Source organism: Esox lucius, chromosome 12 (genome assembly GCF_011004845.1).
Source record: "Esox lucius isolate fEsoLuc1 chromosome 12, fEsoLuc1.pri, whole genome shotgun sequence".
Taxonomy (NCBI): domain Eukaryota; kingdom Metazoa; phylum Chordata; class Actinopteri; order Esociformes; family Esocidae; genus Esox; species Esox lucius.
The window spans coordinates 22,449,469-22,521,557 of NC_047580.1; the positions used below are offsets into that span (position 1 = coordinate 22,449,469).

General features: G+C 40.6%; 2 protein-coding genes across 3 annotated transcripts; both read left to right on the top strand.

Annotated features, from left to right (window-relative positions):
- The first annotated feature begins 4,911 nt into the window (after positions 1-4,911).
- On the top strand, positions 4,912-38,523 carry ctnnbl1 (catenin, beta like 1). Its single transcript, XM_010891462.3, has 16 exons — positions 4,912-5,079; positions 6,229-6,411; positions 6,539-6,645; positions 6,827-6,966; positions 8,171-8,268; positions 8,670-8,763; positions 9,375-9,466; positions 9,603-9,675; positions 10,192-10,250; positions 13,872-14,020; positions 15,635-15,816; positions 24,483-24,580; positions 24,925-25,005; positions 28,551-28,688; positions 30,383-30,455; positions 38,176-38,523. The coding sequence occupies exons 1-16, from the start codon at positions 5,050-5,052 to the stop codon at positions 38,262-38,264; spliced, it is 1,686 nt and encodes a 561-aa protein (XP_010889764.1). The 5' UTR covers positions 4,912-5,049; the 3' UTR covers positions 38,265-38,523.
- Positions 38,524-41,659: 3,136 nt separating this feature from the next.
- LOC105022764 (V-set and transmembrane domain-containing protein 2-like protein) lies at positions 41,660-71,627 on the top strand. 2 transcript variants are annotated; one of them, XM_010891460.5, is made up of 4 exons: positions 41,660-41,946; positions 67,442-67,608; positions 68,628-68,672; positions 70,377-71,627. In XM_010891460.5, the coding sequence occupies exons 1-4, from the start codon at positions 41,829-41,831 to the stop codon at positions 70,752-70,754; spliced, it is 708 nt and encodes a 235-aa protein (XP_010889762.1). In that variant the 5' UTR covers positions 41,660-41,828; the 3' UTR covers positions 70,755-71,627. The 2 variants fall into 2 exon arrangements, with proteins under 2 accessions (XP_010889762.1, XP_034151622.1); XM_034295731.1 differs by lacking the exons at positions 41,660-41,946; positions 67,442-67,608; positions 68,628-68,672 and adding an exon at positions 68,688-70,078.
- Positions 71,628-72,089: the final 462 nt, after the last annotated feature.

Genomic DNA, 72,089 nt, shown 5'->3' on the forward strand with positions numbered 1-72,089 from the left:
TGGGAGCAAACTGGAGACAGGAAAACCGCGAGGACCCTTGGCACGAGATACGAGATGAACTGGCTCAGGAACATCTTCTTTGGATGGCACGGGAACAAGGGAAGGGCACAGGTTAAATACACAAAGGATAATGGAGAGATGAGAGACACCTGGTGGGGGTGGACCACAAAGACATCATAGGTGGAAGGAATCAGAGCGTGACACAGATATCGCCCCTTTTGATGCAGTGTTCAGTTGGCATGCAGACTTACAGGAATGTCATCCAGAGCTGTCGTCAGATAGTTTTGTGTTCATTTCACCTCCAACATTGTTTTAGAGAATTCGGAAGTAACTCCTACCGGCTTCACAACCTCAGCCCATGTTTACCACTCCAGCCTGACCTGCACTTCTGGTTTCTGTACCTGCGGAATCATTTTCACCAGGGTCTAGACCTGACTCCAGTTAGGCATCGCTCACCTTTGATGGCCTTTGTATGCTGGAGTAGTGTGCCCTTCATAGATGCCACTCAAAGTCAAACATTGAGCATGTTTGGGATGCTCTGGATCAACAGGTACAACAATGCCCTCCAGTTCCCGTCAATATCGAGCAACATTGCACAACCTTTGAAGAGGAGTGGGAAAACGTTCCACTGGCCACAATCAACAGCCCGTTCAGTTCTATGCGTGGATGAATTACACTGCATGAGGGAAATGGTGGTCATACCTGTCACTAATTGGTTTCCTGATCCAGACTGCTACCTTTTTCATATACATATAGTAGTTTTGGAGAGGGATAACATGTTAGATGAAGGTGGAAAGCGGTATCTCAGGGTTAAATGTGACATGCATGATTGCACTATTTGACACTGGAGACCACCAGTGCATTGTAGTTGACAAAATCCAGCCACATATGTTAAATATTCACAGTGTGGAGCTGGACACATTCAGAATAGCTGCTCTGCTGTGATGTAATCATTGGTGACCTTCGCAGATTAGTGTAATTAGCTCTCACAGCTTGTGTGAAATTCTATTGTTCTGTTTGAAAGGATGGATCATTCAATGGAAATTATTCTATGGAAATCATCCAGCGGCACAGCCCAAATACTTGGGGGGGGGTTGTCATTAACACAGTGAGCAGACTCTGGGTAAAAAGGCTCAGCAGCTTCAGGGATCATGGTACAAGCTAATCATTCTGTTGAACAGGGAAGATTAATGGTAGCTTTGGGGTTCAGGAGGAAACGAGAGTTGATTGATTTCAAGTTTTTTTTTTTTTTTACTAGTTTTTGCCAAATGGTCATTGAAAGTCATTGCTCACATGATAACTGCACTGCAGCTGAAAAGACAGAAGAAAAATGTCACATGGGACCTATTTTGGTTTTTACAGTACCTGCATTTGACTGACTCCATCTACTCATATGTGGATCCCTAAAGGCAGAAAGTTAAAATCCTGGAAGCCCTCTATGGCACAGTCTTCTCAGTCTCAGACACTGTAATGGTACTCTATGATGGATTTGTCTGTTATCTTTTGTCTGTTGTTTGTTCCTATGGATGCTATTGTCTTAACAATTTTGCTAAGATACCCAAGAAGCTCAATATTAACAGACTGAGGCATTTTTTCCTGTCAGGGGATTATTTTGAATATTATTTATCTCTTGTGAACATTAGCTAGATTAAAATGTTAGGTTAACGTTTACATTTAAAGGGGTAGTAACATTTAAATAACATAATGGCACATCAGAATCCTAACCCTGTGAGCAGTCTATTGACAAGGTTCGACAGGAATTGGATTGGTAAAAACAGCCATATCTTTAAGTGTACATATTTTGCTTTATCAAAATCTGTGTATTATTAATGGACAGTTATCAAACTTTTACTGCACGTATCTCCTTTCTTTTCCCCTGTGTTGCTGGGATTTCAAGCTTGACTGGTTCACTATGGCCTCCAGTTATGATGTTGTTGCTTCCAAACTACTGTCACTGATCTCTGGTTACAGTGAAGGGCAGCAAGAAGGAGGTCTGGAGACAATACTCATAAATTCTGAATAATTCTGATTTAAAAGGTGATTTTCTGCTTGTTTCACATGCAGCCCGGTGCTGAATCTTTATTTCTCATTTAAAATAACAGACACTAGCGTGGAGCTCCTACGGAATATGTAATTCATCCTCATATAGAGCATTATTTTAGTGTGACGGTGTGCATGTGTGTGTATACAGTGCATATAAAAAGTCTACACACCCCTGTTAAAAGGCCAGGATCTTGTGATGCAAAAGAATGAGACCAAGATAAATCATATCAGAACATTTTCCACCTTTAATGTGACCTATAATGTGAACAATTCAATTGAAAACCAAACTGAAATCTTTGTGGGGGAAAAATTTTAAGAACTCACAATAACCTGGTTGCATAAGTGTGCACACCCTTACACTTATACTTTGTTGAAGCAACTGTTGATTATATTATAGCACTTTTTGAGTAGGAATCTATTAGCATGGCACATCTTGACACAGGCCTCTTCAGATCACCCCACAGATGTTCAATAGGATACAGATCTGGGCTCTGGCTGGGCCATTCCAAAATGTTAATCTTCTTCTGGCAAAGCCATGCTTTTGTGGATTTGGATGCTTGCTCTGGGTCGTTGTTGTGCTGAAAGGTGAACTTCCTCTTAATCTTCAGCTTTCTAACAGACACCTGAAAGTTTTGTGCCAAAATTGCTGGGTATTTGGAACTGTTCATAATTCTGTTCACCCTGACTAAGGCCCCGGTTCCAGCTGAAGAAAAAATTATGCTGCCACCATTATCTTTGCTTCATTCTTTTACATCACAAAAACCTGGCATTTTAACAAGGGTGTGTAGACTTTTTATATCCACTGTATGTATTTCATGGTCAGAATCAGAAACACAAATCATCAAGTACATAGGCATATTTATACCTGAAATGTATGTAATGGGATTTTCCATTCCATACTATCCATACTATCTCAGAAATGTTTCGATTAAAAAGCTTTGTTGATGGAATTACAATTTTGTAAGCTGCTATGCAGGGCACATGTAATGAAAAACTGAATTCTACAAAAGTTACCACCAGTACAAATTCAAATGTAGAGTGCAAATGAATTTTGTAGGTGGAGAGAGAACTAGCGAAGGGTGGATATGAGTAGGCTTGTAAATAGCCTAGATTATGTTATTTATGCAATTCCACATTATTTCTTTATTGTTTTTCATATTACTGTGTATGTATTGTGTTACTACTTCATAACCTTAAAGCAAGAACATGTAAGATTTTAAGCATTTTTTTTTTTTTACATTGTTATGACAAATCAAGAGGTATCAATGGATAACGGTTTTGTCTATGAAAACTACATAGGCCTATTTTTAGATGGCAATTTGGCTCTTCTACAACAATTTCGGTAACAGGGTGTGAAACAATATCAGAGCTTGAGAAACATTTTAAAAGTGCATGTTTACTGAGCTTTAGCAGGAAGTGCAATGTCTGACCACAGTGGATGACTACGGAATCTACTGATGTCAGCCAAGTAATCAGAGTTGAAGGCGAAAGTCTGTGCTTTGAGCATGGCACAGATTTCACCGCTGACTAACGGTTTCTGACTGGGGAATGATCATACAGTAATCCGCGGTACAACGCCATCAAAAGACCGGTAGCGGTCGCTACCATTAGGCAAAGTAAGCAATCGTCTATGGCCCCAGAATGCCTAGGGCCATGTGAAAATTCTAAATGAAATAAAATTTGAAATAGGTAAATGAAAAATATAGTAGTACATTGTTTTTTTTTTATAATAATTTTTTGTCTTAAGATCTGCCTCTCCTTAATGCTGATGCAGTCACAAAAGGCAGTGTGCAATTGGTCGGTCCATCGCCAGTAAAACACATTAAAGAAATGGGTTAGTCAAAGATGCATGGGAGGCAAAACAACTTAACAAGACAACTGTCAAAATCAAGCAGTACAAAAAAACAGATGTGCCTATGGAGCTTACAGAGGCTGAGCCTAGGCACTAGACAAGCTTCTCCCACATTAACAGATAGAGCTCCATAGTGCTGTATGGACAGCGCCTCTAACCAGTTGGCAATGGATTTTCAAATGAAAGGAGATGTTGACTTGTAAGCACAGTTACGAACAGCGGGGAATATGTATGATGCCATTAATATGTATGATATGCATATTCATGTGTGTGTGTGTGTGTGTGTGTGTGTGTGTAAACATTTTCTATGGACAAATTTGTCAGAAGTTGAACTTATGTGTGGGAAACATTACATTGCATAGTAAATGCCACATACCAGCACTCAAGCACGGTGGTGAGTGTGGTGGTTTTGGAATGGTTGCGGATTTGGACGATTTCGAAACTGTATGAGCCTGAATAGACCTAGACAGGTCACATCCCTTTCAAATGCACAATGTTTAAAAACAGTGAATTATACTGTGAGATCTGCTGCCTCACCCATGCCATCATTCTATCATTAGTTTACTTCTAATAGTCCAACTATATTATTTAGTTCCACTGCTATCTTGATATAATACATTTCTGTTAGGTCTTGATCATAATAAAATTATTTCAAGATAAGACTATTTTTTATTTTATGTAAATGGGGGAAGATAATAATTCTAGCCAAATGCAAATTCACAGTTATTAAAGCTTAGTAAACTTCGTTTATAGCAATACGCAACACAATACGAGTACACTATTTGTGGAATGACAAAAAAGTGACAATTCACACTCCGACCTGAGACAGGCAGCAAATAGTGCCTAACCTTCCGGAAATTCAAAAGAAGAAAAACTGTAAAGCGCCCGCAATTGGCAGCGTTGCCAGATTGGAGTGTTTCATGCATTTGGGTGTAAAATGTGGACGCCGGGTTAATAGTGGAGCCAGGCGGGTTTTTAGTGGTCTGACAGAATAATTATTAGAAAATTGGTGTTTAGTTTGGCAACTCTGATAGTGGGCGGGACTTAGGCAAAGCAAGCGAAACCAGCATGCATTGTGGATAACTGTAGCTGCAGAATAACGATGTTTTAACATTGAATGGTTTATTTTTGAACGTTTTGGATAACCTTTCAATATGGACGTAGGAGAACTATTGAATTATCAGGTACTTTACTCGCTTGTTAGATATGCTTAGTGTTTGATCCGACTGGTAGTAAGCTTGGTAACGTTACCGCGTCAGCTAACCGCTTAGCTAGCAAAATAGCGCTGTGGCAGTACATTGACTTTTTATATTAGCTAACTACTGTACATATCTTAAATGCAACTAATGTTTTGACAGTGTGAATGTTGTAATATCATTGTAATTTGGTGGAAAATCGAAGTTAGCTTGCATTCCTCGCTGACTGACTAATTCGATTGCTAGCTACAATACGGACATTACCAGTGTACTTTACTAACAATTAAACTAAATTGTTGAGCTAGCATGTCGCTAGCCTAGCTAGGGATTTGACCAAATAAATAGCGTAGATGTGAAGTTCACCTGTAATAATATCCATAGAGAGAAGATGAATATAACGTTGTTAATAATGACATGAAAATACATTTCAGCTCAACAGTGAAGCGGCAACTGTGGGACCCTGGCCTTCTAGGCAGAGTTCTTCCTCTGTCCGGTGCCTGTGTTCTTTTGCCCATATTAATCTTTTATTGGCCAGTCTGAGATTTTGCAACTCTGTCTGGAAGGCCAACGTCCCGGAGTCGCCTCTTCGCTGTTGACGTTGAGGCTGGTATTTTGCGGGTACTGTTTAATAAAGCTGCCAGTTGAGGACCTGTGAGTATCTGTTTATCAAACTAGACCCTAATTTATTCGTCCTCTTGCTCAGTTGTGCAGTGGGACCTCCCACTCTTTCTATTCTGGTTAGAGACAGTTTGCGCTGTTCTGTGAAGGGAGTACTACACATCGTTGTACGAGATCTTCAGTGCCTATGCAATTTCTCGCATGGAATATCCTTTTTAAAGAAAAATTGCTTTTCTTTAAAAAACAAGACAATTTCTATGTGACCCCAAGCTTTTGAACTGTAGTATAAATATAGTAAATAAAGTATTAGATTTTATTATCAAAACAGTAACAGAGAAAAGAAAATAACAATAGAATCTTAGCCATCTTACTATGTTAGTCTAATTGAATTTAATTGAGCACCACAAAGGTGTTGAGGTGTCATAGAAATTAAGTGACATTTACATCTGAAGAGTGTATTTGCTTTTTTTTTGCCAGCTTTTAAACCATTCTCTGTATGGTTGTTTTTTTAAATTGTAGCCTGACAGGGGAGCAAAGCGCCTACGTGCTGGTGATGATGATGATGATGACCACAGAAGCAAGAAGACGGGCAGAGAACTTACCAGACATTTAGAGGGAGAAGACAGCGAGGACCCAACTGGGGACAGGAAGAGGATACTGGAGAAACTCATGGATGATGATGATGATGCAGATGACCAGGAGGTGTGGAAAGTATTACTGACGTGATAGTTGTCATTCATTGCTGTATGTACTGATCCAGTTCTGAACATCTGTTTTTATTTTTCACTAAAGTGCACTTTGGTTGTATTTTCTTTTCTTTATTAAACAGGGTGAACCAGTGGATGAAAGTTCGGTGAAGAAAATGATCCTAACGTTTGAGAAAAGGTCCTACAAAAATCAGGAGCTGAGGATAAAGTTCCCCGATAACCCAGAGAAGTAAGTTAATGAGATGGAAGCATCTCTTCTGACTTTACCTGAACAGGCAATATAACTGCTTTTGTCTAATAAAAGTATAGGCCTACTTTCTAAGTCTCCTAGCTTGATTTGCTGTTGTCTTCAATAACTTTACATTGCATCCACCATTATGAATGACATACTTTATTATGCCTGTGTTTAGGTTCATGGAAACAGAGCTGGATCTGAACGACATAATCCAGGAGATGCATGTCATTGCCACCATGCCTGATCTCTACCACCTCTTGGTAGAGCTTAATGCTGTTCATTCTCTGCTGGGCTTACTCAGCCACGAGAACACTGATATCCTTTCCATCAATGACTGCTTACTAAAAAAAAAAATCTTGATTTCATTAACTTGCTATTGTGAAAGCAGAAAAACTTAATACATGTTATTTTCTGCATGTTATATTGAATTAGGTTTACCTCATTCCCATCCTAGGTGTTGGGGAAAAAGTTGCTGTGCAACTTCGGAAACTGAAGTTGCACCATAGTCGGAAACTGAAGTTGCACCATAGTCGGAAACTGAAGTTGCACCATAGTCGGAAACTGAAGTTGCACCGTAGTCGCAAACTGAAGTTGCACCGTAGTCGGAAACTGAAGTTGCACCCGCTCCGTAGTCATGTCATCAGACTGCAGGGATAATTTCACTGCTATGCTGATGACACCCAACTTATAAAAAAATTGCCCCAAGTTCTTCTGATGATTGTGCCTGTCTCAATGAGCTTGGAAGAAGCCGAACCTCCATCAATTGAACCACACGAAAACCGAGGCCCTATTTCTTGGCCTCCTCCGTGCCTGGCCCACACTTTCCAATGATACATCTTACAATTGCAGGGCAGAACATCCCACACACTTAATACTTGATTCTTCCCTGATGTTTTACAGCCGCACTGAATAACTGTAGTGTGTTATTCTAGATGCTTTGCAAGAACGTTGCCAAACTGTGTACCATCCTTGTAGTCTGATGTAAATAAATCTGTCCATGCCTTTTATCTGCTGAGGGCTGGATTACTGCAATTCTGCAAAGTATCCCTGGCAGGAGTCACCAGAAGCTCCAATACAACCAGACCAGTGCAGTCAGCCTCCTATTTATATTGAGGAAACCATCCTGGCATATCTGCATTGACTCGCTGTCTCCTATTCCAATTCAACGCAATTTAATTTAGAACCTTTGTTGTCACTTTTCAGTGTATTAATTGGAAGTGCCCCTCAATATGCCCGGAGGTCAAGTGATGTTATGTGCCTCCATGTCCCCAGAACTTTGAGCTTGACTTTTGGGATGTCCTCCTGAACCTCCTTGATTACACAACAGATTCTGGTCTCCTTTCAGACAGGCTTTCACTCCCGCAATTAAAACGTAGTGATTCTTAATTTTGGTATATTGGTTTTAATTTATGTAATTTATTGTTATTACTATCACGTAATTATTATAAACTGAAGCTATAATAAATCGACTATATTGATACAATCTATACACACAGTAAAAATCCTTAGCTTCTTCTACATATTGCAATTGCAGTGGTTGATTTGTTACAAGAGCTGACAGACATCGATACACTTCATGAAAGTGAGGAGGGGGCTGAAGTACTCATAGACTCTTTGGTGAGATTAAATTGTTTCTATAGAGTTAACATGTTATTTTGCATGGTTATCTGCAATGTTTTATTTCTCCTGTTTCCTAAACCATGTTGATGTTGACAAAAATAATCTGAAAGAGTTTAACCAATCCTGGCTAATGTCAATGTCTTTAGTTGATATGGTTTGTGTTAACCATCCCTTTGCCTCACTGACAGCAGCAGTCATTGGCTGTTTTCTGGGAAAGGTTGAGTGCGCCATCATGTTGTCTGCTGACATTCAGAATGATCAAAAAGGCAAAGGTCAAATCACTCTGGTCTTACTTGACCTATGAGTTAACAATGGATACGATGTCGGAAGTTAATTCTCATACTCTTGACAATTTATTTCATACCACTGCGATTTCCTGAATTATGACTTTTCTGTAGCTGGAGGGACAGGTTGTGGCCCTTCTGGTGCAGAACATGGAGAGGCTGGATGAGCAGGTGAAGGAGGAAGCTGATGGTGTCTACAACACGTTAGGTGAGACCAACGTGCACAACGAGTTCATATGATTGGACAAAATATGGAGAGTATTTCCATTTTGGTAAAAGCCCGCAGCTGGCGTATCTTTGTCTTATGTCTTTAAGACATGTGAATCAAGTGGTATGCTCTCCACTCTATTCACATGGAAGGAACACGTTCAGATTATTTCATTACATTTGGGTCCAGTGCTTCTAGTGTTTTGATTGTGTCTTATCAAGGCAGCTCTCCAGGCTTGAATAAGCCTTTTGTCTGTTGCCTCGTTGGGGCTCAGAAGCTCATGTCCTCCAGGATGCTGTCTGCTCAGCTGGAATTAGTGATAAAGGCTTCTCCTCCAGCAGCCCCATTTCTCTGACTCTCTGTGTGTGTCTTACTCACTCACTCTCCATCGCTCCCTTTCCTTGTCTCTTCCCTTCTCTCTGTCTCCTTCTCTGTCTCTCTTCTTTCCACTGGGACTCTGCCGCCCTTTTGCTGAATGAGTGAGATATCAGGTGTCTCAGACGGCTTTATATTTCAAATACTGGCAAAGGTGTCTGAGACCTCTACACTTCTCAGTGTATGGACTGTTGGATGTCAATTTGCCTTTCTTCTTTTCCATTTTTCTCCATCAGCCATCATTGAAAACATGGCAGAATTTCGTCCTGGCATGTGTACAGAAGCAGCTCAGCAAGGACTCATGCAGTGGTTGCTAAAGAGAATCAAGGTGAGGATATGAAAGAACATTATGCTGTAGTTTATTTTTTTTCGCCGGCTGAGTAAATGTAATGTAACTGTTGTCTTTTGTGGAGCTATACATACAGTGCATAGACTTTCAATTGCTCATGGTGTCACTTTTTCAGGCAAAGATTCCATTTGATGCTAACAAGCTGTACTGCAGTGAAATCTTGGCTATTTTACTTCAAAACAATGACAGTAAGTTTACAACCCTTTTGTAGTTCAGTCTAACATGGTGTTGTTAAATAAACGTAGGTGATTGCCGTGTATGTCTGTTTTGGCTATGGGACAAAGTAGAACAGGGTCATTACTAATTAAAGTGCTCTTCGTCAGCATTTGGGTAGCTCGGAAGTAGCTCAGTGCTGCAGGATGACAAACAGACACTGGGTCCAGAGCAGTAATAGGCCGGGCCACATTGATATTCTGTTGGAGTCCTGTCTAATTTTCCTCTCTGTCTCCCCCTCTGAGTGAGTTTAGCTGCCTTGGTCTGTTGTGCTGTGTCGCATAAAGCAGCTCAAGAGCTGGATCGATTCATCTTCTCCCTCGGCCTCTCTGTTTGTCAACGTTTATGTTCCACAATCTCATAACAGTTTCTTTCTCTCTCTCTTTTTCTCCCCCTCCTCTCGCACACATACCCAACGATACTCCCTCCTTCCCTGTTCATGCATCCTCCCCTTCTATTTCCCCTCCCACCTCTTCTCCCTCTACTTCCAGGCACCAGGGAGCTCTTAGGAGAGCTGGATGGGATTGACGTGTTACTGCAGCAGCTCTCTGTAAGACTCCTAGTGATTTATTTTTTTATTTTTTTAACCGCCTGTCTTTTCACATTTCTACTGCTCCTCTGTTTCATCCATCTCTCTGGCTTGGTCTCTCACAGCACTTTGTAGAATTTCCAGCAATTCATAAGACTGACTGTTCTTCACAGGTGTGATCTATTTGTCACCACTTATTCCTCACGTGAAAAGTCAACCTGTGTTAAATTATGCTTTTATGTAGGATTCATCTAGCTAAGTATTATAACCTTTTACATAGTCAAGGCCTGCGGTTTTATGCTGTCTATATCAAGCCGTTTTTAAATATATTTTTTGTAACTGACTAGTCATTTAATATGTACCCGAACACATTCATTATTTATCAGTAACTATTTCAGTTGTTAATAGTAAAAAAAAGAGTCCAACAAGTTATTGATTCCATTTTCGTTCTGTAACGGGAGAGGAGGGGAGGACACAAGTCATGTTATTGTTTAAATTCAGTCGTTAAAAGGCAAGGTTCTACTCAGTGCCCTTTTAAAATGGTGTGTAAGTAGTAGTTGTTTTTATGTATAATTATCATTAGTTATAGGGAATGGATTTGAAAAACATCTTGCCATAGTTATTTAACAAATAAGACGTTCATTTACTGAAGTTTATTTAATGCTTGACATATTCTTATTTGCTTCAATGGATCCTTAACTCTGAATGCGCTAACTGCTTTTGGTTTAATTCTGGTCTAGTTATTAGATACTTCTGGTCATATAGAGTATGTGGACACCCCTACTAATTGTTGAGTTAATGTGTATCAGCCACACCCATTGCTCACAGTTGCTTAAAATCCAGCACATGGTCATGAAATCTCCATAGACAACATTGCCAGTACAATGGGTTGTACTGAAGAGCTCATTGACTTTAAACGTGGCACCGCCATAGGATGCCAACTTTGCCACAAGTCAGTTTGTGAAATTTTGGCCCTACTAGATCTGCTGTAAGTGTTGTACTTGAAGTGGTTGACCATGCAAACTCTCTCTCATGCTTCAGCCCTCGACAGGGCCGCCGAGGGCTGAAGCATGTAGCGTGTAACAATCGTCCCATCATCTGTTGCATCATTCACCACAGAGTTCCAAACTGCCTCTGGAAGTAACATCTGCACAAGGTCTGTGCATTGGGAGCTTCACAAAATGGGCTTCCATGGCTGAGCAGCTGTATGCAAGCCTCACATCAATATGCGCAATGCCAAGCATTGGCTGGAGTGGTGTAAAGCACACCGCCACCAGACTCTAGCAGTGGAAATGTGTTCTCTGGAGTGATGAATCACACTTTGCTATCTGGCCTTCTGATGGAGGAATCTGGGTGTGGCGGATGCCAGGAGAACACTACCTACCGGAATGCATTGTGCCTACTGTAAATTTTGGTGGAGGGATAATGGTCCGGGGCTGTGTTTCAGGGTTTGGTGTAGGCCTCTTAGTTCCAGTGAAGGGTACTCTTAATGCTACAGGATACAAAGGCATTTTAAACAATTGGGTGCTTCCAATTTTGAAACTACAGTTTGGGGAGGCCTTTTCCTATTCCAGCATGACTGTGCCCCTGTACACAAAGCGAGTCCAGAAAGGCATGGTTCGATGAGTATGGTGTGGAGGAACTTAAGTGTCCTGCCCAGAGCCCTGACCTCAACCCCATTGAACTCCTTTGGGATGAATTGGAACAGCGATTTTGAGCCAGGCCTTCCAATATCAGCGCCTGATTTTGAAATTGTTCTTTTGGCTGAATGGGCACCCATTCCAAAATCTTGTTTCTTTTCTAGTTGCAAACAGGGGGCCAGCTGCATATTAAAGCCCATCGTTTTAGATTGGCATATTCAAAAAGGTCATGTACAGTGGATATAAAAGTCTGAACACCTGTTAAAATGCCAGGTTCTTGTAATGTAAAAAAATCTGACAAAGATAAATCATGTGAGAACTTTTTCCACCTTTAATGTGACGTATATCGTGAACAATTCAATTTAAAACCAAACTGAAATCTTTGAGGGGGAAAAATAAAAAACTCACAACCTGGTTACATAAGTGTGCACACCCTTAAACTAATACTTTGTTGAAGCACCTTTTGATTTATTACAGCACTCAGTTTTTTTGGGTAGGAGTCTATTAGCATGGCACATCTTGACGTGGCAATATTTGCCCACTCTTCTTTGCAAAAGTGCTCCAAATCTGTCAGCTTGTGAGGATATCGCCTGTGCGCAGCCCTCTTCAGATCACCCCACAGATGTTCAATTGGATTCAGAACTGGGCTCTGGCTGGTCCATTCCAAAACGTTAATCTTCTTCTGGTGAGGCCATGCTTTTGTGGATTTGGATGTGTGCTTTGGGTTGTTGTCATCTGAAAAGTGAACTACTTCTTCAGCTTTCTAACGGACGCCTGAAGGTTTTGTGCCAAAATTGCTGGGTATTTGGAACTGTTCATAATTCCCTCCACCCTGACTAAGGCCCCGGTTCCAGATGAAGATAAACAGCCCCAAAGCATGATGCTACCACCAACATGCTTCGCTGTGGGTATGGTGTTCTTCGGGTGATGTGCAGTGTTGTTTTTGTGCCAAACATACCTTTTGGAATTATGGCCAAAAAGTTCAACCTTGGTTTCATCAGACCATAACACATCTTCTGCTTTTGGGGGACTTGATGTTTGTTTTTGCAAACTATAGCCGGGCTTGGATGTTTTTCTTTGTAAGAAAAGGCTTCCGTCTTGCGACCCTACCCCATAGCCCATTCATATGAAGAATACGGGAGATTGTTATCACATGTAGCACACAGCCAGTACTTGCCAGAAATTCCTGTAGTTCCTTTAATGTTGCTGTAGGCCTCTTGGAAGCCTCCCTGACCAGTTTTCTTCATGTCTTTTCATCAATTTTGGTAATGTCTCTGTTGTGCCATATTTTCTCCACTTAATGATGACTGTCTTCACTGTGTTTCGTGGTATATTTAATGCATTGGAAGTTATTTTGTACCCCTTCACCTGACTGATATCTTTCCATAATGAGATCCCACTGATGCTTTGGAAACTCTCTGCAGACCATGGCTTTTGCTCTGAGAAAAATGTCGGGGAAATCCTACTAGAACAGCTGGACTTTATTTGTGATTAATCAGAGTCACTTTAAATGATGGCAGGTGTGTAGTGACTTCTATTTAACAAGAGTTTGAATGTGATTGGTTAATTCTGAACACAGCCACATCCCCAGTTATAAGAGGGTGTGCACCCTTAAGCAACCAGGTGATTGTAAGTTTTTTTTTTTTTCATTCCCCCCTCGAACATTTCACTTTGTTTTTCAATTGAATTGTTCCCATTATAGATCACATTAAAAGTGGAAAATGTTTGTGACATGATTTATCTTTGTCTCATTCTTTCACATCACCAAATCCTGCCATTTTCACAGGGGTGTGTGGACTTTTTACATCCACTGCAGGTGTGATGATCGGGTGTCCACATACTTTTGACCATACGGTGTTTGTCATATACAGCCTAAAATTTAATTACACTTACTCTTCAAATGCTGTTTAGCCAAACAAGCAAAAATGTTATTTTATTGTAAGTTTTCCTGGCCAAGTCAATTCTCTGGTGATGGACAGTAGCACTGGGTTCCATTCTTCAGGTGTTCAAGCGCCACAACCCAGCCACGGCAGAGGAGCAGGAGATGATGGAGAACCTGTTTGATGCCCTGTGCTCCTGCCTGATGTTGGCTGCCAACCGAGACCGCTTCCTCAGGGGAGAAGGTCTGCAGCTCATGAACCTCATGCTTAGGTAGGTACCATGATGTTTAACACATACTTACCAAATGGGTCTTGCAACACACAGCTCAGTTTTAATATCTGTATTTTCGGCAACAACAACAAAAAAGATCTCAACCACATGTAAATCTAAATTGAATTTAGAACTTAGTTTGTGCGTTCAGTTTAGATTTGTGCACAGTGTGTAGGGCTTTTTAATTATCAACTTTCCCTTTTAATTCTGTTTGGTGATGTGTTGTCGGCTGTCTGGATATATGTACATTAACATCTTTGAAGTTAGCCTTAACAGCCAACAAAGTTTATCAGAAGGTACACATGCACCCTAGTCTGTAGCAGCAGTGAGAAATGTCTTTGTTCGCACATCACGTCTCTGGGTCTGTTCAGCTGGCAGTCGAATCAATCAACAAACGTTGTGCTGGAGTGACCTTAAAGAGCAATAAAGAGACATTACAGACATTTATGAAACACTCCATGCACAGCCTCTAATCATCAAGCCAACACCTGGCAGACACCCTGATTAAAACTAAAATCCATATCTAATTATAGCAATGCAAAACATTCTTTTAAAGGGTAATTTGACCCTACATCAATTGTCATGCGTTCACGTCCATCCACCATGCCAGCACTGTAAATCGTTTAGCTTACGGTTGCATCCTAGCTTTCAAAACGCCCCTTCTGTGAAAATCACATTGCTGCTTTAAGTTTTGTCACTGTAAGACTTCAACCCTGCTCTTCATGGCCAGTGATTTCCATCAACTAGGGTGGATCCATCAACTAATGTGGGTCGCTAAAGTTAGCTAGCTTAGCTTATGCAGCTTATATCAGGGTGGTCGCTAAAACATTGATTTTAGTGATTTGCCCTACGCAGTTCAATGTACAGCTAGTTAATGTACAATGCATATGGGAAATACTCAGACCACTTAAATTTTTCTAGTTTGTTAACACTATTCGATGGATGAAATATATTTTTTCCTCGTTAATCTACACAGTATTCCATAACAATAAACCAAAATAAATCTGAAAAATGTTCACATTTACATACTGTTTCGGTCAAAAGTTTAAATCATTGAATCATTAGATGGTATTTCTTTCTTTCTTACTGTTTTCCACATTATAGAATAATAGTGAATACACAAAACTTATGCAGTAACCAAAAAAATTGGAAACAAATCTAAATATATTTATAATTTAGATTTTTCAAAGTTGCCACCCTTTGCCTTGGGGACGGCTTTGCACAGTCTTGGCTTGATAGTGCCCGGCTGTTATTGCCAGTAACCTAGAAGGATGCAATCATAAGTTACGTTCCATCTTAGGCATGATGTTTGTACATTGACATGTTCCAAAATCCACCCCCTCAACTCATTAGTAGGCATGGAATCTTGGGAGTTCTGTGTATTGATTAAATGGTAAAGCTAAATTCTCCTTTAGAGAAGTGTATTTCGGAATTGGTTATGTAGGGATGAACTATTTCTAGCAAGGAGTTATCCTAAAGAAAAGTTATTTGGGAAAGGGAAACCGTATCGCTAGGTTCCTTAATCTGTGTGCCTGGCAGCAGACCATGACCTTGCAACATACCTTTACTTTGAGAGAGCTGTTTGCATGAGATCATTTATGTGCCTCTTCCCAGGGAAAAGAAAATGTCTCGTACCAGCGCTCTGAAGGTCTTAGACCATGGCATGATTGGCCTGGAGGGGTCTGACAACTGCCACAAGTTTGTGGACATCCTGGGTCTGAGGACCATCTTCCCCTTGTTCATGAAAACACCTAAAAAGATGAGGAAAGCTGGGACTGCGGACAAAGAACATGAAGGTTTGCTCATTTCTGTATACTCCACATTTCCTTGATAAACAGTTATATTATGTCTTTGTCTGATTTCCTTGTGACAAACACATTTGTCCAATTCCTGTAGCCCAAACACAATTTTACCAATTAGTTTGTTTCATGGTGTTTTTGTCTGTTTTTTTATGTAATCTAGCCTTCAGAAAATCTCTGTCCAAAAAAAAAAAAAGTATGTTCTGAAATAAATAAATTACAAAAAATGAAAGCAGCAATCAGCCACCTCTCCCCATCCCCATTTTGATGATGTGGTCGACCAACAGGAAAACATTTCCCCCTCATTAATTATTTCATAGGTCTGGACAGCCTACCCAAGGTGAACAAATTGGCTTCCTTTCTGTCTCCTTCATCTGGGGGACGGAATTAATTAACCCGAGACCTGCAGAAACAGCAGAATAGGAAGCCTGAGATAACAGGGCCTGCTAAAGCTTATCCCCCTGGTGCTGCCTCTGATGGACCTCCCACTAGTCACAGCCAAGTCAGACAGGCATGAAGTATGGTTATGCTGCTGGGTTGTGTGCAGCTTTTAATGCTTCGAGTAATTGTGGGCTTGTGCAGGACTTGTAGGCTATGAAATAATGTACTCAAGCTAGTTGTGTAGACTTGGTCTATAGTAACCATTTACATGCATTGCATGATTTCTTGACCTAAAAGGCTTATTTACTGAAGTTGATGCGAAGTAGTCGTTATATTTGTTTCCTTATAGCCTTTTGCGTTTTATTCATAATTTTGCATGGAAACCAATTATAAATAGTCTTAATTATATTTGCACCATTCCTGAATGATACAGCATTATCATTAATAGAATACTTCTGTTATTGCTTCAGTGGCGTAGTATTTCCACATTACCATAAGATTTATCATAGTATGTGACAGTATATGTGACTGTTTCCTCCTTTGCTTTAGTAATTGAAAAATGGAGGATGAAAAGTGGCTGTCAAGAATAACACAATGCAGTCAAAGATTAATTAGTATCAGCTGTTACAAATGAGAGTTTAAGTATTTAAGAGGCCAAGGACTCTCTAAATATTTCTTTCTCTAGTATAAGTGGAGAGATTGATCCCCATGAAATCGCCTCTGAAAATATACTGAGACCCAATGGCTTGGAAATGTCAGGAAACCATTTGCATACATAATAAGATAATTAGCTAAGATGTTATGAGAAGTATTGCAGAGGATCTTTGCAGAATGTCATGAATCATACGTTTTTAAGTTCTGTTAGCAATTTTAATTGAAATTAAGAGGATAACAATTAAAATAAATACTGAAGTTGGACAGTAGATGAAGATAAACTATCAATTGAAAATGTGCTGAATAACAGCACACACCATTTCACTGGAACTGTCAAATAATTAATTATTTTTGAAGGGTTTTGGTGGGAATTCAAGTAATACATTTGAATTTTTTGTCTTTATATATCTTCTGTTGGTCTCCTGAATGGCAGATGATCTCAAATGTATATATTTTTGTGTTGGGCATTTGAACAACCTTGTAGTGTTGCTGTGCTATTGTGACTTTACTTTTTGTTACTGGCATTCCAAAAGTGCCTTGGGTCTGTCAGACTGTGGTGGTAATTAGCACAGAAGCGTCCATGGTTGGTGGAGTGGACGTCTGCCATGTCTCTGCTGTCATGTCTTCGCCTCTTATATCAACAGTGATAGTTCCCAGTCAAAACCTGGGTAAAGATTACTGGACCAACGTGCTCTGGACCATTGAGTCAAAGGTGGAGTTATTTGGCCGCAATGCCAGATGCCTTTTTTTTTTAATCAAAAAAGAAAAACTAATTTTAATGAAGGCATTACTTCAACAATAGATGAATATGGATGGATGGTTTCATTGATTTTGTCAAAAAGGGATTTAATTAATATAGATTTACCCGTAACTGTGTTAATAAGGAAGAATTGGAAAATGATGATTGGAAAAATAACCTTTGTAACGATGAATAATAATAATACAGCTACACCATGTGAAAATGTTTCTTTATATTATGGTTTTTTGGATAATTTACATTAACTGTAAAATAAGAGATCTCAACAATTCTCAAGTACTTCTCTCTTTGATTATGCTTGAAATGGTTTCAAACAGTCATTTATATTTTTCAGTGATGAACACTTCTAATGGTATTATGTCTAATGGTATTGTGGGGTTATGCAAAATAGCTAATCTTTCTGCACTTTGTTTTCCCTGTCCTAAAGAGGTAAATGTATAACATTCTACATTTACTGCTGGTGGGGGATTATGTTTTGCAAGCTAATAATGGGAACAGTGGTGAAAGTTTTTTGTGATCAGTACCACACTGCTTCTAATCTAGCAGTAGTTATTGTTGGTAATTGCTAGCTGCATAACAAGATATTATTATACTACTAAGGTGCCATTTTGGTCTGTATTGTAGATGTGTTGATGGTCACTAATCTTTATATCGTTTTTGTACTTTCATTTTATTGTCATTAGATTTTTCCAAACGTTCCTCAACATATCTCTGCTACAGAGGGAGAAGAGAGCTATGAGATCAAGTTTTGATCAGTACTGTAAATAATACTGCTGGAAATTATTTGGCTAACTGTTTAAGAGATAAAGAGCAAGCTTTAAAGGAACAGTACTGGAAATATACGACTGACTATCACACAATAATGTAATACTGTCATTTACAATAGTGAAATGTTGTTAGAAATACTATCCCAATATAATGTTTTTGGTCAAACTGGGTCATCCTTGTTGTGGTTCCATTGGACTAGAACATGAAGTTGCTTGAAGTTCCTCTCCCATGACTATGATCCCCACGCTTGACTGAGTCTATTCGCCACAGGCTGGTTTTTCTTCCTCGTTAATGTTTTTCACTTGTCCGCCACTCTGTGCTGCAGGGGCTGCAATATGAAAAGCATTTAAGGTTGTCATTCTCTGCTGCAGTTGCGTGCACTAGAGATTAGGAGGTGGTGTGTATGTACATGTTCTCTGATCAGTTCTACCGGCGATGTGCAACATGCCGGTCCTCCCATCACAAACCAAGTCAAGAGAAATGTCACAGCTGCGCCATTTGCCTGTATTATTGAAATTTCTTTATATGGTTTTAACATAACATGTTGCCATAACAATTTTTTTATTTCCTCAAGCAATGCCAATATGAGAGTTTATGCATTTGACTGGTTGAAATGGGCCATCTGCGTTTCCTGTTTATGAGCAAATCACAAAATCTAGAATTCATAGTGATGTCCAGCTCTTGTTGTAATAAGGGAATCATCAGAAGCAATGATTGTTTTGCTCAAAAAGACTAGCGAGCTCTCTAGAGCGCCCCGTTTTCAAAACCCTACCTTCCAGGTTGAGAACAGGACTCCCATCAAGCTGTAGTCTTTAGAAAGCCAGAGAAAATAAGCCAACCTATTCTGCGATGCCTTAGTGGATATAGGAACATTGATGAGACCAATGGCTCTATTGAACAAAGAAACCCATATCTGCCCACTGGTGTGATCCAGCACTCTGCATAACACAGGCCAATAATTGCCACATGACATGACTGATGACTTCATTCATTTTTAGGTCAGACTGCAGGCTAAATCAGCAAATGATATAATTGGTCAAACTTTCTTGATGTGATATTTCAGAAATATTGCTGTGGTACATCATTATATCCGGAACACGTCCAAGGACTCAGTTATGTTGGGAGACTGGAAAAACTAATGTCCACATGTATTTTCCCTTTACAGCTTGTCAAGCATGATACTGCTTTTGATAACTCACTGAGAAACCACTAGGAGCAACAACTTGCTGGTCTATCAGTTAGTGAGACACACAAGGCCAATACTGTGATCTGATCTTCAATTCTTGTGATGTTCCTTTGAAAACGCAAATAGATTTTCAACTAAAAAGGTTTTGCATTGTTTAATTAACATTTGGCCATTTTGTCTTTGCCATATTGTGATATGGGGTTATACCGTTGTCATTACATGCTCCTTTGGTATGAGTCTTGTCACTATTTGATATAACATTGTGCTTTTGTGCTCTTTAGTGGTTTGCTTGTAGTTGGCTGAGTAAAAGTGATGTTCATGGGGTAATTTGCGTATATCACCTGCTCTGGTGCTATCAGTCTTTGTCAGCTATTTTCTTTACCAGTTACACAAGTCTATTAACACACATTAATCTGAATTTAAGTTAACTGACAGACATTTTGTTTGGCTAATGGCTTGTTAGTGTGCACAGGGAGCTGTATTTGACTTACTGATTAAAACTGGTTTTTGTGATGTTTTATTGAATCGTGTCAAGGAGAGAGTTGGATAAATTATTGACAATAGATTTAATCAGCCATAATTCACTAATTAAGCACATTCACCCTTTTTCCTGCAGTAATTACATTGGCACTTGGAGCATTAGTACACTAGAAAAATGGTTAATGAAGACAATCCATGTCTTTGAAAGCATTTCGCCTAACATACCCCCTAAATAGTAGACCAACCATGTTTGGGTAGACAGGTGCTTTGTGCAATTACTGAAAATCAAACATGTTGTTATTTGTGGTGAACTGCGTAAAGCGCGAGGTGAAGGCAGCGTCTCCCTGACATCAGTAATCTAACAACGCCCCCTCACCGGATGGTGTGTCTTAATCTCCATCGATCCTATGCACCCAATGTCAGCTACCCCTAAATTTGCTGTGTATTATATTCTGTATTCGGGGAGTGCCCTGGAGCGATCAATAACTTCCCATAGTGGCGGCAAGGTGCTGACTGCAATTACCTCTCTGGTTGTGTTGGCAAAGTAGTGTCGCTGGAAGTTGCGTGCCTCATGTCACTGTAGATGGGCCGTCCACTTGACATTAGATTACAATGGTAGTCAACATTCAGGAGAAATACTAGGGCTGAAACCGTATACCTAACCCACAGTGTGTATTGTGGTTTCAGGGTCACGGCACTGTGCAGAAATGTATTGCAATGAGTTATGGAAGATCGTTTTTGTTAGCCAAAGATTCCGCATTTATCCTAAGAATATATAATGACTGTAATGACTGATCTAAAATAAAGTGCAATATGCAAACATTGTTTTATGATGTTATAGTGTGGTTACTACATGTTTATTAGGTGGGTCTAGCAGCCTAGAAGGTGCTGAAACCCTGTATTCTCAACCACAGAGTACGGGTGCGTTTGGTGTTTGGTAACAAAAGCACTAGTATGACCAACTTTTTCTCACTTATTACTTCAGTTAACCAGAGGTTTAGGAATCCAGGCTTATTAAATGGCCACAGTGCCTCTACAGAAGGCTTTTTGTAGAGGCACCCACAGAAATTCAATTCAATGAGAAGCGTAATGGTTGTGGAGCATTACAGCCAGCCTCTAATAAAGTGAATTTTAAATTTCATTGCTATTTTCTTTTCTCTCTGGTGAGATTTGTCATACTTAGCTCTTCTTGGTAATAGCAAATTACCAAGAAGAGGCAGCATTGTTTAAAACGTGTTTAGTTCGTTTTCAGAACAAAGGTGTCTGCTTTACAGTATCCAGTGTAGATGTTTTTCTTCTTTTGGCTATATCCTTTAAAGGCTTTGACATGAAATCAAACAATTATTATTAATTTGATTAAAGTATAGATTCTCAGCTTTTATTTAAGGGTGTTTGTGTCCATATTGGTTTAACCAATGAAAACAATTTTATGTATCAATTATCCCTCTATTTTAGGCCATGAAAGGTATTCAGTCAGATTGCTTGGAAGGTGCTCCATCAGGGGTGTTTTGATCATAGGCTTTGAGTATGCAATTGTAGTTGTTAGTGTCACTGAACATTTATGAAGCTAATAAGATGCCAAAAAAATATACAGTGCATAATGCTCTCATCTGAAACATAGGCAAAACCTGTTTGGAACATAAGTTTGGAGAACACGTGAGCTCAGCTCAGCCATCTCAAACAGACGGGCATGCCAAAAGTGACCTTTATTAGTTGTTAATAGTCACCATTTTGTTTGACATACAAGGTATAAAAACTTTTAGAAAACTTGTTTATAGATGCCATGTCAGTCATGTGCCTTAGGAATATACGTGATAGCAGACTATTGTTCCTTTTTATAACCATGAAATGCAGGTTGATTGTACCATTGGCAGGTAGAATGATTATTTCACCAGCCATGCAGGCAGGTTGTCACACTGGCCTTGACAGTGCAGTTGTCACCCTTTCATGGGGACATAAAAATACTGTCCTAGAGTGGATTGTTGAAAGATTAATTGCCAGTTTGAGACCTTTTACCTAAAAACCTACTTGTTTAATGTTTCTATTTATGTAGTTTTATTCAAATTCTTGGTGTTTTTCAATGTTAGAATTTAAACTGCAATTGCTCGCAAAAACGTCAAATTAGTTCCAGTATAGTCAGGTTTCAACTAGAGAGCATCAGTTGAAGACCGTCTCCCACAGATACAAGTTGTTACCACGACAACCACCTTTTAGGGGCAGCTAAAAATGTCTGAAATATGTAGTATTTTTGGCTTAGACTAAACCAAGAATTTGGACATTGAACAGCAATGTACCACATTACTTGTTTTAAGAAAGAAATATATTTAGGAAAACTTGCTCATCATATGCATTTGTTTTCGTCTATGCTGTAATGTTTGTATTGAAGTGTTAATTTGTAAAATTACTTGACTGTTTTATTTTCTTATTTGCTGCTATTTGTTAAATAACCACATTCTGAACTGTGTCCGAGTAAGAATTCCAATAGTCCAAGTGTATTGTGCTAATGTGATATTGTGAGGTCCCAGGCCGTTCCCACCCATAATGTACATGATATGATAATGTGAGATATGTGGACTTTCAAAGTTTGCTCTTTCGTTTGCTTGTTATAGTACCTTTACTATAACTTTCTTGTCATTGAACAAGTACAGTACAACGCAATGCAGTTAGCATCTAACCAGAAGTGCAAATCGAAAAGGCAGAAAAATCTACAATTTGCAAGTATTAAGTATATATATATTACAAGTGGAATGTGTAGATGTGCAATGACGGCAAATGCAGTACAAATGGCAATGCTAGATGTGCAATTCAGGCAAATAGAGGAGGGAAGAAAATGTAAGTTACAAGTGGGATAATAGTTGTACAGGCATAAATGGCAATTCTAAATGGCATTATAGATGTGCAGTTGAGGCAAATTGAAGGAGTAAAGTAGCATGTGCAACCGGGATGCAGAGATAGCAGCAATGAGGTCCCCGAGATAGACGTGTGTGTAACGTCTGTAAAAATGCAAGTACGATGGCAATTCTAAATGTGCAAAGGGACAAATTGAATGTGTAAGGTGCATGTGCATTTGAATGTGTAAGGTGCATGTGTATTTTGAATGTGTAAGGTGCATGTGTATTTGAATGTGTAAGGTGCATGTGTATTTGAATGTGTAAGGTGCATGTGTATTTGAATGTGTAAGGTGCATGTGTATTTGAATGTGTAAGGTGCATGTGTATTTGAATGTGTAAGGTGCATGTGTAACTGAATGTGTAAGGTGCATGTGTATTTGAATGTGTAAGGTGCATGTGTAACTGAATGTGTAAGGTGCATGTGTAACTGAATGTGTAAGGTGCATGTGTATTTGAATGTGTAAGGTGCATGTGTAACTGAATGTGTAAGGTGCATGTGTAACTGAAATGCCTGGATAGCAGCAGTGAGGTTTCAGACTTTGCAAGGCAGTGTCAGGGTAGTACAAAGCGAGTAGTGCTGGCATGGCATTACATGAGTGTAGCCCATGGTCCTTTATCTTAATGCAAATGTACACTTATGCAACTGTACCTTTACCTTAAACCAGAACCAATGCAAGAGGGTTTTGCCAAGGCCCCATATTGATTTATATATTTCTACCAGACTGGGTGCTGTAAGTGGAACCAGCCAAGAAGAGCCATTGTCTCTGAGTTAATGAGTGACTGACTGACTGCCCGTTGTTAAATAGTGTGGTGGTTAGAGATGCAGACTGCCACACAGGAGATGGTTACTTTTCTCCCCGTCTCCTGTGGAGAAATAAAACAGTTCTCTCTTACTCGTCTTCTAAAAATGTATCTAGCCCATGCACTATGTAAGTCTGTTAAGTAGTCTAGCTCTCTGTTTGGTGCGATTACCAAACAGAATATCTGGTGCCGCAGACAAAATGTTGTACCCACCATAGTCAAAATATACATACTTTTTATTTTCACTAATTTGTAAATAGTGGAAAATCCATTATTGCAGACATTTTTGGTTTAAGGCAGATCTGTTTCCTTGAGGAGAGTCTATCATTTTAACGTCTTTTCGTCCTATGGAGTGAGGGGTGTAAGGGGATATAGGTTACCACTTTCTACGGCTTTTCATAGTTCCACCTTATGGCCAGTTGACATGGCATGACACCAAGGTCTTTACCAACATTCAAAGTTGCTCCCTTCTGGGCTTCACCATATTGTGATTCTAATCATGATATTTGGCTTTATATTATTCTATTGCTGACACCGCCAGACTGTGATCTGATATTGCAATAGGAATGTTGCAGTAGTTCATGGCTTCAATGCACATTATTTTCACAATATCGTATTAGCTTCCGTCATTGTGTATTCAGTAGACCGGGAATTTCTTTTAACTCTTCTTTGAAGATGTAGCTGAGGCTACTGTGGTGATGCTTTTACTGTTAGTGAGCCTGATATTGTTCTCTTCTCTTTTCAGAACACGTATGTTCCATCATAGCTTCTTGCTTGAGGAACCTGAAAGCCCAGCAGAGGACAAGGCTCCTCAGCAAGTTCACAGAAAATGACTGTGAGAAGGTGAGCTCTTCACTGATCCACCACTGGGAGCCCATTTCCACAGCAACATCTGTTAAAATGCACATTAGAAGACTTTAGTTCACTGATCAGGCTTCCTGGTATGCTTGAGGTGGTACATATCAACCTTTTGATTGGTCACTGTGATTGGACTAAAATATTGATAATGTCCGTGGTGGGACGTTTCCGTTATTTACCGCCAATGACAAAGGTAACTGTCCCTCTGTCTCCTGAGTGGTGCTACACACACACGGCCGTGGAAATACTACACGCTTGCCTCTGGCCGTCTGAATGTGTTTTATCTGTGTAGCTCCTTGCATTGTCTGTCTTGTCACTCTGTCCTACAGGTTGATCGACTGATGGAGCTGCATTTTAAATATCTGGAGGCTGTTCAGCAGGCTGACAAGAGGATAGAAGGAGAGAAACACGTAAGGACCCTTCACCCCGTCTGCTACTTACAGCCTCCGTTTTTACCTTAGCGGAAAATAAAGCTCATTTGTCCGGACAGTGGTCTTAGCACTCTTACGATTGCTCATTGGATTGTTTTTGTGACTCTAGTGTCAGGACAAATGTTCAACATCCCATAAAAAAATAGCACATTCGCTACCCTTGGGGTTTTGGGATTTGATCTAGACCAGTGTGACCAGTGCCCATTACTGGCCCTCAAAACTATTTCTAGCAGCCTTGTCTCATCCAGGGACTCCCAAGGTCTTGCCCTGCTTATCTTCTGGAATTCTTAGTTAAAAATCAGTGCCTTAAGCCATTACATGAAGATCCTCACCAATGCTGCTGCATGGACCTGCTCCGAATATACTGATGTGTGAAGGGAAGATGTCTCTCTGTTGTGGAGTCTTTCTGCTTTGTTAAGTGATGTCCAATAAGATCAGATTGGCCTCAGGTTACAGTGTTGTCAGTCTGATGCCTGGTGTTCCTAGAGAATGGAAAGGCCCAGACAAGTCTGCTAGCTGTGTGGTGCTCACTGAGAAAGATCGAAGAAGCCTGATAAGAGAGGTGTCACCTCTTCTCCACAGGAGAGGGCAGGTGAACATAATATAAATTTAACCCCCTTACAGTCTTTTGACCTTTTTTGATAGCTCAACATTTTAATATTTTTTTATGGGAGAAATTATGCAAAGTATGTGCATACCATTGTAGCAATTGAAAGGAAACCGTTTAGAGGTGAGGACAGCAGTTCACCTGACACCAGAGAGTATGGACAGGGTTTGGATTCCATGCTACTTTTACATGACTTTTTGCTGTATTTTTTGTAATGAATTTGGAATATGCTGGATTCATACAGTAATGTGACTTAGAATATTCCTGGAACATTTTGCATAGGTGACACATGAAAAAATGGGATTTAGTGAAAGGTATAAGTGACCACACACACCTCTCAAGTTGGCAGAGTAATTTCACTACACGCTTAACTCAAGGAAGTCTTCAACTATAAAGTATTTTCTTAAAGTTGAGAAATGAAATCAATTACAATCAACTTTAATGGTTTTGTTTGCTGTGCCTCCCTGCCATCATGCTATTACTGTTGTTTTAATGCCTACATTTCAGTCACAATCTTTTGTCAGGTTGGCATAATCTGTTCGATTGCCAACTTGACTGTCTAATTTACAAAATATGGCATTTACAAAACAAGGCAAATCCCAACTCCAGATTAAAACTTTCTGTGCCTATCAATGAGTCAGACATGCATTTACCGTAACTGCATGTGCTATAGTTACATTCCTTAGCACAAATATAGGCTAAATCAGAACAGTCCTGGGTATAAGACGTAACTTGTAATTGCACAACAATGTAAACAAAAGCTCACACTCTAAATAAGTATGCGTTATATGATACCTAAATAATTTGAAGTGGTCATTTGGTTTTAGTTTGCTTGACATCAGTGTATTTCTGAAATATTCCTAATCATCAACCTCTGTGTCCTGTTTAATTCAGTGTTTTAATCATTTGAACAGCATTTATTTTAAAAGTTGCCCAATGAGTGGGAGGGATGATGGCAACTTGTCTGTTGGTGAACTACAGAAGTCGAACCCAAAAAGCACTAAGTCATTGAGCCTGAGCATTGATGCAACCCATACCTTTTAATTTGTCTCGCATCAGTCTCAAAATCTGCTATTTTTAACCCTTATATTATCAAAGAGGGTGATTACCTGACAGTCTTCAATAGTTTTGAGTGCGAGTATGACCAAAGATGTGCTGTCTTCACAAGAACACTGCTACTACATCGTCCCAAAAGTTAATGTCGTTTGGTTACAGATTGAAGAAAAGTCTATATGTATCCAGCTGGGATTATTTCAGTCCTGCTGTGTCATGTGCCCCCTCCACTTCCCTTGTACAACTGGCTGCCATCAGCACTTCTGTTTTTATCACTCTGTTCTCGTTAGTTTTCTTTTGGGGGTAAGCAAAATGTTTTCCTCTGTGCAACATATTATGACCAGATATTCCACAGGAGTACACTTTACTGCATCTGATGAGTCCTCCAGACCTGAGTTTAATGAGCTGCTTATCCCCCCCTGCCTCCCAGTTTCCTGGTGGTGGTAATAATAAGGATGTGCCTGCAGATTGATTACGCAAATAAAAACGTGTCTCAGACTGACCTCAATACCCAGAGCCCAGCAGTGGCTCTTGTCTGTATACGATTAAACTCATCTCGTCTTACATTTAAAGGTTGAGTTAAGAAAAGCACTGTGAATCTCAAAACTGCATTTGAGATGGGGAGGCCAAGGGAGACAGATTTGTATCAGAGAGTGAAGACTTTGCTAAGTTGCCGTGAAATTGATTAGCGCCGACAAGTAATTACTGCTGCAGCCCCTGACAGGTTAGTCAGGTATCTTCTGACTGCAGCCAGGTTGCAAAGAGTAGTCTAGCTACCTACAGTTCCTCTACTGGTTTCCCATCCTAGGGGGAATGTTCCCAGTTAGGATAACCAAAATTAAGTGGACGGAGGACCCTTTATTACAGCTACATGTAAATATGTGATTTAGACCCTGTCTTTACTTTTTTGGAATTGATTTACTTTTTGGAATTTACTTTATAATGTATTTTAAATACATCTATTTTTAGTCATTGGTATTGTTTTGCTTCTAAATGAGCTTGAGTCGCAAATGCTTATGATATTTTCAGAATTGTTCTGAGGGTTTTGGTATCTGATTGAGGCATCCTAAATATATTTTAAAATGAGCATTTTAAATTAGCTCAGGCTGAATATAAAGTATCTTGATAGTATTTGCTTTTATAGAGATTGAGCTGTTCAGAGTAGTAATGCTCTCAGACAGGCTTTGGTATTTTAATGTCAAGCACAGTCTTACCCTCTAGCGCTACTTTTGAAGAAGAGTTTGATGTCATCACAGACGCAAACCTCTTTAAAGAATGAACTATTTGTTCGTATAGATTCTGGTTTAATATTCTTTTTAGTTGCCCTTGTGTTCGACTGCTTGAGCAACAGGGACTGCTTTTTCTTCATGCCAACATGATGCCTCTCTCGGTGGTGTCTTCAGATACCATAATATCCCTTGAAAGAGATTTAGTCCTTTGGGGGCGGGCCCATGTCTGTGCCAGCTGTCATGTTCCCCACCTGGGCTGGCAGTAGGTTGACGGCTAACATGCACATCAAAGTTCTGTTGCAGTCCTGGTCAGCTATCAAGATGGTATTGTTAGGAGTTGGGCACCACAAACTGGAGTCTTCTGTCTGTTTGCAGGCATCATAAAGATGATTAATGTGGCTGTTGTGTGTATTGACTGCCATACGCTATTGGCATACGGACAGATTTGTTAAGACGGATAACTATGCAGCGTTCCATGCGAGCAGGGGCAGCAGAGCAGACCGCCTGGCTGCTTCTTTTTAATCAATTGTTTTGTCTGTTGACTTGATCGATATATAAAATTGCATTTTCAAAGGTTGAGAAACAACACTTGAATTTATATAGTTTTTGCCTTTGTTTTTGTCCTGTGTCTGTAGGAAATGGTTAAACGTGGTGAGATCCTGGATGATGTGATGGAGGATGAGTTCTACCTACGGAGATTGGACGCTGGGTTGTTTGTCCTCCAGTTGCTCTGTTACATTATGGTGGAGATCAGCAACTCTGGGATTTCCCAGGTAGGATCATTGTCAGATTTACACCTGAAAAAGACCTACGGTCTCCACAATATATTAATATTTTGGGAAATATTTGTAATGTATTTTGGGAAATTTTAAATGTTTCTTCTATAAGTATTTACACACATTAATATTTTGTTTTGATGTAAAAACACCTTAAAGTCTTTTCAGGGTGGTACCAGCTTTGCACACAGTGTCAAAATGATTTTGGCCAATTCTTGTCAGATTTGCTCTAGGTCAGCCATTGTATCTATTAGATGTATCCAAGAGCTAGCACACCTGAATCCACGTATTAACTAATTAACAAGCCCTTACGTGTTGAATCAGGTGAGCTATTTCAGGGCAAAAACTAAACTGAGATGGCTGGGGGGTCCCCAGGAGATGGTTGAAGACCAATGCTCTATGTTGTTCAGATTGATTGAATGAATGTCCAATGTTCACAGATTTAATTGGGTCGCTGTAGGACATTCACATATTTTTTCTTGAGCTATTCTTAAGTTGTTTCCTCCCAAGCTTCAGTTTTACACCTCACTGAAACAGGTTCTCTTGCAGTGTTTCTCTGTGCTTGTTAGGGCAATTTCTTAATCTGTGTAAACTGGGAGCTTCCATCGCAGAGGTTGAATATTTAACACAAGCAACATATTTTAGTTTTTTTCTTTTCTTAGACATATCCCAACATGAAACCAATGTGACCTTACACTAATTTATTTAGAGTTTGTGTTTAAAAGGGGACATTAATAGGATTCTTACTGTACTGGTAGCATATTACCAGAAATGCATCCTCTTCCTCTTGTTCTAAATAATTGTTCCAAGTGCCTGAAAGACACTATGCTTTCCATTCAATCCAGCCTCATTAATTCAATTAGTGCAGTTGATGATTGAATAAAGACAAGGTTTTGGTTTTAATGTTGCAATAAGAGCTACTTGGAGTGCAGACCTCAGACCCAGTTCCACTCTTAACACATTTTAACCTACACATCTGTTAGGCCGACTGGACAAGACCTTGAAAGATTAGGTTTGAATCAGTGCTGGATCAAATGCCTGCAGACCCAGCTCCTCAGATAGAGGGGCTTATTTATTTCATACAGTAGCCTGTGCAGTTGTAGGGCCGTGACACCCGGTCTAATGGACCTACTTGGATAAAGACAGCTTTTCCACGTCAAGTGCTGGTTTTGGGAAATGGTTGCTACAGAGCTGAGATTTGATGGTTAAGAAATTCCAAGCACACTACAGGAAGCTGAAAAACCCTACTGGGATAACAGGATAGCCTGCAATTGTTTTTTCAGATGAAGGAGAATGTATTTTTTCTGTTGGGACAGGAGAAGGAAGAGTTGCTTGCTCGTGCCACATCTGCAGATTCCACTAAGCAGTTCCATAGGCAGGCAGACACTCATGACAGGAACCATGAGGATTGTTTGACTAAATCATGATTTTAGATTCCTAAAAAATAAGATGGTTTGACTGAGATGTCGTGTATAAAATTGACACTGAAACATTGGCCATGGTTATCCTTTTGTATAGTGAAGATTTCATTTTACAAGTATGGACATGTACAACCCAATACCATGTTGTTGAAAGCTATATGGGTTCTGTACCAGCTAGCTATGCCCTTCATTCAGGACCAGTCATAACCCCTTCTGTCCTTTCATTCGGTACCAGTCATTACCCCTTCTGTCCTTTCCTGTTTTCCTCAGCTGCAGCAGCGGGTACATCAGATCCTCAACCTGAGGGGAGGCTCAGTCAAGGTGGTCCGCCACATCATGAGAGGTGAGAGTCCACTTTGCTTTAGGGAGCCAGCTTTGCATTGACATGCGTTTACTCCAAAGCACTATCAAATGTATTTCTAAAACACTTTTAACACCAGATTCAAATACCCATCCTAAACCCAAAAAGAACAATCAAAGCTGATGTAGAAGCACATAGTGGGACAGTCCTCTTTTGGCTTTGCTGTCTGGGCACCATATATTTCTTTTGGCATCAAAAATGGTCATATGTTGTGGCAGGGTCATGGCACAACATATGACCATCTTTCTGTCAATTTAAACTGAAATCGTATGCACGTGATCACCTGCTGCTGGCTGCTGCCGGAGTGAGAAAAAGGAGGCTATACATTGGTATCATCTATTCTTGATTGTTCAGATGTGGAGGGCAATCTGTGAAAATGTACTGATGTTAAAAGAACTGGAAGAGTACACTGTTTTGTTTCATTGTTGTTACATATTTTCCTGCTAGTCGGACATGGCTATTTAAGCCAGGCCAACTTCTTTGTATTCGTTCGTATTTTCAAACTTATTTAATTTTAATTTCATTTTATAGTTGTTGTTTGCTGTAATAGTTAATTTGATTTTTTATTATTTATCATTAATGAAGTTTACAAATGTCTGAAAGTGTGGCCATTTTCCTATTAATCCACTGTGGTGGTGAGCACTGATGCCTCTCAGACTTAGTTTGATTCATTTGAGATGAAGGAGAATGTCTTAGAGTTTGACCTGTAATCTAACAATATGTTTCTTTATTAAAATATTTAAATTATAAATGAACAAATTATAGTCTCATACTGTAGGCATATAGGCTCTGGGAACACTCCACTGGCATATCAGCAAGCTCACAGAGTACTTTGTCTCTTTGTGAAAATCTCTATGCTATAGGCATCTATGCATGCATTTAGCCCCCAAATGTCCACCTGAACCATCAGTGTGGTGTGGGTCCAGCAGGTGTGTAGCCTCGGAAAGTGTGGTGCATTTTGGTATTGGAGGCTATTCTGCATTTTTCACATTTCATTCTTGTAGCTATTGGAATCCTGGCTGAAATGTAAATAGCTGAAACAGTGCAGAGTTGGTGGACAGGTAAATCAAATGCACTATTCTCCTGATTGAGGGCATTCTTTCAGTGCTACTGACACCTTTCAACTCACCAGCCGCTATAGCCACCTATGACTCTGTTAATAAAGCCACCTATGACAAAAATGCTAATAAAGGCCATTTCAGTATATCCATAACGACACTAATAATTAGATCAAAAGGAAGTAGCTTTCCTTTTGCTTTGTATAGGTTATGGCTAAGCAATTAAGCTACCATGCCTAAAGAAATGCTGCAAAAGGGAAGCAAGCCACAATTAATCATAGGCTTGTTGCATTGTGATGCTTCACTACTTATTTTAGTTTTTATGAAATGAGGTGTCTGCAGTCTCTTGAAAAAGTATTCAGACCCTTTCCTCCATCCTGGAGGAGCTGGACTACCTGTGCAAACTGAATGGGCTGCAGGTACCACCTCATGCTACTAGTAGTGACAAGGACACTAACAAAACGCGAAACTAGGGAAGAATTAGTCAGGAAGCATAAAGAGAGAGCAATTGTCTGTGGTCACCACCTGCAAAACCATTCCCTTTTGGGTGTTTGTCTTGGTGTTGCCTCTCCAGTGCACCTGTTTCACTTTCATTTGCACCAAAACAGGTGACACTGATTCACAATCGCTTATGCTTCCTAACTGGACAGATGGATAGCACTGCAGTTTAATAAATTTGGCGTTATACGGTGATTACGTTTTCCCTTATTTATTTTTTTGCAGTTTGCAGAATGTTGGTTAAATGCTTATGTAAGCAGCATATATCAGTTTTTTATTACAAGTATTTACCAACATAAAATACATTTTACATTACAGTATTTCATATTTGAATTTTTTTTCATTTCTTTTTAAATGAACTATCACCCTGAAAAAAGTTTTAATTCACAATTATTCTTTGCCACTTGATATTGCAGACAATCCCAGGCGGTTGTGAGAGACTATGACGTAAGGCTAGATCATTCTTTTAGATGGCCAGTAGGGTCAAATAGTTATCACAGTGGTTGTAGATAGTACAGCGTCTCCCTCTCAGGAGATATCAGTTGGTTTTGTCAGTTGAGCTCTGAATTTATGGCGGCATGTCAAGTACAAAAGGAAATATAGATAAGTACAGCTCTTGCCTATTCATCGGCCTACCTCTCTCATTCTTTACCTAAAAGATAAATTTACGTTTGTCCTCTATTTTGGGAATTCATAATTTGAGTTATGTATTTACCTCTGCCATTGTCAACTAAGACAAGGCAGCAAGCCTCTCTCAGGCCTGCTGACATGTGCTGGTGTAAATAGAGCCATCCGTCATGTGTGACAACTTGAACAAGGTATCAAGGTGGCATGTTGTTGTGCAGTACTAGCCCCTCTTTCCCTTTTCCTTCAGAGCTAACCGTTTACACATAACTTTGTACTTGTATATTTGCATGTGTGACAGTGTTGTCATTAGAGGGGGATGATCGTCCTTGGCCTCCTCCATTAAAAGCCTGCATTTGCATTGGATGAGGTTCTGCGTAAAGAGGTCCAGTACATGTAGAGTGGATGTCAATGGCTCTGAAATTAATTCATCTTTTAACAGGAGGCTGTCTGAGTGGAGGTTGTCTATGAGGACCGCTGATAAATTTAGAATGAGAATCTAATAAAAATCTGTATTCTTGCACCCATTCTACAATATGGAGCTTGAGAATAAATTCTAACATGTCATTAAGCAGAAAAGCTCAATGGGGTGTTTTACATGGCCACAGTTAAGGGCTGTTGATACACACAATGCAAAGTGTAGTGCCTGGATACAGCCCTTAGCCATAGTATTTTGGTCATGTAACGCCAACCCCTGCGTTGTGTAATTACTGTTACAAACCAGTTATCAACGCAATTAAAACTAGAGATGTCGTTTGTGTGGTTTCAAATACCACGTCTTTCAACAAATTAGAATCAAATTTCAAACCACTAATTTTATAATGACTTCATAGAATTATGCACTAGGCATATTACATTATGTCTGCTTCAGATGATAGATGACATTTGTCCATGGCTCTACTGTCTAGCAGCCACTTTGTCTGTCCAGGCATGGTTTAATTGCCTTATTATCGCACAGTCTCCCACCTGATGGGGCCTGTTTGCCTTCATCTCATTGCGGCAGGTCCTCTGGAACCATGATATCGATAAAACTGTTGGGGAATTACACAAGCTCAGGTCAACAGCTGCTCAGTAAAATAACCCAACCTGTGAATTCACATGGCGGAATTTACTCCTTCATGGCCAAGAAGTCTTGCATTCAAACTACATAAGATACAACTTTTGAAATGCTTTTCAGATTTGTACTTTAAACATTTGTTGAGACAATCATGACGAAATTACAGATTTTTGGCACTTTGTATACGGCCCTAAGATTATTTACCATAAATTATATTGACAAAATCTTGGTCAACATTGTTATAGACTACTCTTCATGTTTTTATTTAATGAAACAGTAGAATTAGAACTTTTAATATTAAATGAAATGTTTAAATATCCTACACAAAAAAATTAAGGGAACACAAATCACACACTGGATCTCGATGAAGGAAATTCAAAATATTTACACTACATTCTGTAATTCAAAATTACGTCAATGGAAATTTAAATCAACCGATTGAGGGATTGAAACTCACTGAAAATCTAAGTAAACTATTGAAATCACAGGCTGTTCCAACTTGAGTGAATTTCATCATGGCAACTCATCATGTGACTCAGGCACCCACATGCTTGTATGCACTCCCAAGAGTCTGGGCATGCTCCTTATGAGACGGCAGATGGTGTCCTGGGGATCTTCTCCAAGACCTGTGTCAGGGCATCAGTGAGCTCCTGGATAGTCTTTGGCGATACTTAGCAGCATCGGATGCAGCAATACATAACGTCCCAGAGGTTCTCTGTTGGAGTCCGGTCTGGGGAACGTGATGGCCAGTCAATGGCATCAATGCCTTCATCAGCCAGGACCTACTTACACACTCTGACTACATGAGGCCTGGCATTGGTCTGCACCAGGAGGAACCCAGGACACACTGCACCAGCGTAAGTTCTGACGATGGGTCTGAGGATTTCATCCCGGTACCTAACAGCAGTCAGGTTACCATTGGCTAGCACATGGAGGTCTGTGTGACCCTCCAACGATATGCCTCCCCAGACCATCACTGACCCACCACCAAACCGGTCATACTGGATGATGTGACAGTGAGCATAACGTTCACTATGGCGTCTCTAGACTGTCACATGCTCAGTGTGAACTTGTGAATTTTCTCTGTGAAGAGAATTGGACGCCAATGGCGGACCTGACAATTCTGGTGTTCTCTAGCGAATGCCAGTCAAGCTACATGGTGCTGAGCTGTGAGCACAGGTCCCACTAGAGGACGTCGGGCCTCATGCCACCCTCATGGAATCTGTTTCTAACACTTTAGTCAGAAACATGCACACCAGTAGCCCGCTGGAGGTCATTTTGTAGGGCAGTGTTTCTCCTGTTCCTTCTCACACAAAGGCGGAGTTATCTTACTGCTGGGTTGATGCCCTTCTACGTCCCTGTCCAGCTCCCCTTTGTGTAACGGCCCCTCTCCTGATATCTTATCCATGCTCTTGAGACTGTACTGAGAGACACAGTTTACCTTGCAACAGGATGTTTGGTTGTGCCATCCTGGAGGAGCTGGACTACCGGTGCAACCTGAATGGGCTGCAGGTACCACCTTATGCTACCAGTAGTGACAAGCACACTAGCAAAATGCAAAACTAGAGAAGAATCAGTCAGGAAGGATAAGGAAAGCGCAGTTGTCTGAAGTTTAATTGATTTGGTGTTATACTTTGATTACATGTTCTCATGTTTTTTTTGAGCAGTGTACTTTCCAAACACACTAAATATCTTTACTGGGTTGTGTAAGAAATAATACATTTAGAAATGGTATGATGAGTCTATGCTGTTCTCTAGGTTGGACTCCACAAAACAAGAGTGGGGTTTCTTAAGACAGTTTAGTTGTTTGGAAAGATGTTATTTTAACTGAACTTCCTCCCAAATCGTTTGATAAAACGTTAGCTAGTTCACCAAGCTAGCTAATTACTGTAGCTTGTTAGCATCTAAGCCTATCTAGAGTAAAAAATACCTTGTTTATGCTAAACCTCTTATAAACATTAGAGGGCTGAACTTTAGAGGGATACAACTTTATTTTGACTCCATTCCATCCATCCATCCATCCATCATCTTCCGCTTATCCGGGGCTGGGTCGCGGGGGCAGCAGTCTAAGCAGGGATGCCCAGACTTCCCTCTCCCCAGACACTTCCTCTAGCTCTTCCGGGAGGACACCGAGGCGTTCCCAGGCCAACCAGGAGACATAGTCCCTCCAGCGTGTCCTAGGTCTTCCCCGGGGTCTCCTCCCGGTGGGACGGGACCGGAACACCTTCCCAGGAAGGCGTTCCGGAGGCATCCGAAACAGATGCCCAAGCCACCTCAGCTGACCCCTCTCGATGTGGAGGAACAGCGGCCCTACTCTGAGCTCCTCCCGGGTGACTGAGCTTCTCACCCTATCTCTAAGGGATCGCCCAGCCACCCTGCGGAGAAAGCTCTTTTTGGCCGCCTGTATCCATTCATATTCAAAACACTTAAATACATTTCCACAATGACCACTTGCAAGTTTCAAATACATTGTTGCTGTTGGTAGTTAGCTAGCTAATAATTTGAAATGTATTAGCATTGACATGACATAAGTTAACATTAGTGATGGCCATTCAAGGTTTCATTACCATTCTTCTAGCAGCAAGATGTACATTTTGTTTAATGTCCGTTTCAATGTTATTCTTGTCTGTTCTTTTTCAAAGATTAACTATATTGCCTTATAAATTTCAATGATGGCTTTTATTGTGATAAAGAAAATCTGAGTGCTGCCAGCATAATATCCTGCTGCGAAAATAACGCTAATGAAGCCTCGAATGGCCATCACTAGTTAATATACCTCTATAGAACAGCAACAAAACAGCCTTTTGCCCCTTCAATATACTTTTTTTTCTTGCTACATTGTCACCCATCCTGTCTATTTTCCATTCTCTGTGGTAACCTTATACCTTGCAGAGAAACTACCTTTTGGAAATATTTTAAAGTATAATGCACATCAGGAGGTATGGGCCTAGCAACATCTGGTTAGTGGTACAGTAGCTGAAAATACTGTTCATAGATACTGTAAGATGGGTGGTGGATGCCCATCCAGAGACATGAAGCTTGTCTTTCTGCCATACCCGCTCAGGTTGTGTAGTCTGAGGTTGTGAAGTCTTGCATTATGAGAATACTGAATACAGATTAAAGGTGTTATTCTTGGCAGAGTTCTTGAGATCCTGGGTGCCTTGACAAGCGTTGAAACAGTCTGCAATCCCTGTTATCTCCAGTACATAGGCTCATTGCTGGTGACACATCAGAGGTGACGGCTGAAAGTGTCAGTAGTGATTCATTTTCAAAGGTTTTTCCATTCTGCAAGTTTGCAGGCTAGAATCCTTAGATGATTAACCTACTTGTCGACAGTGAGACTGGCCTGAAAATGAAGTGTGACATTTGCGACCAAGCAGGAAGCCCTAGTCAGTGACCCAGCAAATAGTGGCAGCGTTTGCCTTATTCCCCTCAGCCTGGTCGCTGCAGTGACAGGAGGAGCGCCTCAGAACGCCCGCCTGTTATTCTGTAGACCGGGCATGTCTTCTTAAGGCTAATTCCATGCAATGTTGTGATTGTGTGAGTATATTATAGACAAAGATTTCACAAAATGATTTTTTAAAAACTTTATTACACTGAGTGTATTGTTACTACCAATCATCATGAAAAGTCTGTTATGGGATAACTAAAAACTGTTTTGGGAGTTATTGTTTTTTTTTAGTTGTATTGACAAATTTTCATATCCAGTCTTTTGAACTACTAACATTGCTGTTTTCTTATAGTAATCTGGTTAATCTGTTGATGTTGAGCTTGCTAACATTAGCTAGCTTCCTGTTTGCCTTGTCTTGTTCAGTCGCCACCCTCAGGGAGAATGACAAAGCATATATATTCCAATAATCTACTCTTATTATTATTATTATTATTGCCTAATTTTGGATTTGGAATGTACTTTTTACTGGCTAATGTCCCTAGCACATGTCATTTGACCTTTGCTGCCAGAGTAGGAACATACTGGACTCGTAGAGTAGAGTGAAATAAGGAGCAAGAAGTCCAGACAGAATACTTCACTATTCCACATGCCCTAATGTATGTTGGGAATGTCACTTTTCTGACTCTTTAAAGTTGGACTGTTTCACCAAACCGTAAAGAGGATTAGAAACTTGAGTAGGTTACACCTGTAAATGGGTAGTTCCCAACCTCTTCCCAGATGAATCTATAAACGTGCCGTTCCATAATGGGGAGGAACCAGTATATTAGTCAGTATTTTTCTTTTCCAAATCTCTCTTTTTTTGTTGTCTGGTTTAAGCACTAAGTCCTGGGTTTATTTACCTATATATGGCAAACTGCATGTTCATGCTCCTTGCATGTGTGTTGTTGTAATTAAGGAACATTTTCCCTGATATTGAATTCCCTTTCTGTTTTGATGTGTGAATTACAGGAACCAATCCCATGAGGTGATCATAGTAGGCAAACTCAACTTGGGGGGGGTTTCTGTGTCTTTCAGAGTATGCTGAAAACATTGGTGACGGGAAGAGTGAGGAGTTCAAAGCCAGTGAGCAGAAGAGGATCATGGACCTGCTGGAGAACTTCTAACCCTAACCAACCTTGGGAAGGTGACCTGAATGACCAGCAGTCAGAACGTCTCCATGGACACAGGGTTCCCACTGCAGACAGGGTCTAGCAGGTGGATAGAAGCTCCATTGATGGCTCTGTCCATGTCAGGGCTATAACTCCAAATATAACAAGAGATATGCAGTCTTAAGCTGCAACTCTGACTCGCATGTTTTGTTTGATTTGATTTGTGTATTTTGTAATAAATATTTGATAATAAAATCCCATCTGTAAAATGCGATTGTTTTGTTGAACCTTATTTCAGCTCTTTATTTTAAGGATAGACATGTAAGCCAGGGACATGATGGTGCCATAGAAACCTACACAAGTTCTCTCAGGTCTTTTATCATCAACTGGTGAAACAAAAATGGTATTTATATGTAACATTCAAAAGTATTCTGGTGCATCTCCACTTCAAGAAGGGGTGCTATGCCGATACATTTGCATGGGAAGACAGATGCAGAAGATAACTTGCACATAGAGTGGTAACAGGCTCAGATGTGTTGCTATGCTTTTCACAATACCAGGAAGAATAAATGCCATGTGTGGTGTTAGGCATATTTATTAAAGAAGGCATATTGAGATCTCATGAAAATGAAAAGCTGTTTTGTTAAAAAGAAGTCTGACCACCAATTTGTAGTTATTCTGAGTTTTTATATATATTTTTTAAATGTAAGCTAATCACGCGTTTCTACACAGACCATTGTCTTCTCAACCCCCACTCCTGATGCAGAGAATGACCGTAAAGTAGGTTTCTGTGGTATGCCTGTGTTTACTCTGCACTTTTCATGCCCCATGCTCTCCTGTTGCCACTTTGTCCAGCGCAGATGTATACATCATTAAATATGCAGTAGTTTCAGAAAGCTCACAGCTTTGTTAGTCTAATGCTCTGCTGGAGCAATAGGTCATTGATTTCCCAACAGTTTTCACACTCAACTACTGTCATCTCCATGGTAACTACAATGGATTTATCCTTCTGCATTTTAATAGTCTGTTTCTTTGTGTTTGTATATGTTGTGCATTAGAATAGGTCATATCATGGGTATTATACAAGGAAGTGCATTTTTACTGAAGCTCTGCAACAGTATCAACATGCAAATGAGAGTAAGCCACCAGCCCAGGCTTGAGTGGAGTCTCAAGGACATTATCACCATAGCAATGCTTGTCAAGAGCATGTGGGAGCAGTTTTGCCATGCCAATCACTCATGCCTCGGTTACTGTGGCATCGTCACGGCATGGAAAAGGCATTGAAGGCCATTTTCCAACAGTTAAAAAGCTGCTGTGCAAGTTCTACTCTAATATCGCCTATAACGAGAGAACTGACATTTACATATTGTATTGGCAGGAACTACCCCACGCAACTCTTATCAGTGATTATGACACCGCCATGTTAACAGTGGTTGTACAGCAATTTCACAGCTGAGAGGAGGTAAAATAATTGTATTTTCCAAGTGATTGAATAGAACACCCACACTGTGCGCTGTGATTTGTATTCCAAGCTTCTTTAGAGTGTACGTTCCTGTGAGGAAGTACACCCGTCTTTTTGAATATATGCACATTTGATCTTCATTTCACTTCATAATTGATGCTACTTATATAAACTAATGCCGTTTACGTGTGGAAAACGTTAGTACGCCTACCTAATAATTCCATTATGGCTTACATTAGAATTTGGTGCACCGAAACAGATGCATATTATTACAAAAAATCGTACTTCGGGGTCGGGAAGATGGGCAGGTTTTGTCTTAAAAGTGTGTGGTAACATGTCATGCCAAGATTGAAAAGCTCTCTGGGTCCCCCAGAAGAAAGATTCTTGATGAGTTTTTGAAGGGGCTACAGACCTGTTTCCAAGCAAATTAAAGTCAATATTCCACGGTCTGACAGATAATCTACAAATTGAGAAAATGCCAAGCCACCTTTAAATGTAACTACAAGGTGCCATTCAAATTAAATGACTGTAAAATCCCCTAGACCTAGCAAGAAAAGCTAGGACCTTATAACAATAATTGTAACACAGTGTAGCCTTGTCAGTAATTACCTGTCATTTTCAATGTTTGTGTCATTGTTATGACCTGTCTGAAAGCCCCTACCAAATCAAATGTAACGAATTATTTTAACAATAATGCGTCACATTATGATGTTCCTAACCAGGATCGTGTACATAACTTAATATAACGTGAAAGTAACAATATTAACAACCAACTCTATAATTACCGTGTTTAATGACGATACACAGTTAAATAGTAATATACGGTAATTTAATATAGGTAAGTGTTACCCTGCTCTCTGTTTTAATTGTTCCCAAACGTGATTTATTACATGACCAAACATATAATCGCAACATGCAACAATTTAAAAGATTTTACTGAGTTACAGTTCAAATAAATTGGGGCAGTTGACGTATTCATTAGTCTACGGATTTCACTTGACTGGGAATCTTGGTTACGAACCTTAAAAAATAAGGTATGGGCATGAATCAGAAAAGCGGCCAGTCTCTGACCTACATTAGCTTCATGCAGAGTGATCTCCTCACTAGCTTCGAGTTGATCATGGTTGTTCTTCAAATTCTAAAAAGTATTTCAAAATTGTAATCGATACGTGCACGTGATTACGAGTACGCGCCACCTTCCGCGATTTCCGCTGCAATGGGACTGCGCTATATAAGCCATCTGGAAAGTGGTTCTTTGTTATCTTTATTAAGGCCTACTTGGCAATTTACATTATTTTGTTCAAATGTTTGATGGCCTTTCAAAATGACAATAAGCTACGATGACACTGGCCTGGCAGTTTCAAACGCACTAGCTATTCAAGTATTTTTTTCTTAAGGTAGCATGTAGGATGTAAATTCTATGAAGTAATATTAGAACTGAGTCAATCACCACAAGGTGCTACAAAATCGGAATTCATAACTTCGATTTTTTTTTAAATCCAAATCGTGCTGCCCTAAACAATACCAACAGCATGCTGACCTACAAAATTGATGGACACCTTGCCGTCTGAACTTTGTTATTGTCATTATTTTAATGAACACTTCTATTAACAACATGCTACTGAAGGAAACAAAATCCATAATAGGCCTACATCCTCGTGTTGATAACGGGCCGGGGTTAACTGACTGTGTAGCCTACCTTTGTTTTATCAGTGTGTTCATAATTGGTTTCCACTTAGCAATCTTCGTGCTTATATATTTCAGAATGACATTTTGGCAATGATGGATGTCCCTATCTTTAATAATTAGTCTTGTAAAAGTTTTAATTAATAAATCACTCGTTCAGATCATTCCGCTTAATTGACATTCCCCATTGCAAGCCTACAGGCACTCCCCTTTTCGTGTCTGAGGAGAAATCTCCCTCCGCCGCATCCAGAGAAGACCAAGCTAGAGCGAGTTATCAGCTAGTTACACTAGCGGGCGGCTGCACCGTCAAACCGTTACATATCTGCGACCTGGGCTTTAGTCTTATACAAATTACCTGGATTTTATCATCTAAAGTTACTACACCTGATGTGAAATAGTGGCAGAGAATACTGGAATCTCAGACAAAAGAGATGGGATCCTTTGGGGTGATAGTGGGGACATTACATTACATGGGACTGTACCTCCAACTTAGTGCCTCCACAAGGCAAGGTGGACACGCAGAGGTAGAGAACCACATCTCCGGGAACGGTATGTTTCTGCCGTCGAATGTTTCATTTGGTTCAAGGCTGATGACTGACAAAATTTTGGAAAGGAATAATTAACTAAGCACCAGGAATATAATCTGGTGAAATAATCTGGTGAAAAAGAGAGGATGTTCAGGATCGAGGCAAGTGATGCAAAGGTGTTTTGCTTTTTAAAAGAACACCTGAGGTACTGTATATGTTCTATAGAACGATGATATATATATATATATTGTGCACATTAATATCAGTTAAGCGTCTGTGGCTAATTGCGATATTAGTTTTTTACTTAATGTTTAACGTACATCTGTACATACCGTTTTCTTTCAAATAGCCCTGTAATTCATAGTTAACACACTGACAATTCTATTTGCGTCATAGCAAGACAATTGGAAGCAGAACACATACCCTGTGTTTTTGTACATTGTACATACTGAAATATATTCAAGTCGATACATATATAAGGAATTTTATTAAGAAATCCATGGCAAGAGATGATGGTTTGAGTTCATTCTGAAATGATGTTACTGAAAACATAATGTTGATACCAGACAACTATTATATTTATTCAAAAATGTGTAAAAGTTTAATTTTGTTTAAACGAAACTATGTCAACTTCATGACTTCTTTGTATCTGACCTAATAAAGTATTAGTATAAAATGTTCTATCAATGAAAATGGACTGTTGAAAGAATCACTGCAGTTGGAATTTTTAAGAATACATTTTGGCACAATAGTCATCCTTTTAGAATTGAATGGAAAACATGTAACATTTAGTAGTCCAGAGGCGGTTATGGTCAACAGTATATGTTACTAACTGGAGGATTAAAACATCTCAGTTACAGACCCATCCACTCTGACAATGCACCAACAACAGCCCTGTTTCCTTTAGTCTATTGCACAGTTAGCTGCATCATTCTGTTAAATGTGAATGTTTGGCTTCATCATATTGTGTTTGAAATTCCAGCTGCTTGGCTGTCAGCTCAGCAGATGTGTGGGCAGAAGTTTGGCATGGGTAGAGAACTGGACTGTTGAGAAGAGAAGATTGCTTCTGGGGCTAAGTGCCTTCATGCTCTTGAGCAAGATACTGATGATATCTTGGCTGTGTTTAGACAGGCAGCACAAATAGGATATTTTTCATAGTAAATTGTTCTTTTGACCAAAAACATCAGATCTTTAAACATAAAATGTATTTCAGAGCAGAACTGATTGGTTAAAAGCTAAATGTTGGGGTTAGGTAAAAGCCCAATTTGTGCAGAATTGGAGTGACTGTAAATGCAGCCCTTGTAAAAAAGTAAACATAAGCCTTGTCTACCACCACATCTTTTGCCGCCTCGATGGCTGCATTTACAAAAGTAGCCCAGTTTAGAACTTGGTTCACTAATTGGTTTGTGTCCAGAAGGATTTGGAAAAAATCTGAATTGGATTTCTGGTTTAAACACATCTTATTATCCCTGCTAATATCACTGAAATATACTGGAAACCTCCTCTCCTCAGACAATTTGGATGACAGGATGGGTATTTTACCTATCAGCTAGAAATGTCTCAGTCAATGACATCATCTGATGTGGACTCCATAATGATACAGCGGTCTTTCACGTAAACTAAGCTGGTCATATTGCTTGCAAAATTGTTTCCAAACTCAGTTTACACTTACATGTTCAAGCATTTAATCCGAACCACCTGTCCTTCTCCACGAACATCTGGGTTGCCAGACGCTAAATGTAACTTATTTTTGAACGCTCACAACACTGCAAGTCCCCCCTTTCCCTTCCACTTATTGGTTGTTTTTACAGTCATACTTACCCACATGGATGTTTAGTAAATAAATGAGCAGAGATTAAGACAATTAACAAATTCAATGTTGGTTTACCCTTTTATCTAATAGAGAAACTTGTGATTTTGGGACTGTATTTCAGAAAAAAAAGCAACAACCAAAAGCAGCAAACCAATATACTGTGGGGGGAACAAGTATTTGATACACTGCCGATTTCACTTACAAAGCATGTAGAAGTCTGTCATTTTTATCATAGGTACTCTTCAACTGTGAGTGACGGAATCTAAAACAAAAAACCAGATTGTTAAGTAATTAATTTGTATTTTATTGCATGACATAAGTATTTGATACATCAGAAAAGCAGAACTTAATATTTGGTTCAGAAACCTTTATTTGCAATTACAGAGATAATTTGTTTCCTGTAGTTCTTGACCAGTTTTGCATACACTGCAGCAGGGATTTTGGACCACTCCTCCATACAGACCTTCTCCAGATCCTTTAGGTTTCGGGGCTGTCGTTGGGCAATATGGACTTTCACCCTCCAAAGATTTTCTATCAGGTTCAAGTCTGGAGACTGGCTAAGCCACTCCAGGACCTTGAGATGCTTCTTACGGAGCCACTCCTTAGTTGCCCTGGCTGTGTGTTTCGGGTCGTTGTCATGCTGGAAGACCCAACCACGACCCATCTTCAATGCTCTTACTGAGGGAAGGAGGTTGTTGGCCAAGATCTCGCAATACATGGCCCCATCCATCCTCCCCTTAATACGGTGCAGTTGTCCTGTCCCCTTTGCAGAAAAGCATCCCCAAAGAATGATGTTTCCACCTCCATGCTTCACGGTTGGGATGGTGTTCTTGCGATTGTACTCATCCTTCTTCTTCCTCCAAACACCGTGAGTGGAGTTTAGACCTCTCTATTTTTGTCTCATCAGACCACATGACCTTCTCCCATTCTTCCTCTGGATCATCCAGATGGTCATTGGCAAACTTCAGACGGGCCTGGACATGCGCTGGCTTGAGCAGGGGGACCTTGCATGTGCTGCAGTATTTTAATCCATGACGGCGTAGTGTGTTACTAATGGTTTTCTTTGAGACTGTGGTCCCAGCTCTCTTCAGGTCATTGACCAGGTCCTGCCGTGTGGTTCTGGGCTGATCCCTCACCTTCCTCATGATCATTGATGCCCCACGAGGTGAGATCTTGCATGGAGCCCCAGACCAAGGGAGATTGACGGTCGTCTTGAACTTTTTTAATTTTTTAATTTTTTTTAACCTTTATTTAACCAGGAAAATACTCATTGAGATTAAAAATCTCTTTTTCAAGAGTGTCCTGGCCAAGACAGGCAGCAGTACAACCATACATACAACACAGAATACACAAGAACATAAAACAACCAAATTAGCAAATCCGTCAACCAAAAGTCCTTAAAATATCATGCAGAACAACTACTGCCAGATGTGGCTTCTTCCAAGTCAATTAATATCCTCTTAAAAGCAACCAATGGGACAAGCTTATTAAGTTTCAAATGTTTCTGTAACTAGTTCCATGCAAAGGGAGCAGAAAACCTAAACACCTTTTTTCCCAGCTCAGTTCTAACATTTGGTACAGACAGAAGGAAAAGATCCTGGGAACGAAGATTGTCCCAATATTATTTGCACTGATGTAGGTCAGAAGGTAGGATGGAAGAAGACCTAAAATAGCCTTATATATAAAAACATGCCAGTGTTGAAGTCTCCGTGTTGATAGAGAAGACCATCCAACACGTTCATAAAGTTCACAGTGGTGAGTGAGAACTTCTTCCATTTTCTAATAATTGTGCCAACAGTTGTTGCCTTTTCACCAAGCTGCTTGCCTATTGTCCTGTAGCCCATCCCAGCCTTGTGTAGGTCTACAATTTTATCCCTGATGTCCTTACACAGCTCTCTGTTCTTGGCCATTGTGGAGAGGTTGGAGTCTGTTTGATTGAGTGTGTGGACAGGTGTCTTTTATACAGGTAACGAGTTCAAACAGGTGCAGTTAATACAGGTAATGAGTGAAGAACAGGAGGGCTTCTTAAAGAAAAACTAACAGGTCTGTGAGAGCCGGAATTCTTACTGGTTAGTAGGTGATCAAATACTTATGTCATGCAATAAAATGCAAATTAATTATTTAAAAATCATACAATGTGATTTTCTGGATTTTAGATTCAGTCTCTCACAGTTGAAGTGTACCTATGATAAAAATTACAGACCTCTACATACTTTGTGAGTAGGAAAACCTGCAAAATCGTCAGTGTATCAAATACTTGTTCTCCCCACTGTGTTTCTCCAGGTCAATGTAGATAGCAACTAGCTATCTAAATGTCCACACATTTCCCATGCATTGTTTTGAGGCGTGCATTTCATTTTGCATATGCATCTTGCCTACGATAGTGCATGTGAACACACGTGGCCAGTTTGGTCAGTATGTTAGTCATTTAAAATTTGGTCACAGAATACTGACAGTGCCCCTCGGGCCTCAGGAGGCATATCGTATTTTCTCACCGCTCATTTGTATAATTGTTTTTCAGTTTTGTGTATTCTGTCATATGTTGTCGATCACTAGCAGCACAATTCTGAGGATGTGTAAATGTACTTAGGTTGTATTGTCTTATTGTACTCTGGTGACTACTTTTGGATTCCTGCAAGCTCTTTCACAGTTATTGGTCAGTATAAACATTCTCCTTCAAGCATTTAGTTTATGGCAAGTACTTCTTGGTTGAGCAAGCTGTGTGATAAGATTCAGAACAGCTGGGCAAGACACATCTCGAACTTCAACTCTCCAAAGCTGGGTGGCACTAACTGCAATCAGGCAAGTTCATAATCAGGAATTGGACTTTAAAATAATTGGAAGTAAATGGGGTAAAAGTAAGAGAAAAAACATTATCAATAAAATAAATGATGTGGTTGGTCATAAGACTAATTAGTGGGGAAAGTGTCAAACATTTTAGTATACTGTAACCTTTTAAAGCTATAGTACATTTATCAAGGCAGCACATTTTGGATTTGTTTCCCTGACTAATTGGTATTTTGACCTAGCAAATCTTTTGGCAGCCGATATCTGAAAATATATGTTATCCATTAGGAAAAATATCAGATTTTGGATGCTTGTTGGTTTTGGGCTGCTTATGTGTTTGGGCTGCTTGCTTGTTTGCGTTAACTGTTTGTTTGGGCTGCTTGCGTGTTTGGCCCTGCTTGTTTAGCCTGCCCGTTTGGCCCTGCTTGTTTGGACTGCCTACTTGTTTGGTCCTGTCTTCTTGTTTGGTCCTGATTATTTGTCCTGTCAGTTTGTTTGGCCCTGCTTGTTTGGGCTGCCTGCTTCTTTTTCAAAATGAATATGCAGAAATAAAACATATACAGTATCTCACAAAGTGAGTACACCCCTAATCAAATATTTGATTACATCTTTTCATGTGACAACACTGAAGAAATGACACTTTGCTACAATGTAAAGTAATGAGTGTACAGCTTGCATAACAGTGTAAATTTGCTGTCCCTTCAAAATAACACAACACACAGCCATTAATGTCTAAACCGTTGGCACCAAAAGTGAGTACACCCCTAAGTGAAAATGTCCAGATTGGGCCCAAAGTGTCAATATTTTATGTGGCCACCATTATTTTCCAGCACTGCCTTAACCCTCTTGGGCATGGAGTTCACCAGAACTTCACAGGTTGCCACTGGAGTCCTCTTCCTGAGCTGGTGGATGTTAGAGACCTTGTGCTCCTCCACCTTCCGTTTGAGGATGCCCCACAGATGCTCAATAGGGTTTAGGTCTGGAGACATGCTTGCCCAGTCCATCAACTTTACCCTCAGCTTCCTTAGCAAGGCAGTGGTCATCTTGGAGGTGTGTTTGGGGTCGTTATCATGTTGGAATACTGCCCTGCGGCCCAGTCTCCGAAGGGAGGGGATCATGCTCTGCTTCAGTATGTCACAGTACATGTTGGCATTCATGGTTCCCTCAATGAACTCCCCAGTGCTGGCGGGCACTCATGCAGCCCCAGACCATGACACTCCCACCACCATGCTTGACTCTAGGCAAGACACACTTGGTTGCCTGGTTGCCGCCACACACGCTTGAAACCATCTGAACCAAATAAGTTTATCTTGGTCTCATCAGACCACAGGACATGGTTCCATATGGTCTGAGCACTGACAGGCCAACACCCCACCCCTTCAACCGCTGCAGCAATGCTGTCAGCACTCATACGTCTATTTCCCAAAGACAACCTCTGGATATGACGCTGAGCATGTGCACTCAACTTCTTTGGAACCTGTCCTGTTAAACAGCTGTATGTTCTTGGCCACCGTGCTGCAGCTCAGTTTCAGGGTCTTGGCAATCTTCTTATAGCCTAGGCCATCTTTATGTAGAGCAAAAATGATTCTTTTCAGATCCTCAGAGAGTTCTTTGCCATGAGGTGTCATGTTGAACTTCCAGTGACCAGTATGAGGGAGTGTGAGAGCGATGACACCAAATTTAACACACCTGCTCCCCATTCACACCTGAGACCTTGTAACCCTAACGAGTCACATGACAGCGGGGAGGGAAAATGGCTAATTGGGCCCATTTTGGACATTTTCACTTAGGGGTGTACTCACTTTTGTTGCCAGCGGTTTAGACATTAATGTCTGTGTGTTGAGTTATTTTGAGGGGACAGCAAATTTACATTGTTATACAAGCTGTACACTCACTACGTTACATTTTAGCAGTGTAATTTCATCCGTGTTGTCACATGAAAAGATATAATGAAATATTTGCAAAAATGTGAGGGGTGTACTCACTTTTGTGAGATACTCTATGTGTCAGGATGTAAACCCTCAAAAAAATAGTCACATAATACAGATTTGTCAGTCACTACACATTTTCTGAACGCTGCAGTTTGCATTACCAACTGTTGGTTGTTTCAATTAAATTCTAATTTAAACCATGAATTTCCAATGGGGGTTTTATCTAGCCAATCAATGATATTAATACATCAATTAAGAGTTAAAGAGGAGAGAAAACAATTAGGTCCTGATATTCCCACACAAAGAATGAAACACTGAGCACTCACAGTGTATCCTACAGAGGAATATGTCAGTGATATATTATTTCAACCTAATGGAAATGCAATAACGTTTGTAAAATTAAAGAATTTAATATTTTATTTTAAGTTTCCCCAACAATAGTTAGAGCAGCTCTTAGTAACAGCCACCCAACATCCATGTCCTCTCTTTGCTCTTGCCCTAATACAGTAACTCCTGCATCAGCCTCCGTAGTTTTTGTTGACTATTCATTAAGCCAGACTCGTGCTGAGCAGGAGAGGCTGACGGGCTGGTCTTTGGCCTGATCTCAGCGGTGGTGCTCTGGGTTGTGCTGGGCTTAGCTGGCAGCCGCACCTCTCATTTTTCTTCTAGGCCCAGCCAAGAGGACTCTTCCTGGGACAAGAGTCCATGTAACTGCTTTTCAGTACCTTCAGATTTCTACCTGTTCTTACACTACAAATAATGCTTTGCTATAGTATATCAAACCCTTTTAGGGACCATATATGAAGTTAACCATGAAACTGTTTGGATTTATATACCAGTTTCTCTTAGCAGTCAGTAAAGATGGGGGGTCCCTGCTGACCATAAAGTTTTGGAGCAAAAAGTATGATTTCCATTGAAAGAGCATGGCCCCTATTACATGCCTCATGATACAACCCTCTAAGATTCTTCTCCTTTTCTCGTTTTCCTTTCTCCAGATTGCCCACTCCAAACGCAGCACATTACAAACTGTAGGGTCAGCCAGCAGTCGCTCAATGTGTTCTCTCTCTGCGTATTCAGTTTTTTCCTCATGATTTCCCTTTCATGTCCTTATGTCTCCGGCCAAACACATCCCCAGAGCACTTTTTACAAGAAAAGATGTGCCTTTCAACCGGCCACACAGAACCACAGAATGCATCTCTCATGTCCTTTTCATGCTTGTGGCTTTGGGAGTAACCAATTCTCCCTGGCCCTCCCCACATAAAGCACAACCTTATTTCCTCTGTATATTCTCAAGCCTTGATCACAAGAGGAGTAGATGGAGGGATTCTTCTGGGCTCTGATTGGAAGAGTGAGCAAGCTTATCTCACATTAGACACATGACTGCTGTAGTGACCGTTGCATACCTCCTGGGGAGGGCTTGGCAGGGCTCAGCAGTTGGCAGTAAGCATGAGGAGTGGAGTCGCGCTGAGATTTGCTTCACCAAATAGCTTGCTTGCCCCCATGGGTGTCCCGAAATGAATCAACGAAGACAGCAACTTGAGATAATTTCTGAAGTATAATACCTTTTTGTTCGTGAGAACAAACCACATGTAAAAAAATAATAAAACGTGTTTAGTCATGGTTTTGAGTTTCAGAGCGAGGACTGGTAAATCTTTGTATTAAAATTCCATGATAAAAGTTTAGACTGTTTTATAAAACGTATTAAATAAAATATATGAATCTGTCCAATTGTAAATTAAGACATATCAATAAACAATCTCTATAATAATACATTTATAAACACTTGCATTTATTTTTGTGCTCCTGTTGTTGTTATCAACAACATTTCAAAAGGGTATGATTATGCATGTAGCAGGTAAAACTCAATAGACAACAAATGTCAATCCTTTTTGTCTTGCCTGTTTATCAAGTGAAACTACAGATTATTTATTTATTTTTTATGATTTTGTAAACATGAGATGGATGTGGGTCACGTCAGCAAAAATATACTGTATATTCATAATCATGTAACTGCTTTTCAACTGGCTTACCATATTTAGCTAATGAAAGTATATAAGCCAGGAGTCGTATTATTTATTCTGGTTCAACAGTGTAGTGTTGAAAAACAATGATATCATGGTGGAAGTACAACAGTGAAAGCCACCATGTTCCTGTCCACTATATCCGAGGCCTGGCTCAATTATAAGGCGGGCTTGGGGCCATGTTCAGACAGGGACATTCATTATAATGTCTCTCTGCAGTGACCAGCCCTAATTATGCTGCTGTGGATGAATAGAGGCCCAGCAGCACTGTTCAATCATCTCATTCTGGAAGTGGACTGAGTCACCCAGAGGGGAGATCTACACAGGAGACTCACTCAGTTTCTGTTTCTCTGTGTATTTACACTGTGTTTCAATGTGTTTCTATAAGGCTGATCTATAAGGCTGTATTGACGCTTTGTTTCATTGTGTTTCTGTAAGGCTGAGTTTACACTGTGTTTCAGTGTGTTTCTATAAGGCTGTATTGACACTTTGTTTCAGTGTGTTTCTGGAAGGCTGAGTTCACACTGTGTTTCATTGTGTTTCTGTAAAGCTGAGTTCACACTGTGTTTCATTGTGTTTCTATAAGGCTGATCTATAAGGCTGTATTGACACTTTGTTTCAGTGTGTTTCTGTAAGGCTGAGTTTACACTGTATTTCAGTGTGTTTTGAAGGAACTGGATTTTGACCCACTTTTGATTAATTCCAAATAGTCAATGAATTAATGTAACAAATTAATTTAATATCTAAATAAAGTATTACTATAACAGTATCAAAGATAAAAGTTCTCCGGAGATTCAAGATGTTTGCAAGAGCAAAGATGCAGGCAAGGGAGGATAATGCAAGAGAGTGCTTCCCCAAACCCAGTTCTGGTTTATATTCCAGTACTAAAGGCATGGGGGTTGGTTTTCTGACCAAAGGATAACAAACTAGTCCTAAAGAATAGACCCCTTATCAATTAGGCACACATTCCGATCTGTTGTGTTTCAATGTGTATTTATAAGGCTGTATTTACACTGTGTTTCTTTGTGTTTTTATAAGGTTGATCTATAAGGCAGCTTTCACTCTTTGCTTTTATGTGTTTCTATAAGGGAGATCCATAAGGCTGTGCTTAAACTCTGGGCAGAATTGTTGGTTTTACTGCAGAAGTTAGGTTGAAAAGGCATTTCAGCCACACAGCATTAGTGCAAGACATGCACATTGTGCACGCATGTTGCATGTTATTTGCAGCATAATTTGAATCCCAACGAGTAGTGTCATTACTGCTGCCTGCCAGGCCAGCAATGTGGAATTCCTGTATTTTGAAGTCAGTGTATCGGTCTTTCACCAGTTCCTTTAATTGTTGTCAGAAACCTTTGAGAGGCTACTTGGTATAGCTGCTGGGTTGGATAACTTGCACCTATTGGTAATGTAGAATGTTAAATTCATTTTTGTTGGTTTTGTATTGCTTGAATGCACACACCTCCTGCAACCCAGCGCCAATGCCAGCCTAACATTTTCTTTTGGCAGGAGTACTGTCTCTATCCAGTTACTCTGTTGTTAGATGGGTGCTTTAGCCAAGAATGGAAGGTATCATAATAGCATGTTCCCTACTCCAAACAGGAATGTTAGCTATCCTATCATACATTGTTATGCAATACCATGACATTCAGCCATATTTCAGGGTTGGGGCTCAAGTGGGATATTTGTCATTTTAAACCTATGCTTTGAATCCTAAAATGGCTGATAGCTGTGGTGTATGAGACCATATGACTTTGTTTTAACCTTATTGGTAATTGGTTTATAATAGTGATAAGGAATCCTAGGGGTGGTGATATATTACCAATATATCATGGCGATGTACTGGTTCCTGGCACTCAGAAATGCATCATGCCTAAGATCAGCACTTAGCTATGGTATATCAGCCATAACCCATACCCCCTCAATCCTTATTGATTAGTTCTAATCTATCTATTAATTATAATCTATGAGCATCTATTTAACATTTGCATCACAGTGAAATCTATATACTGTCTGACCAGTTGTGGGGATGCTGTTCAGGTTTGTTTTATAGGATTTTCAAGTAGAGCCCATAGACCCCTCTGTGTCTGCATAACCAGCTGTGGCACCTGCTCCCCCTCAACAGGACAGGCTATGACAGGTGCAAAGCTTTCTTGTGTCATTGGTAAAGTTCATGTAGGTCCTGAACTGTCAGACTGGGAAACAACCTGACAGCTCCTCAAATAGATAAGCTGGATCGGAGACAGAGGGAGATGCTGTTGTAAAAGAAACAATACTGTGATGACCATGGAATTACCTGGTAAGAGTGACACAAGTCTTTGCAGTATTGACCATATTTCTTCATTTCTGTTTTAGTCGAATTAAGTGATGCTGGTTACGGTGATGAGCAGTTAAACCCTTGGTTGTTAGATGTTATAGAAGTAGAGCCATCACTCCAGTTCGCCTTTTTAGCCATGGAGGACTGTGTTTAGAGGGACACTACGTTTAGCCACAAGAGATTATTTTTACTGCAGATAAATTATCAGGACATCATATTCACGGAGTCACTTTTGATTAGTGGGCAAAGAAATTAGCTTCTGCTTTGTGTGTGTGTTGTTATCCTCTCTGGATGTCTGGGGTCCTTAATGCAGACGCTTGATGTGATGCGGCCTATCAAATGTGACATTTTTCATGGATGTTTTTCTTTTTCATATGGCACGCCAGAGTCATTGCCGCACTTTCACTGCCGCCTCACTGTGTTCAATTATATTAAGACAAACGTTCATATTTTTATATTGATATTTTTCATTATCTTGTGAACATGAAACAAAATCTCTCCCTATCCTATTTGACCTTTCTTATTGTGTTAGATAACCTGGAATGTTCCGAAACATTCTTGTCTTGAAAGGACTTCCGACTTGCTGTCCTCAGTGGGCCGGCTTGCTCCTGTCTGATTACATTCATTTCAGATGAGCGCTAAACATAAGCAGTGTGAGCTGCATCGTTCATCAAAGTCACCACAATTGAAGGGAAAATAAGAGAGCAGGGTTGTTTTGTTAAATCCTCTCTGTACATGTTCTCCAAAATGACCCTGATTAATTCTTGCTTTTTTAAGTCAAGTTGCCACATTAGAAGCTCCTCGTGAACGGAGGAGTAGCAGATTTAGGTGGAGGCATATTTCTGAAGCACTGTTAGGCACGCTTCCAACTCCTCTCTCCTTTCCTCTCCTCTCCTGGCCCTGACTGGCTCTCAGAGCTGTCAGCTCCCCTCTCTGTCTCAGCTTCTGGAGAAAGACTCCTGGGTGCATTAGAAGGCAGAGGAGATTAGATATATCTCGTAGCACTGAATCACACCATTTGTATCTGGCCACAGAAAGCTGTCCTGGCTGGGGAGATTTGAAAAGGACAAACAGGGGGACGGTCGTTCTTTTCTTTTTTAAATTTACTTTAGGATATAAGTGGATTACATACCTTTAACAGGCTGTGTAGGCTGTTGCGTGTGAAAGTACTGTATTGTTAGAAGGTGCATTTTGAATCAACTCTAGAATTTACTCCAGATAGAGCTTCAGGACAGCTGCTGCGTGCCTCTCCTGGGCGGTACCTTTGTGTTTACTTTGGTCGTATGTCTGAGGTGAGGTATTTGAGGTATAGATTCATTGTTTAGTGTGTGGAGGCTATTTAATTGTTCTCCCATATGATGTCTTTTACACCGTGGAAACAGTGCTCTGGGAGAGACACAAGTTTCATATGTCATGGGAATCAACAGCCCCCAGAGCCGTGCATGTCTCACAGGATATGTACTTATTGTTATTCAGGCAACACCATGTGGGGCTCGTGTTTGTCATGGGATGCTTTTTGTTCCAGTCATGCCTTGCGTACGGCGCGGTGTTCAGCCTCGTTGAATATGCTCTTTATTCTTCTGTTCTTTTAGGTCAGCCAGACATTCTGCGAAACACTGACAGTAAGTATTTAACACATTCTCCAACAGGACAGTTTTAGAAGGATTGGTCCGGTCGGTCATTTCAGTACGACACATTGTGTGGGTGTCAAGCCTGACCAGAGGCCCCACAGTATCAGTTGATAGAATCATGGCACGGCCCTCTCACTTTTGTCCTTGTTTCTTCATTGCACTCATTGAACTCATGTTTTCCTAAAGAAGAGGCTTTTCTACTTTGAACATTTTCGCAGTTAGCGTCAGCTTAACTGTCTACATGAGTATTGACCCTGTTGGGTGTTGTCGCCAAGACCTGTTACCGAAAGTTTGACTTACTAGAATGCTGCTAATGTTGTTCTCCATTTAGCCACAGCATTACCACTTCAGCTGGAATGAGCTTCTCCCTTGTCTTCATTTTTTGTCTAAGTCAGTGGTAACAGACGAGGCAGGAATGAAATGATTTGATATCATGGAGCTGTCTCAACAAGAATATGGGGAAACTGATTATTGGAGGGGATACCTCCTAGGCAGCCATCCAGTTGTTCTATGACATAGTTGGGGAATCTACTGATCCCTTGCAGATTGTTGACTAGTGCCGCAGAACCACTGGGCATCTCCTGGTGGACTGAGCTGAAGGCTGCCTAGTTCGATTTCACTCTGTTATTATTATACTTCATTTCAGCACGGACCGCAGACTGAGACCAAGGTCTCTTTAACAGCTGGGCCCTGCGCATGCATGTTTACACACACAGTTTAGGCACAGTGATAAAAAACCAACTGGTAAAAGACCCGTCAACAGACAAAACAAGATGATCACAGATATAGCAGAAGACAAAATGCAATGCTTTAAACACAGGTATAATTCCCTTAGAGGCCTCAGGCTTTAGTGGATATTACGCCTGGCAAGGACTGTGGGGTGCCTTATGTGTAACCTGGGACAGGGTCTTTGCTGAAATCAATATTGATATTACAGCCAATAATAGGACTGGATTTTCTAAACAAATGCAGCTCACAGTGAAACAGTATACAGAACCTACCAATATCTCTCTCAAATACAAGTAATGCCTGGAAAAACAAGTCATACCCGTTTTTTGAAATAGTTACACAATTCCATAAATATGTGCATATCGCTATAACAAAATGTACCAACTTAACATGGCGTTTGCATGCATGCTGTAACAGCCTTACCGTAACACTGTTTAAAGCGTGGCGGTTGTATGCATACTTTAACCCAAGAGGGGGGATGCATACAACTGCCATGTTGTATGGGAGTCATATTCCTTTGAGCTGGACGTTTTGGAAGAGGCGGAGCTGGTGTGATTGCCTGAAGTTGGCTCGGTGGTTGCCTCAACCACCAAATGGCTCGGCCAAGCGGGTGTCACTCTGAATGTGGTCTGTGGTGCATGGTGCCCACCACATAAATGACTTGGAACTCCTAGCAACATTCCTATTTTTAACAATCACTGTTGGACCAGCATATAGGTGTGAAAACCGATGACAAGGCCAGCAGTTCGGAATGAGGGCTACCTGTCCCTCTCTCACTTGACCTTAGCCCACTTCTTAGTAATGTGGGGCAGTGTTCTTTCGGTCATTCCAGTGTCTCTGCAGCCTGGGTGTGGCTCTCCAGAGGAGCACCTCGCTCTTGGTAGTTGAGGCTACACCACTTGGTAGCCTCCAGGATATGTAATACAGAGCTACACTTTAAAAGAGACCTAGCTAAATAAAGTTAGAAAATATGGAAACTCTTCGGCCATATTCAGGCAAGTGGATCTTTATGCGTTGCAGGAAAACATCTGAGCGTCCCTCCTGTAGCGTTTCCACCTGGTCCATAATACCCTGGCAGGGTGCACTTGGAGGGTCACTAATCCCCTTGGCCCTCCGTTGCTCCAAAAAAACATGGCTTGCTGATGTCTTCGGCTTGTTGGAGGGGAATCCGGGATAGCTCCCATGGAGCCTGGACGTACGGTATCAGGCATGCCTGCCAATTCGGTGTGCAAGGTCTTGATATTGGAAACAGATGGGCTCTGCCACCATTGTCCCGGATAAGGGTCTGGCCCCAAATGTCTATGCTACTATTCAGTCAACTGCTCTCCGTGGATCTTAGGACCCTCTCCTACAAAAACCTTTGTTCCTGACAGTAGCCTCAGTGGTTATCTCCATGCATATATCAGGGTACCCCTTCTGTATTGAATTTGTTGAATGTGCATTTTAATCTGACATTCCGGTTCAGTTTGAGACAGCCGTGTGTTAACTCCCTGTGTCTGGTGTGTGTTATGCACATACATAGAACAGACTCAACTGTTGAGGTCATGTGACCTGCTTTTTGTCTGCTTTGCCAATGCCGGCAAGGGGTAGGGCATTGTCTAAGCTGAGCCTACCCCACAGGGTGGTAGAGGCTATTTCTCATAACATAAGAGACAGGGCACGGCTCCTTTGGCACTGTTCTCAGAGCTGACTGTGGTGGATATCTGTGGTGTGGAAGGGTAGGCATCAACACGCAGGTTTATGAGGTTCTGTTGCCTTGGTCCCACAGCTCCCAGCCTAGCTCATAGTTGGCTGTCGGCTGGGAGAGGAGAGAGTGTATAGGGAGCTTTTGTATCACGGGTTGCCCTAGGGGGACAGCTTGCCTGTGGTCAAGATGGTTTCCCTTGTGTTGGATGCCATGGGCCGCCTCAGTCATCTGCTGGACAGACTGAAAGGGAACTTTAGTTCATGTCTTTAACTCTGAGGTGTGACACTTTGTTTGCCTTGCCCCATCAAGGCGTGACCTCATTCCTTTCTTCATGAAAAGTTTTGAGCTATTCAGAAATTATTTTCTTTCAAATGATGAAACAAGAAATATTTTATCAGCACCTTACAGTAAACCCTGAAATGGAATTATTGCATTACCTGAATTATTGCTTGGATACATGTGATAATTGCGAATATCACTTTTTTTTATATTAAATGAATTACCCTTAGATGTAGAACAAATGGAGAATTCTATAAATTACATTTGTTATGAATGAAGGTTGTAAAAAATGACATCCCAGCCTTTACGCACACTGGAAGAGCACACTTAACCCCAAGATTCCTTCACGTTTTTACCTTTTTTGTAAAGTCCTATAGTAATTTTTTTATTTGAAAAAAGTCATCATATACTGAACAATTTTTTTGCGAACTAAACTGGTTATTATTATAATTCAATGAAACAATCACATTATATATTTCTAAAATGGTGAAACATTGAACGTGTATTAGTTAAATCAGACTGTAAATGCAGGGAGACGACCTAGTCTTTTAGGACATTTTGTCATTTTAAATATTTAAATATATATTTTACACATGTTCATACAAAAACGATATTTTCAGAATGGGATACATAGTGTAGAGTACATTACAGAGTAAACAAAACAAGATGACCTTTGGTTGGCAGTCACTGTCTGTTTACTGTGTTTTCTAGAAGCTCAGAGGTGTATTTGAAACATGATCACTACTATTTACAGTATGAGAGCATCGTTAGAAGAGGCAATTATTTCAGTGGAGTGGATGGAGCTGGCTGGTGTGCCAGTGATAAGTGTGGAATCAAAGGGGGAGGCTGAGCTCTCAGATGAGTCTCTCTCTACCGAGGTTAATGAATCTACAAGGCCAGCTGTCATCTAGGGAGGATGACAGCATCATAGCAAGTCAGTCTCATAATGTGTTTTTCCTGCTATTTTTTAACCAGGTTTGAAGCAATGTTTTTGGGCTGAGAACATTCTCCATAACGCATAATACTACTTTGTACAGAACAGCCTTTGTTCTTTGTATGTTAATGTCCAGTTCCGAGGTCCTGAATTTGGTCCCTGACATGTCTCAAGTTCTCAGGTTCCTTTGGTCTTCTTTTTCATTTAACGGTCTTTTCTCTCGTTCTCTCCTAACACCTATCTTCACCCCTACTGTTTCTCTACCTCTCACTCTCTTTGTGATCTCTCTGTCATCCCACACAGCTCCTCTTTTCCCTATCACCTTCTCTTCAGTTTCCCACACATACATTCTATTTGTCACACATACATTCAAAAATGTCTTGTAAAATCTTGGGGTATCTGCCTCCAGATCAGTAGAAAGGTGCGGTGCATTAGACCTCTTATAATGCATAACACCAACAACTTAAATAAAGGCCGTTGATGGCATGATTCATAGCACTGCACCTGCTTATGAATAGCAGACCAACCGTGTTGTAAGAAATGCCATCATCATACATGATCTGACGCTAGCGGTAGGTCCAAGCCTTAGATGTAGACAGCAGGCATGGATAATTACGACTGTGAGAACTGGAGGTAACTCTGTCAGTGATAGGGCATCACTGTCTCTTTCTCATACTGCTGTAGATGATGGCTACCACCTACTGTGTAAATTGACACGTGTACAGGATGTTTCAGATACATCAACGCTGTCTTGAGTTCAATTTCCAGTGTCGTTTAATCAGTTTCATCTGCTAAGCTCTATCTGTGCTTGGGGGAAAAGTCACACCAAGGTTATAAATATAATTCAGTCTCTTGATGCTATAAAAATACAATGTACAAAGAAAGGACTTTTTGGAGTTTATGGAGTTTGCTCTGTTATGTTTCTAACTGAATCTTTTCATCAGATTTGTGATGGTTTCAAAGTATTGTTACTTTGTTTCAGCGGCAAATGACATCAGCTTGTATATTAGAAACAATATAATTTTTGTTAATGATTTGACTTGAAAGCTTCTGATGTTTAAAATGATCTGTGATTGGATATACATGAACAATAGGTTGTACATGCCTTTGTGGACCAAACTAAGGGATGTGAATACTTTCTGAATGCACTGTACGTGAATGCCATTAACAGCATTTAGCCTCTTAAAATTATTTCTTGCTTACATTAGCATTGTTAGCCCTCAGCTTACCTTTTGATGGATAACAAAGCTTGTGTCATACAACAATATCACCTTGTGTTCCAGAAATACTGTATTTATTCATTAGTGGTCATTCTTGTAGAAAGGATATGGCCATTTTAAAAGTGTGACTTCGTTACTGTGTGACTTTGCCCTAGAGCCACTGATCAACCCGGTTAGTTAAAGCTTCTGTCACTTTTTGCGTTCGTTTCTACCGAATATTCTTTGATCTCTGAGTTTTGAGTGGGAGATTTTGAGACAAAACAGCATGGATTACAGATTGCACAAAAGAGAACTCTGGTGAGATCAAATTGAGATGCCCAAGGCAAGGCTGCAGATTGTACTGTTGAGTGAAATGGCAGCCCGTACTAAAGTTTTGGCATCAGTTTCCTTGCTGCAGGAGTCTGTTTTTCAAAGCCAGTGGGGTGTCGTTGTACTTAGCCCTCGTTTCTGGAGTGATTGGGAGCTTTCCACTTCCCACTCCTCTTCCCTTAGACTGCATTATGCTGTGTAATTACAAGGCTGCAACTTGTCTATCGTGAATTAGGCTTTATTTATAGGCATGTGCAGAATTTGGAGGCCTGGAGTTCCAATATGGTGCATCTGTAAAATCCAATAAACAAGTTGCAAGACTTAGATCTCAAGAAAATATATATGATAGAAATTGCTTTATTATAATATATGATAGAAATTGCTTTATTATAATAAATGATAGAAATTGCTTTATTATAATAAATGATAGAAATTGCTTCCCTTACACCTAACCTTAATCACACAGGAGTGGCAGCACTTCCGTCTGTGCCAAACACGGTGGAAAACCAGACAGACTCTCCATACATAACTTATATTTGTGAACCAGAACTCGTTATTAGCGGTCTATTCTATCGTGTATTGGTGCGCATTCATATTCAGGAGGGTGAGTTGTGGAAAAGCTATAGATTTTGAATAGGGACCTTTATCTATAGGAGAGAACTTTGACATGAACTGTATCCCTTCTAGTGTGCAACTTTTGGAGCTCTGCCCAAGCAAGGCATTTAATTAGGTTGGACTCGGTCCTATGTTCACACATTTATCTTTCAGATATTTTGATGATCATGTCAAGTTGCGTGAAAAATGCTAATGTTGGTACGAGGAATCTTTGGTAAAAGTGTGTTTTAAAGCAGTGTCACAGACACTAAACCTAAACTAAATATTGGTGGCTGTCAATCCTGGTCCGTGGATTATAGGCTAAAGAGCCCAAAATGACACATTTTGTAATTTGAGTATAAATTCTAGCGATTTCTAAAGATTAGTTTTAAGAAAAGGTCAGGTCTGTCATAGTGACATCTTACAAAAAAAGTGCTGAGATCTTCTGCATGAAGACCGTACCGTGAAGCATTACGGCTAGCCAGCTTTGATCATTGTTTCATTTACTACACATTTCAGAGGAAGATGATGACAAGAGCTCTCCCAGGCTTTTTGGAGCCTCAATGATTTTTATCTTCGTTATATTTTTTGCATTGTTGGAGGACCTTTATTCATCTGTGATGTCTGTCTTTCAGCAATGATTATTATAAATTCCTATGTGTATTTCACAGTGGATATATTTTTGAAGATTTCTTCAGGCTCATGAGGTCCACCAAAGACCTTTGCAGTTACAGTGTTGGTGATTAAATACACATTCTTAACTGACATAGTTTTTCAAGTCAGTATTGTCATGTAGGTTTTCGTAAAAAACTTGAATATTACATTGAATAGTTGTATTGTCAACCATTGCACATATTTGGCATCAAGTCATACAAATGTGACATCAAGATGTTTACTAAATAAAATAGAAACATGCTTAATATAACAATAAAAAGCATTACAGCGCCTATCTATTTAATAACAATTTACATTACGGTTTTGAAAACCAGAAAGCTTCAGGCAGCTTCTCCACTATGTAATGTCGAATCGATGCAAAGTGTGTTTTGTGTCTGGCAAATGAAAAATACAAAGGGATTTGATCAATTTACAAGGGAGATATGACTGGGGGCTTGTAACTTTCCAGAGCGGGAGACATTGTGTTTTCAGTCTGCACATTTAGCCCAGAGATTTACAGAGGCTATTAAATTCTGACTTGGGAGCAGTGGGATGAAAAGAAAAGTAGATTGACATTAAGGGAAGGTGTTTATAGGATGTGTGTGTGGAGTAGGTCAGAGAGGTATGACGGGGAAAGGCCATGGAAGGCCTAGTAGGTGAGGCGTAAAATATTGAGGGTAATGATCAATTTGACAGGAAGCCATTGATGGTAGTGCAGAGTTGGGGTTTTGTGGTCCCAGGGTGAGGTGCATGTGAGGCACCTGGCAATGGAGTGCTGGACTTGCTTTAGCCTTTTTGGGGATTTTGCTGGAAATGCCAAATTGGACTCCAGGTGTGTTTTCACAAAAGCTGGATTCCGCTACTGGGTCAGTAAGGGATGATTTGATTCAGAAGATGAAAGATGTTGAATTTGTTTGCTCTCAAGGCTCTTTCATGAGAAGAGCCTTGAGAGCTACCTGCAAAATCTCAGTTTTATTGTTGTTGAATTTTAGTAATTGAATGTCATCCAGTTTTTTATGTCCACGAGACAGGGGAGGAAGGACATATTTGCCATATAAATGAATATATAACACTACAAATATTTTTCTGTGCTTGGATGTGCTGAAAACATTTTTCAGGGATGTGATTTTTTTAATTTTATACAGATTTCCTTATGTTATGTCCAATATTCCGGGTCTCACGTGGATGATTCAGATCTGTGGAAAATATTAGTGGATTGGGGTTGTGTTGGAAAGGTGAAAAGTATTGGGGGGTTTATTGCATTGTCTGGGGTACTTGAAGATTCAGAGAGAAGCCAGTATCATTTTCACTGCTAGCCCTTCTGTCTTTTTAATATTTTTTGTAGACCAGAGACAGGTGTTTGTGATTGACAGAGGGACAAAGTATTTACTGGTCTTATCAGCTGCTGATCCTTTGGCTGACCACACTTCGACCAATACTTTAGCTTTTTGTGCTTGTGTACTCGGTTTATTTTTATGTGACGGATATATGAGATAGTTATCTTAATTCCTCCATTTCAAACTGTTCTGTTGCCTCCCTGTGGGCAGTAGTGCACACGTATTAGTGACACAGCATCCGTCAAGGTTTTTGCCACCAGTATGAGGGTGTCACTAATTTAATTCCTTTACAAATGAATATGTTATGCTGGATTGTCGAACGTAGTGATTTCAGTTGGTAAAAAAGCAAGAGGTTCATCAGCTTCCCCTTTGTCATGGCTTACAACATGTTTTCCCCTAGCTCCGTCAAATCCCTGGTTTCTATGAAAGCTTACATGATGATACAAACACGTTATTGAAGTTGTGAAGTCATTTTTGTATTACTTCATTAACGTAAAATGAAGTCTTGGCAATGCGCTTTAGAAGAAAAAGAAAAAAAGAACGGGATTAGCAGTAAATTAAACGTGTTTAAGGGAGCGTTTAAGAGGATTTGGGCCGAGGTAATGAGCGGATGTGCTGGGATCGGGAGAACTTATGTCTTCATTCTGCTGAGGCTAGTTTACCCATATGGGGGATTTAAGCCCATGTTATACATGGAGTGGAGCCAACTCAGCCCAAGTTGTTTCCCCTCTGCCCTAGGCAGGTGTCTGGGATGAAGCCCTAATCTATCTCCACTTACATGTGAAACACAGTGATAAAAAGGAAGAGGTCCTTTCCACAATGTACTAAGCTCTTTTGAAATCACGTCTCACACCTTAAAAAATGAATCCTTCAAACCACACATTTTTGTATTGGTATAATTAGAGTTATGTGAGGTGAATTGCTTATTCCCTTGTGAAGTGTTTATTTTCTTTTTATTATATTTTTACATTGTTTGTGGTTCTCTTTCTTAGTATTGAAAATTTGATTTGATTCTCAATTAATTTACCTGGTCAAGTCAAATTGCTCATCTAAACTTCTTTTGAACTATTTTAGTTCAAAGTTCCATTTTTGATGCATATTTAACAGGAACAACATACATATTTTAGCATTATTTACTCTTTATACACAGTTGGCAACAACTCCACAGCGTATGAGAGCACAAGAGTTTTAATGAATAAATATTATTTATTTCACATTGGTTAATACAGAAAAATCAAGCTTAGTCCAAGGTCTCTTCTTGCAGTCACCCACCCTAGCATAAGGAGTTGCTAGAGCACCATGATACAAGGCTGGCCTATCCAACATCCACCAGTCCACTTCATTGGTAGTTCTGAAGATACATGAAAGTTGTTAGCTTTTTCAAATCCCTGAAACATACATATATATATACATATATTTTTATTATTGGGAACCGGTCTGTGAGAGCAACTATACACCAATCAGCCATGACATTATGACCACTGACAGGTGAAGTGAATAACACTGATAATCTCATTATCAATGCACCTGTCAGTGGGTGGGATATATTAGGCAGCAAGTGAACATTCTGTCCTCAAAGTTGATGTGCTAGAAGCAGGAAAATTGTCAAGTGTAAGGATCTGAGCGACTTTGACAAGGGCCAAATCGTGATGGTTAGACGACTGGGTCAGAACATCTCCAAAACAACTGCCAATTGTGGGGTGTTCCCGGTCTATATTGGTCAGTGCCTTTCAAAAGTGGTCCAAGGAAGGAAAAGTGGTGAACTGGACCACGGAGCAATGGAAGAAGGTGGCCTGGTCTGATGAATCATGTTTTCTTTTACATCACGTGGATGGCCGGGTGTGTGTGCGTCGCTTACCTGGAGAACACACCAGGATTCACTATGGGAAGAAGGCAAGCCGGCGAAGGCAGTGTGATGTTTTGGACAATGTTCTGCTGGGAAACCTTGGATTCATGTGGATGTTACTTTCACAAGTACCACCTACCTAAGCATTGTTGCAGACCATGTGCACCCTTTCATGGTAACGGTATTCCCTGATGGCATTGGCCTCTTTCAGCAGGATAATGTGCCCTGCCACAAAGCAAAAATGGTTCAGGAATGGTTTGAGGAACACAACAACGAGTTCAAGGTGTTGACTTGGCCTCAAGATTTCCCAGATTTCAATCCAATCGAGCATCTGTGGGATGTTCTGGACGAACTGATTCATGGAGGCCCCACCTCGGAACTTACAGAACTGCTGCTAACGTCTTTGTGCCAGATACCACAGCACACCTTCAGAGGTCTAGTGGAGTCCATGTCTCGACAGGTCAGGGATGTTTTGATGGCAAAAGGAGGACCTACACAATATTAAGCAGGTGGTCATACTGTTATGGCTGATCAGTGTATTTACCAAGTCTTTGACCACATTGCTAAGGCAGTACACCACTTTACCTCAGCTTCCTCCTAAATGTCTGTCTAATCTAAAAGAAATCTGCACTCTGATGCCTTAGATTTCTCATTCTATAAATGAGCACTTCTTTGGCTATCATCCTTTTCAGTTCTCTGTTGCCAATGACTGAATCAAACTGCAAAAAACTTTTAAACTTGACACTTAACACTCCTTACTCCTTAACTGTCCAAGCTATGATCTGATATACTGCACAATTAAGCACCTTATCCATGTGTATATTCATTACCTTATGTGGTGAACAATTATCCATCTACAGTATTTGTATGTTCACTTCACTTCGTATTTGCGTATCACTTCATATGGTGTAGCTTGATGGTGTAATTGACTGTTTTCCTATTCCTGTTCCAGCTCAAACTAGTTGAATAGTGTAATTTGAATGTCTTTGCATTGTAACATAGGAGCATGCCCATTATATTTCTAAATGAATAGTGGAATTATAGTGCCACAACATTTACTCACTAGGAATTATTTTAGGTGCAGTTGTTATAGGCCCAACTTCAATCAGACCTGCTGCCATCTCTATAATTATTAAAAAGGTTTGAAAGACAAATCAGTTTTAACAGTTGCACAGGGGTTTCTTGTTGACCCTTTCAAGAGGGAATCCTTTAGAAATATGATGGTGTTAGAATGGGGAGAGTTGCACATGTAAACTCTCTCCCCACCAGTGTGATATTGTGACAACCTATGTGACATGGCCTGTGCCCTCCTGGCTGTAACATTTCTATGTTCAGTGTGTTTTGGTTCTGTTTCTATGTTCTCTGATCGGTTCTGTTTCTATGTTCTCTGATCCAGTTTAGTCTTCACCTGTACCCTTTTCGCCCCTCATCATTTCCCTATTTAAGTTCCTCCTGTCCTAGTGTTTCTTGTCAGTTATTGTTGGGTATCATTGTTTGTGCCTGTTTCCTGTGATATCCGCAATGATATCCCTGTGATATCCCTTCTAGTTTTCCACGGCTTTAAGAGGAGTGACCGTTTTTCTCCCACAACAGGGCAGGACAGGATCCTGGCTGTGAATGTGTCCTGTTTACAAAAATCTGTGACTATTTTTGGTTTCTCAATCAGGCTGGGTGTCCTTAATTCTCAGAGGCTTTCACTTTAAACGAGTTCCCAAAAGCTCTGCCCTGACACCCCCACACCTGATTTAGTCAGCTAGTCATCAATTCATTGACTCACTTATAAACTGTCTGCGGAGGTCCCATGAGAGGTTTGGGAAAACCTGCATTAATATCACTTATTTCCTATCTTTTGTTCTCCTTCCAGCTAATTGGTGTGTGCTCTAAATTGTGTGGCACAGACAGCGTGAGTCATGCACTACAAGATTCTTCACTTGATTACTAGGGTTCCAAATATTGCGTTGTCTTTCAAAAACAATGGTGTGATTACATTGTTAGATGTTTCTAGAACAAGCTGTGGTTCAAAGAGGACCCATAAACATTTTCCGTCTGACATTTAGAATTGACACATTTGTCTTTACCGAAAACCGACTAACAAGGTTAACTCAATATTCTATTACAAAACATTTTAAATCCCAGTCTAAGTACAATATACACTCACCTAAAGGATTATTAGGAACACCTGTTCAATTTCTCATTAATGCAATTAGCTAATCAACCAATCACATGGCAGTTGCTTCAATGCATTTAGGGGTGTGGTCCTGGTCAAGACAATCTCCTGAACTCCAAACTGAATGTCTGAATGGGAAAGAAAAGTGATTTAAGCAATTTTGAGCGTGGCATGGTTGTTGGTGCCAGACGGGCCGGTCTGAGTATTTCACAATCTGCTCAGTTACTGGGATTTTCACGTTAAACCATTTCAAGGGTTTACAAAGAATGGTGTGAAAAGGGAAAAACATCCAGTACGCGGCAGTCCTGTGGGCGAAAATGCCTTGTTGATGCTAGAGGTCAGAGGAGAATGGGCCGACTGATTCAAGCTGATAGAAGAGCAACTTTGACTGAAATAACCACTTGTTACAACCGAGGTATGCAGCAAAGCATTTGTGAAGCCACAACACGCACAACCTTGAGGCGGATGGGCTACAACAGCAGAAGACCCCACCGGGTACCACTCATCTCCACTACAAATAGGAAAAAGAGGCTACAATTTGCACAAGCTCACCAAAATTGGACAGTTGAAGACTGAAAGAATGTTGGCGGGTCTGATGAGTCTCGATTTCTGTTGAGACATTCAGATGGTAGAGTCAGAATTTGGCATAAACAGAATGAGAACATGGATCCATCATGCCTTGTTACCACTGTGCAGGCTGCTGGTGGTGGTGTAATGGTATGGGGGATGTTTTCTTGGCACACTTTGGGCCCCTTAGTGCCAATTGGGCATCGTTTAAATGCCACGGCCTACCTGAGCATTGTTTCTGACCATGTCCATCCCTTTATGACCACCATGTACCCATCCTCTGATGGCTACTTCCAGTAGGATAATGCACCATATCACAAAGCTCAAATCATTTCAAATTGGTTTCTTGAACATGACAATGAGTTCACTGTACTGAAATGGCCCCCACAGTCACCAGATCTCAACCCAATAGAGCATCTTTGGGATGTGGTGGAACGGGAGCTTCGTACCCTGGATGTGCATCCCACAAATCTCCATCAACTGCAAGATGCTATCCTATCAATATGGGCCAACATTTCTAAAGAATGCTTTCAGCACCTTGTTGAATCAATGCCACGTAGAATTAAGGCAGTTCTGAAGGCGAGAGGGGGTCAAACACAGTATTAGTTTGGTGTTCCTAATAATCCCTTAGGTGAGTGTATATATATTTTCTTCAGATAGGACAACTATATGACTTTTTAGTTTTTTCTCCATACAGCTGTGTTTACAGAGGTCCCTCATGACATCACAGCACGGAGTGGTCAAGACGTGGAGATGGCGTGCTCCTTCCGAGGGGCAGGTCCCTCCTACTCCCTAGAGATCCAGTGGTGGTACATCAGGAACCATAGAGACTGGACAGAGAAAAAGCCCTGGACCACCAATCAGGTAGCTAGATGGCTCACCTTCTGTCACTACTGAGAGGATGTGGCTGAGGGGGTGTCATGTGACCAGTGATCACATAGATAGAGGATAGATAGAACATACAATGTTATTTTCAAATGTATTGCAAATACCAAAACATAGCTTGACATTGCTCTGTGATATGTAAGTAAACTCTTTAATCACAGCTATGCAGGTCAGGATTTGGACCAGCTAATGAAGAACCCAGGGTAAGGTTAGCATCAAGTAACAAGCCTGTCATTAATCATTACAGTAGGCCGTTATACCAAAAGGTTTCCCAGGTGACCCAAATAGTACAGACACAAGAGGAAGAAACAGATACTGAGGAAGTATCTAATGAGGCAGAGAGAGTAAACCGCCTGAGCTGGATAAAGCAGAGAAGGTTTTCCTTAAGGATGGATGCAACATTTTCCAATACTCCTGTTGTGTCTTTCCATGCTTTTTAATTGGAGAAGGGAGGAATGAAAAGAAAGTTCCTCTCAACCCACTCAAATTAATTATTAATGAGGTGCCCCTGAGGACTGGCTGTGCACGTCTTCTGCTGAATCATGGACCAGGTAGTACTACAGGACTAGGATATTGTACAGGCCGTGCTGGAATATTGGCATACATACAAATTTCCAGGATGAACCTTGGCTTCAGGTTGAAATGTATTGCTTTTTTAGTTCATGTTTCAAATTCATGTTACAAATCTAACAAATACAGTAACTGTGGAGATGGGTACTTTGGGAAACTGGTTTCACCTCTAGATCTGTTCTGAAGACTGGTGAAACTCCACATAACATAATGTGGACCATGTATATAGGGAATATCATGCATGGAGGGAACTGGTTTTAATCCAGCTTTGCCTTTTTGACGCTAAGTATCTGTATTACAACTGGCATTATTAGCCTCATTATCTATGTTTTGCTATCAAATTACGTATAAGTGGAATCCTCATGGATGTAAGGCATGCTTACGCAATGGGAAAATGTTTTCTTATTCTTTAAATCTTTGTCCTACAGGTTGTGCCCCAGGATGAGTTGTCAAAGGATGCTACCAAAATAAGCGTGAGTCATAGCTGCATTATGTCCTATCTCCTGTGTGTTGGCTGTCTTTTGTCACACTTGTGTGCTTTGTAACTTGTTGGCCATCTATGGCCTCATAACAAATGTAGTAAATATTTATATCTCTTAGAGATGCTGCAGAATTCTGCCAGCTACATGGGTTTCTGATCAATAGAAATACTTAGGTTGCAGTAAGTTGGTGCAATGTTTTTATTTGTTCTCTCATTAAAGCATGAATGCATCCAACTTTACTATTGCACAGTGCATTTGGCTCTTAATTAAAAAAAGGAGTGACTGCGTACTCCCTGCTGTAGAATGATCAGGAGTCAGCAGTACTTTTTATAGCTCATGTGGTGTGTTGACTTGTTGCTGCCAGGCTGGCTAAGGGTAATGAGTTGTTAACAGCGAGTTGAATGCTTGCACAGCGCCTCTTCAGCTTGCTGTGTGTGGGGAGTAAAAATCCCAGGGTCTTCCTCTACTCCCTTGTCTCAAGGAAAAGATGATGCCTATCTCTGATCTCGTGTTTCCTCCCTGGTTCATTTCCCTGTTGGCTGGCAAGCTGCTGCTGACAAACCATAATTAAATCACCAGCTGTGGTGTGAAGGAGGATGCCACTGGGCCATTGTTCAGCCAGTAAAACAGTGCTATGAGTTCCCACCCAGAGTCATTGGTTCCATCAGATACGATTGGACACCAGCCTTTCCCCACGAATATAGCTGACGGCATCAACCAAAATGAAAACACCAATTAGCTTCCCATGCACTCTGAGTTTAATTATTTGTATTTTATAATTTATGTAAAGTCAAGTGATGCTAAACCACACAGGCCTACTAACTATCAGTGTACTCTTGAAGTAGTACTTTGCTTTTGTACTGTTCACAAGGCTGGATTTCCTCTTTGAGCTTAGAGGACTGGGGCTGAAAACAGAGATAGACAGCCCCAGACGCATCTCAGCCTTGAGTATACCTTTTTGTGTGGGAGGAAGCTGATGAAGAGGACTGTATTTACTGTTAGCCTGGTGAGTCACTGATGTTCTCACAGTATGTGACCACTTTGTGGTTTTTAAGTTCTGGCGCCATACATTGTTTCACAGTGTATTATTAGCCACTGATTATTAGATCCTGATTGAGTAACGGCACGTTCTGTATCTGTGGTGCGACGCATTCGTTTAGGCTAGAAGAAGGAACATGGAAACGAATGGATTGGTGTCAGTGAAGGGACGTGGTTCAGGCTGTGTGTGTGTTGTGTGTGTGTGTGTGTCTCCTCACAGACCCACTCAATCTGTTTGGTGGCCAGACGGCTTTATTGGGCACATGTGCCGGGTGGCAAGGCGGCTGGGCTTCTGGCTGGGGCCGGTGAGGTTGCCAGCTGTACTGGGCTTGGGGAGGAGGACGAGGGACAGCTGCTCTGTAAGTGTTGCACTGTGGCGCATCTGTGGCAATGCAGCCAGCATCTCATTAGTGAGCTGGCTGCCAGACTCGCCCGGACCAGACAGCCTGGCTAACACTCACGCAGAGATGATTCGGCAAGAGGAGAGCGATGGGCAATGACATTTATTTTGAACAGTATGAGTGACAACAGACACAGACAGCGAGCGTGTGTCAACATGTATCAACCCACTCAAGTATCAAAAGGTAGTATTCCAGAATGTATCATTGCACTCGCGGATGCTAACAGACGAAACATCGTTGTGTCCCCGTTCTGCAGGTGGTCAAGGTTGCCGGGAGCAACATTTCCCACAAGCTACGTCTGTCCAGCGTTAAGCCCTCTGACGAGGGAACGTACGAGTGCCGTGTGATCGACTTCAGCGACGCCGACCGGAACGCCCGTCACCACAAGGTCAGGGCGTACCTGCAGGTAGAGCAAGAGGCCAACCAGAACCCTCCGCGGCGCCGCCACGGGGACAACTTTGAACCGGAAGGCATCAAGGGCCTGGCGGGCAGCACGAACCAGCAGGAGCATGGCCACCACAGCCACCACAAACCACCAGCCGCCGGTCGGGAGCTGAGGAAGAGATCCGCCGAGGCCGACAGCACCACTGACTGCACCGACAGCTGTCCTCTAGACTCCAGCGCTCACCCATAGCCACCCCTGCCGGCTCCTGACCGGCCCCAAACTGACCCTCGCCCCCAAAAACAACCTTGGCGAGTGGCTTCAGTCCCAATTGGCTACAGTGCAGTGAACCCAGACCTCTGATTGTCCCAGTTGATAGCTCTTCAACCACAGCTCCAGACGCTGAATGGCCTCCAGTGCTTCCTTAGTCCTAGGTCTCCTTTACCTGTCCTTACACCGTCCCATCTAAAACACACCAAGACCTCCCACTGGCCAAACCCCCTCCTATTCATACACACCTTCAGTGTCCATGCTGTACATAGTATTGTATATAGTGAAAAAGAGTGCATGTTCAACATGTTTTTCTTAGAATGTTTTTCAGTCATCTCCGGGGAACTGTAGGCTGGAATGGTTACTTGTTGCTTTGGTCATAAATGTTGGTTTGCGGATATCCAGTTATTCTACGTAATCTGTTTCTAAAGCCTTGTTTACACCTGGTGGTAATACGAGACCTTCGTTCTGATATTGTCCATTTACACTGGTATGACGTTATCCTGATAACTTATAATGCATCTTCTAATCGTCCGAATGTGGACAAGATCAGGACCAAGGCTGAAAAAAGCACCAACATTTACATTTGATTTGCCAAAGTGGAAACCATTTTATGGTGTTTCGTGCTTTCCCAACAGACTGAGTGTGTCCGTGTGTGTGTGTCCATGTGTGTGTCCGTGTGTGTGAAAGACTTGGGATGGGGGAAAAAAGATTGTTTCTTGCTATAAACTTTGCTTTGATGTTTTGTAAGAGATCATTGTAAAAAATGTTGTACATTTTAGAATTTCTTCTATAATGTTGGTCACACAATACATGTATGCTTTTATCAACTTAAATAAATTGTACATTAACCTATCTACTTTGACTGACTTGAATGTGTGTATCTTCATTTTGTATGTGTGTATGTCCTGGATGTTGGTAATAGATGGAAAATCGTTTAACATTCATTACATTCAAAATGAGAAATCAATGCTCCCAGAACCCTCAGCCTTAACAAGACCTGAGACATGGACAGTAACCTGTACTTGAACTTTCTGTGGAGTTCATCTTGTATGACTTCCAAATCAGGAGTCCGTGCAGCAGAAGCAGCAGACCTGTCTGAATCAGTTGGAGATGTGTGTGTAAGGGCCATGACCTCCACGTGTAAATAGTAATGGAAGAAAGATTACATTGAAGATCGTAATGAAAGGCACGATTACAGCTTTGTCATTCGGCTAAGTAGTTAACTCCCAATAAGCACAAGATATTGAAAAGACACCAGAAATACATCATTCTTGTTGAAAAGACGCTGAAATTGTCTTTCAAATGATTTTGCTC

Coding starts and splice junctions, on each gene's coding strand:
- ctnnbl1 (XM_010891462.3), top strand. CDS start 5,050: ATGGACGTAGGAGAACTATTGAATTATCAG. Junction 15,817..24,482: donor TGCGGACAAAGAACATGAAG/GTTTGCTCATTT, acceptor TTCTCTTTTCAG/AACACGTATGTTCCATCATA. Junction 30,456..38,175: donor GGTCCGCCACATCATGAGAG/GTGAGAGTCCAC, acceptor TGTGTCTTTCAG/AGTATGCTGAAAACATTGGT.
- LOC105022764 (XM_010891460.5), top strand. CDS start 41,829: ATGGGATCCTTTGGGGTGATAGTGGGGACATTACATTACATGGGACTG. Junction 41,947..67,441: donor GAACCACATCTCCGGGAACG/GTATGTTTCTGC, acceptor TTCTCCATACAG/CTGTGTTTACAGAGGTCCCT. Junction 68,673..70,376: donor AGGATGCTACCAAAATAAGC/GTGAGTCATAGC, acceptor CCCGTTCTGCAG/GTGGTCAAGGTTGCCGGGAG.